The sequence below is a fragment of the Zootoca vivipara genome, chromosome 3 (assembly GCF_963506605.1).
Source record: "Zootoca vivipara chromosome 3, rZooViv1.1, whole genome shotgun sequence".
Lineage (NCBI taxonomy): Eukaryota > Metazoa > Chordata > Lepidosauria > Squamata > Lacertidae > Zootoca > Zootoca vivipara.
Genome location: NC_083278.1, coordinates 2008295 through 2070826, shown reverse-complemented (window position 1 = coordinate 2070826; position 62532 = coordinate 2008295). Strand labels below are relative to the sequence as shown.

Genomic DNA, 62532 nt, shown 5'->3' with positions numbered 1-62532 from the left:
TCTCAGGGCCTGCTTTGCAGTGGTAACCATGAAATCATTACAGCTGCTCAGAAATCCACTGCCAGTAAAGTCTTGTGGAAAGCAGAGGTTCAGTACTGCCCTGTCTCTCCACAATTCTGGGTAGGTGTCATGGAGCGAGTCCACCTTCCCAGAGAGATCACCCAATAACTTGCTCAGATGCTTGTGTTTCTAGAATTGCTTTTAATTATAAACCTTTAGACTTCATAATTACGGTTCATTAAATGCATGATGCTGATGTCCACCTTGAATTTATTGTTTTAGATTAATTTAGCAGAGCAGAACTGGCACCTATTTACATTTTCCAGCTTTTTCAAGACAAATTTACATAGGAAATACCTAATTCTACGCAATTAGCATGCCTGTGATATACCTAGGTTTTGTTTTATGACAGTACTGGTGGTCTTGTATAGTTTCAAATATTCCATGCTAGGATGCCAAAAGGGCTCTTTCAGGTCTTTTCCTCTTAAGTAGACAATGATGTGGTTAGTTCATTTATTTATTTTTACCCCCAGGGAATTTATTTATTTTATTTCACATAGTTGTTATGAGATTCTAGTCAGGAGATTAGCATTACGGGGGAAAGTTTCAGAAGATAGTGTTTTATTGGTATGGCAAATTTACAGGCTGATTTTCTATTCTCTCTTATCAATAACAGCAATCTTCAAGGGACATAGCCTTTTATTGGAAAATGCTGAATTTCTCTCCTGCTGATGAGAAAAATGCAATGCTGTGAAGGTTTGATGCTAACCTCTGGCGTGTCATAGTGTTTTGGGCTATCAGCTTGGATGAAAAAGCATAAAGAAGTATCAAACCTCTTAGAGGAGGTGAAATGCACACTAGGAGCTTGACTGGGGGATGCAAAATGGACAGAATTAAAGGGAGGGGGTAAAGAAAATTACAAGAATGAGTGAAAAGAAGGCACATAAAAGGGTTAGTCTGGTAGCTGTCACAATGAGTCAAATGCAACAGGATTGAACATGCGCCATGTATATACTGTAAAAGACTGAAATGAAGCAAAACCCTGGATTGCTTTGTTCTTCAATATTGAATCCTACCTCCCTAAGTGGAATAGAGCATGAAATATGACAGAGATTGAAAACAGAGCCATAAAATATATTTTAAAAAAGAATCCTTGAAAGGGTTATGAAGTTTTCTGGAAAAGTAAATTGAAACTGAAATTACACTGGACAAAACTTAGTAAGTCCCACAGTGCAGTCCCAGAGGGAAGTCTTTCTAGAATGGAAAACCCATTAAATTCAGCACCTTACTTCAGAGAGAACTATGTTTAGGACCAAGTTGCTAACCACGTGAATATGACCTATGTAAATCATGGGATAAATTGATTATTATTATTTTTTAGTATATGTAGCCATTGTTTGCTAAGGTTGCACATTTGCTGTACTATATGCACATTTTGCTTGTAAAAAATTAATTTTATAGTTAGTATTTTGACCTTGTTTTGTCGAATGACAAAATACCAACTAAGGAATGTAGGAGATACAAGGCACATTGTAATGAGAGGGCAGATGTTATGCTCTGAGTTCCAGAACCTAACAGGTCTCAGCTGGTCATCCTGTGCTTCAACACCTTTAGAACTGGTCCCTACAGGCCATTTTTTCTAGACAGTTCCCCCCACACCAATGAATGAATGAATGAATGAATGAATGTATACACAGTTCTGTCCAGGCCAGCATCCTGATGGAGATGCAGATGGACTCCTGTCCAGTCATCTGATTATTCAATGGGGCAGGGCAAAGATTCCCATCTCTGCATGGATCAGCTGAGGAGGGGTACTCTTTCTCTGTGTACCTGTGTTTTTGAGAGTATGGGATGGGCATAACTGCTTTTGGCCACACCCACTGGAAGCATCTCGCCCCATAAAGGTTGGCCAAGGATGAATGTGATCCTTGGACTAAAAATGGTCCACCACTCCTGCGTTAGAGGAATAGGAAGAGAATAGGTAGGTAAAGTAAGGTAAAGGATCCCTGGATGTTTAAGTTCAGTTGAATTCAACTACAGTGGACACTCGGGTTGCGAACGTGATCCGTGTGGGAGGCACATTCACAACCTGCAGCATTCGCAACCCGCAGCACCGCGTCTGCGCATGCGCGGGTCACAATTTGGCGCTTCTGCACATATGCAAAGCGCGATTTAGCGCTTCTGTGCATGCACGAGCGCCCAAACCCAGAAGTAACCATTCCGGTACTTCCAGGTTTGGCATGGGACACAACCTGAAGCAGACATAACCTGAAGCAGACGCAACATGAGGTATAACTATGGGTTATGTCACTCACTTCTGCTTTCAGGCCGAGTTAGCTGGCGTTTGTCTGCAGACAGCTTTTCTGGGTTATGTGGCCAGCATGACTAAACTGCTTCTGGTGCATGGAGCACCATGACGGAAGCCAGAGTGCATGGAAATGCCATTTACCGTCCCACCGCAGTAGTACGGTACCTATTTATCTACTTGCACTGGTATGCTTTCGAGCTGCTAGGTTGGCAGGAGCTGGGAGAAGGCACCTGTCACACAGATTTGAACTGCTGACCTTCTGATTGGCAAGCTCAAAGGGTACAGTGGTTTAGACCACATTGCCACCCACATGGGAGAGAATACAGTTTTGCTGTCGCCTAAAGCACTCAACATAGAATTAACCCCCCTCCACTTTATCATGATGAAACTCATAGCAACCACAGTCTCAAGTGAGGCCATGGGCTTAGCCAGGGGGCGGAGGCCAGCTGCCCCACTTAAATCAAGTAAGTAAATAAAAATACTTAACTATCTCACCAATTTTGTTGCAGACAACTCAGTTCTGCCCCATCCCTAAAATAAAGTCTGCCTATGCCCATGAGTGAGGCCAATGCGTAGATAAAGTTGCCAAATACCACGAACACAATCCAGACAAAGCACTTTTTCAGACCCTTGATTCCAGGTGGGTGCATGGGAGGCAGCAACCATGCTGAAGTGAAGCAGGTCCAGTATTGCCTGGTCAGTGTCTGATGGGAAATGACATGGTAACTCATGTATGCTGCCTTGAGTTCTGAGATGGGCTATGAGACCTTAAGTAATAAACAGGAGCAATGGAAGTGCATGTTTAAGTCAGACTTTGCAAACAATGGAACTTTAAGGTGTTTAGGTTAGGCTGGGATTGTGCTCCATATTTCATAGAATCATAGAATTGTAGGCTTTGTTGCTACTGGTGCCCTCAGTACTAAGATAGGCTTGCCATATTTCAAAGAGTGAAAATCCGTACACAAAAGTTATTTTTGAGCTATCCTTAAGAAAAAACTGCCAGCATGGGTTGCCATATGTCTGGATTTCCCGGGACACGTTGCTGATTTCTGCCGGGACACTGTTTCCGACTGCAGTATTCCCAGAATGTCCAGGAAATTCCACAAATATGGCAATCCTCACTAAGATTCATGCGGGAAGCTGTTATACTGATCCAACAACCCAAACAATGGGATAAATGGAAGTGGTCGTTGAAAACTGATTGGGAAAACCCAATTAATTTGGATTGTATGGGGAATTGTTCAGCTAAGGAGTTTTATATTAGTATTGCAGTTTTACTGCAGTTGGCAGCGTACAGTAGACTGACTGAGGAGATTGTGGTTGACTGTTTATGATTGTATACTTGCATTTTTAAAACAATGAACTCTGTTATCTGGTAGGCTGGGAGATTGCTTTTTAATTTTGCCATATGGCTTGTTGCCATCTTGCTGAGGCTGTTTGTTGTTTCTGATACCAGTTAATAAAAAGCGAGCGGCTTGAATTTTCAATGCTGGCTGACAGCCAGTTCATAGCATAAAATCTTTTTCTTATAAAGATTATTTGCTACTTCCCTGGCAAAAAGGAGGGACATTTAGATTCTGCCCTTCATGCCCTAGAGAAACCTAATTCACCTCTGTGTATGTAAACATTTTAAAAATTAACGTTAAACCTGAACAAAGAAATGTGGATCATGCATTAAAGATGCTGTTACTGATGCTTATCAACCTGCTTGTGTCAGAAATGGGCTACAATTCTGTTTAGCTCCTTGGAGAAATTACAGATTTCAGCATAAAATAATCAGTTGCTGCAAAACCCCAAACATTTAAAATTCTAAAATTAGTATTTTCCTCAAAGCAAACGTACAGGTTCACAACTTTGCATCATTTTGGTTTAACTTTATTTAAATTTATTTATTCTCAGCTCACAGAATGTTTTATTACCTGTTCTCTCCTTTAAATGATTGTTTCAGTGAACTGCATTCTGATACTATCATTATCATCATTATCATTTATTAGTCACTTTTTGCACAAAAAGCGACCCATTTTTTAAAATGGAGAGAAAAATGGGAAATAACAATTTTAAACAAGTTGTTCAGTCAGTTACTATAGCCATGTGCTATAGTGATTCCTTTGGTAGCATCCAGAAGCCGTTTTCATTAAAGAAAAGGCATTTTGAAGTCACTCACTCACTCACTCACTCTCTCTCACACACAAACACACACACACACAAACAAACACTATCTTCTGATTTAGGGTGACAAAATACTGTAGCCCAACTTGTTAAGGCACCTGACGCCCCAATCTACCTATATATTTACAGTACTTAGAAGGAGAAGTTACAGTTGCCAAACCTTTTCTCCAGTATTGTAAAAAGCAAGCAACACTCTATCTATCTATCTATCTATCTATCTATCTATCTATCTATCTATCTATCTATTTCTAATTCAATGAAAGTGCAGTTCACAATCCAATGGGCAGAAAGTGGAGTCCATTTTTCTATTGTTCATATACAAGTCCATCCCGAACAAGGATTTTACCTTGAAATTTATCCCTTTCTGTGATATCAAGTGCTTTGATTTACCACTTTTTGACAGTTTGCACCATTGCCAAGTTCAAGGGTTGGGATAGATAATATGTACACTGGTCTGATAAAGGAACCTGTTGGTGAAGCCCAGTTGTTTTCGGTGGGTCTAGCAGTGGAGTCTAGTCAAAAAGCAAAACAATTTGCAGTGGTACCTTGGTTTAAGAACAGTCCGGTTTAAGAACGATTTGGTTTACAAACTCTGCAAAACTGGAAATAGTGTCTTGGCTTGAGAACTTTACTTTGGTCTAAGAATAGAATCTGAATGGTGGAAGGGCACCGGGCGGTGGGAGGCCTTATTAGGGAAAGCGCGCCTCAGTTTAAGAACGGTTTTGGTTTAAGAACGGACTTCCGGAACGGATTAAGTTCGTAAACCAAGGTACCACTGTATTCACCTAAGCTGCACAGCATCTCCCCCACCCCCAAATATCCAGTGGCTCAGAGTGAAAAACAAGCTACAACAATTTTCCCTCTTCCTTTTCTGGCAAAAGCAAAGGATCCCCCCCCCCCCCGCTTTTCTGGTTTGTTAGCAATTGTAATAGAATTGCCTTCCAAACTGCATTGTTAGGCCCTGATAAGATCTATTTCCGCATCAGATGTAGTTTTGAAGCATAATTGTGCATGTTGTAAACTGTAAAAAGAGCCCTGAGCTGTTTAGGCATGTTCCAAATGTTTCTGCTTAAGGCAGTTTTCTCCAGTGATACATAAATGCTACACTGGTTGTTCAGTACCACAAATGAACTGTCACCAATGCAGAGTTGATGGGTGGGGAAGGTCCCCCCCCCCCCCGGGCAAACAAGACAAAGGATACATATAAGTAAAGAGGTTGGTAGAAACTTTGGACTTCTTTGTGGGGATTACACGAGGAAATTGTGCAGGCATGTGTGGGAATGACTGAGATCTGGTGCTGGCAAGCCACACCGATCTGCGAGAGTGTGGGCATTAGCACGGCAAGCCGGCTAATGTCAGAATGGGAAACACGTGAAGAAGGACAGGTCAGAGGCTCAGGTCAGCAGGGCAACAGGTCACAACAGAGCTAGAAGGATCAAGGAGGATCTGGATGGAACTGGATGAATCAGGACAAACCAGATGGGTCAAGCCAAGGAGGGTAACACAATGGGAACTAGGAGGGGGTGTTTACAGAGTGACATGTGCTTGGAGCATGGACAGAGGGCATGGCAAAACAACACGTGGGCTATGGAGGATGTCTTAGGGAGTGACCGGGTGTGACGTTACAGGAAACATCACCTTGTATGGGACTGCACTGCTGTAATTGGCTAGAAGTTACACTGTCGTTGAAATGATTAACTGTCATCCTGAGCTTTCAATAAAAGGAAGCCCTCGAGCTCTGCTCTTGGTCGCCTTCCCATTGAGTTCAACCTGCCTCGAGTCGTGCCGTCTTTGCCCCAGACAACACTTCTTCTAATCATAATGTGTGCTAGAGAAGGCATCATTTCCCATAGAATATGAAAATAAAGGGACCAGGAGCTCAAGAAAACATATTCTGAAAATATGGAGCCATGGGAAATTCAAAGAACAATTGCAGCATTTTCCATGAAAGTAGCATAACATGAAACAGTCAAAAGTTTAAAAGTAACCCAGGCCTTTTCCACAGTCCATGTTGATAGAAAAAGCAAACACATTTTATTATTTTGCCACCGTCACCACCACTCCCAGCTGCCTATAGCAAGTAGAAATGTGTTAGATAAGGGACAACTCTGTTTCCTGTTAACAGTGCAATCCTATTAGCCCCGATCTCCATCTGCTGTTGGGGATGGGGGTCATTACTGAATTCTAACACCAACATTGTTAATTTATGCTGGAGTTGCACCACTGTGCAGATAGTATATACAGACATCCCTGTGTTTATGTGGGCTTACGTGAAATCGCGTAAAGTAGGAAGCTCTCCAGCTCTCTCCTGCCATTTCCTGGTTTGTCTTGGATGCTTTAGTTGAGCTTCCTGCATTGCAGGGGGTTGGACTAGATGACCCCCGTGGTCCCTTCCCACTCTACAATTCTGTGATTCTATTTGTTTATGCGTGTATAACATGCATAAGTGGAGGGATGCCTGTACTGCTCATTTAACCCCAGAAGGACACTACTGATACCTGCAGAAAATTTACGGTAGGCCAGCTTTGGTTGGGAAGGGAATCCTATGCTCCTTATTTAGTCCTGCACTCAATAACAGCGAAAAAGGTAGCATAAATTTAAGAACAATAACAAAGGGAGAGCCTCACCCCACCACCACCTTTCATTCCCCCTGCCTCCACAGCCTCACCTGGGGATAGGATTCTCTCAGGAGACAAAAACAGCAACCCACCAAGACTGTGGAAGCCTCAGCATGGGAACACAAACAGCAAAAGCAGGTAAGTGGGAGAGAAGCAACTGGCTGGAGGAGGGTGAGACTGGTCCCTTTGTATTTATTTTTAATTATCATCTTTATTATTTTAATCCACTCTTCACCCTAAGGTCCGAGTGCATGTTACAATTAAAACACAATACTAAAAACAGTTTTATTTATTTATTTATTAAATTTGAATACAGCCCTTCATCCAAAGATCACAGGGTGGTTCACAACATAAAAATGCAAAATGAGGATCACAAAATACACCACCATCATCAAACCAACTGATATCCCCCCTCCAACAAACACATTTATAATGCAATAGTACCGTATGGTCAGCCAGTCAAAGGCCTGGTTATAGAGAAATGTTAGCTTAGCTTAGCACCTAAACCACCTATTCACGATATGGATCCTTTGTCATAAGTGGATGCATGCTTTCAAGATCTGAATGAGGGCAGTTGTTTAAAACATTAGTGTTCTCATAGTTCCCAAGCCAGATTCCACAATCCACGCCTAGCAAGAAACACAAATCATTCCAGAGTTTTAAAAGCAAGGCCACTCCTATCTGATAGGAAGATCTGCCCTTGAAAATACAAGAAACTGCATGCCAAGAGGAAAATATTTTCAAGAACTTACATAAGGAACTCCACCTCTGCCTGTTCCAAGCGCCAATCAAGATCAGTAGAAAGTGTTTTGAACTACCGTAAACTATACTGTCAAAAGAAAAACACTCCTTTCACCTCTCCCCTTCAATCGCATGGATGTTCACTTACCAATACTTCCAGAACAGTTCTAAAGAATGTAATGGGAGTATAAAACAGAAAGAGATACAGTGGGTTTGGGAAGGATTTTAATAGGATTTGATAAAAGTTTGGTTCTAACAAAAGCATGGACCTTAATAGATTGCTTTTTAAAAATAAAAGAATTCTCTCACAGATAAATTCCTATTCAAATACAAATTGCTTCATTGATTGGCAAGATTGATATATTCTTCTCTGTGTAGAAAAGGGTGAAATCCTTTCTTCATGTAAGTCTAATTATGATGCCAGACCTCTACTTGGGAGTTCCTTCCCATGTGGCCTTAGGCAATCAAATTAGGGTGTAGCACTGTATTATTTCTCTCACAGGAAATTCAGTGATTCAGTCGCAGAATGTAATGGAGTCTCAAAACACCATCTAGCAGAGTTCCTTATACCCATCTAATGTTTTATAAATTATCTAGCCTTGTCTTTTAAAATAGTCAAGAAATACTAAAATTAAATGATGTGATCCATTGCCTACCCCCAAGGGTGCAAGAGCGGGGAAATGGGAAGAGGGATCCAAAGAGGCCCTCAGTCACTCATGCATGGCATGCCAGCCATTATTTCAGTGGGAAGCACATATGAGTACAGTTTAGAGTCTAACCCACCCACCCTTTTGTGGGCTGCTGTACCCACCAGTCGTTAGATTTCTACATTTGCAATACTGAAGTTGTCTGCTCATGTCTTAGGGTTGATTTGCGTGTGCATGCCTATCATTTGATAATTTCCTTACTTGCATTTGTCAGAGCAATCAAAGATCAAACACCAAAGCTTTTTTTAAAAAAACAAAACAAAACCCACTGTTGTCAGTGCAAACACAATTTACACTGCAGCCATATCATACATGCAGCAAAAAAAGGGGCTGTGCATACATTTCCATTTACTCTGGCTCCAGGGCACTCCCATTGCTGTGTCTGAAGCCACGGTCACATGACTTTAGCCACAATCTATATCTCAGGGGTCCCCAAACTAAGGCCTGGGGGCCCAATCGCCTTCTAAATCCGGCCCGTGGACGGTCCAGGAATCAGCATGTTTTTACATGAGTAGAATGTGTGCTTTTATTTAAAATGCATCTCTGGGTTATTTGTGAGGCCTCCCTGGTGTTTTTACATGAGTAGAATGTGTGCTTTTATTTAAAATGCATCTCTGGGTTATTTGTGAGGTATAGGAATTCGTTCATATTTCCCCCCCAAAAAATATATTCCGGCCCCCCACAAGGTCTGACAGACAGTGGAACAGCTCCCTGCTGAAAAAGTTTGCTGACACCTGCTATATCTATTCTATAGTTTCTGGAGAAATACAGCAGTTGGATGCATTTTCCCTCAAGCAAGCTTGCATTTGATTTGAAAATGTAAGCTGTGTTCACATTGTAGTTAAGGTGAAGTGTACATATAGCTGTTGCTCATGTAGAGATGGCAGTGCAGGTCAGGTGACAGCTCCACAAATAGGAGTTTGGAAGGTTGCAGATACATCAGGTGAAGACATGCCCGCCTCTCTCTGGTGTGTACAGCAATGTAAAAATGCAACTTGAAATACAGTAGTGGGAAACAACATCACCGTGTTTTAAGACACTAACTTGTACATAGCCAAAGTCACCAACTGGAGATAAATCAAATGAGCTAGATGTTTGCGTGAATTAACCCTTAGTGTCGTGACTCACTTAATTTTCTGTATTTGGAATGAGGCATATGAGAGATTCCTCCAACAACCCTGACCTTTTTGTTTCCCTATAGCCCCTCAGCAGCAGCCTTCAGATGACTAGGGTATAGATACGGTAGATTACTTCCAAGTAAGTAAAAAATATTATTTTGCTTGCTGATTGTTTGGAAGAGATTATTATTTATCTGACGGTGCAAAAGGTTGAGTTCAGGGTATAGCTTGATTTATCTCTTTTATGTGTCAAAGCCTTAATTTATTTGTCCTTATCTTACATCCTGTGGTTTATGTAAACTTAATAAGCTCTTGCATTTTCTGTTCCATTGTAGTTAGTAATGGTTTAACATTCAGTCTAGGGTGCTAGATAAAGTTGTTGAATCACCAGTTAACATCTGCAGCTAGTGATACAGAGATAAAGCCTACTTCATTTATGAATTATATTGTGATTGATCAAGTAATCCTCCAAAACTGGTGGATAGCATGGCTACTAATGGATAGGAAGGCCCAAAAGTCAATGAAGCCTGCAGTTCCATCTTCCATTCAGTAACCTAGGGAGTAAGTAGGTAATATAGGTGAATGGAGTATTATTCTACAGTGGTACCTCAGGTTACAAACGCTTCTGGTTACAAACTCCGCTAACCCCAGAAATAGTACCTCAGGTTAAGAACTTTGCTTCAGGATGAGAACACAAATCGTGCTCCGGCGGCGCGGCAGCAGGAGGAGGCCCCATTAGCTAAAGTGGTATCTCAGGTTAAGAACAGTTTCAGGTTACGAATGGACCTCCGGAACGAATTAAGTTCTTTACCAGAGGTACCACTGTAATGCCCAATAAACTTCAAATATTGAATGGTACCCAGTATCTGGTATGAGGATATCATAGTGGTATCAAAAGCTGAAATGATATTGGGAACAGCAGAATCACACTCTTCCTATCTCACTCCCCCAATAATTTTTTATTGTTTTCTCAGATTTCTTTACATCAACAAATACAGTTTACATTTATACAGCAAATAGCTTTGTCAAGCTTTGACTTCCCCCCTCCCTTAAACAGGTAATTTATTTCACTTTACTCCGCATTTTACGATTTTACGATACTAAATACTAACTCAATACCAAATACTATAAGAATGCTGAATCAATGTTGTAGGGTCTAAATTCTTGTAATTCTCCTTTGCATAATCCATAAAGTTACTCCATTCTTTTTTTTTTTTTTTTTTAACATAATTTTTATTGGTTTTTACAAATTACAAAAGATGGTACATACATAAACACCTTTTCCACCTTCTTCCCACCCCCCTCCATGGGTCCTCCCCTGCCACAGAAGTATCCCACGCAGGTGATCAGTCAGAAGTGGTCCATTTTATGATTGGGTTTCTGTCCTCCTCCCCCTCCCCTGCCCCCCAAGCCCCCCCCTGCCACCAGGGAGCTCCAGTGAACCAGGGCAGTACGCAGGAGTTCATCCATCCAACCATCTATTGTCATACCAAAAAAAAAAAAGAAAATACAAAAAGAGAAAAAGAGAAAAAAGAGAAGAGGAAAAAAAAAAGACAAAAAGGAAAAAAGACAAAAAAAAAATTTCATCATAATTGTTAAATTCATAATTGTTAAACCATATTTTGTGGGCTTCCCCACCCTCCCACCCTTCCCCGGTTTTCCTCCCTTATTTATCATCTTCAACAGTTTCATAGTTCATATTTTATAACATACACCTTTATATCTTATACCACTTTTAAACTATTATCATTTTCGCCTATTGTCCAATCACTGAGAAATCAAACTCCCATTTTTTCTTCCCGTGCCTAATTTTTACCCCTCTATAGGCCTCCATATTTTCACCTTTTTCCAGAATCAATTCACTTTTTAAACCTATAACTATTCCCAAACTAACCTTACTCCCCCCGAGTACCTGCTCCACCCCTCCAATCCAGCAAGTTCCATAGTCAGCAGTCCAGTTATAGTCCTATTAACCCATCCTTACAATCACCACTTCACTTTCCCTTCACCCCACCCCCTGTTTGCAGTCTTTTGCCATCCAGGCCTCCATATCAGACCCCTGAGCTTCTTCTCTTCTCTGCTTAATTTTTCCTTCTTCCCTGTGGTCATTCTGGAGTTCCAGTAAATCCAGTCGTGCCCCCCTCGAAGGGGAGGCACTCCATCCAACTTTTTGTAGAGTAAAATCATCATTTTTTTCGTGATGGGCTTCATTTTGTGTTAAATCATCACAGTCGTCATCATTGTCATTCTCACATTCATCTTCTTCAGTTTCAAAAGCTTCATCTTCTAAGAAATCATATTCTGTCATCACAATCTGGAATTGTTGCTGTAACACTAGCCGTTGTGTCTCCTCTTGACATAGTTCTATTCTTGTTTCCCACATTAAGGTCAAAACAGTCCGCTGAAACTCAGGCGGGTACCTTTTTGTTGACATAGTTCAGTCCTGTCAAGGTCAAAACTTGTCACATGGGGTGGAATATGATCGCAGTCTATTTTCTCGACTCCATTTTAACAAGCTGGCTGCATTCTTAAAAATAAAGTTCGAACTCACATTTCAAAAGCATATAAACCAAAAAAAAATTCCCAAAAAGTCCAGAGATAAAGATAGAAATAAAATTTAACTATAAATCCTGGTCAGCTCACTGGGTTTTCTGGGCTGCCGGCTCCCGAAAGTTACTCCATTCTTTTCTGAATTTTGTGTCATCCTGATCTCGGATTTTGCATGTCAGTTTGGCCAACTCTAAATATTCCAACATCTTCACTCGCCATTCCGCAATTGAAGGTAATTCCTGTGATTTCCATCTCTGGGCTATTAATAACTCTTGCCACCACTGTGGCATACATGAACAGTCTTTGGTCTGCTTTTTAAATTTAATTTCCCATCAGCCCTAACAGAAAGGCCTCAGGATTTTTTGGGAACGCATACCTAAATAATTTTTTTAACTCATTATAAACTGATTCCCAAACAATTTTCACTTTGTCACATGACCACCACATGTGATAGAAATCACCATCTGGTACCTTACACTTCCAGCGTGCTTTGTCCTTCTTTCTATACATTCTCGCCAGTTTTACTGGCGTCATATACCAGCGGTATATCATTTTCATTACATTCTCTTTTAAAACTATGCATGCTGTGAATTTAAGGTTTTCCTTCCATAATTTTATCTACTCTTCAAACTCAATATTGTGCCCAAGATCTATTGCTCATTTTATCATACATTCTTTTACTGTCTCATCCATAGTGTACCAATCCAACAACAGATTATACATTTCCGACAATAATTTAACATTGTTTTCTAGCAACTCAATTTGAAATTTTGATCTTTTCTTTTCAAATCCTATTTTTTTCTAATCCGCCTTGAATAAATCATTGACCTGGTGGTATTGCAACAAACCTGAAAAATGATCTTGTATCTGGTTGCATGGTTTTAATTGAAATCCAGATTCCGTCTCTATAATTAATTCTTCATATGTTACCACTCTCTCTTCCATATTTATTTTTTAAACTGACAATATATTAATTGGAGAAATCCACCATGGGGTTTTGCTTTCTAATAGCCTCTTGGTTCTGTCCCAGACCTCACAGATTGATCTTTTAATTATGTGGTTTAGGAAACCCTTATGAGCTTTGACCTTATCCTGCCATAGGTACGAGTGCCAGCCGAATCTATTTCATACCCTTCTAAATGCTGCTTCATAATAAAGTTTTAACTCCAGCATGGCAAATCCACCTCTTTCCTTTTTATCTACTAAAATTTTCATTTTTATCCTTGGTTTTTCCCCCAACCACACAAATCTTGATAAGGTCCTCTGCCATTCTTTAAATTGGTTTACCCCTCTAACCACAGGGATATTCTGGAACAAGAACAACATTCTAGGTAGCACATTCATTTTTACCACAGCGATTCTACCTGAGAATGATAATTTTAACCTTTTCCAATCTTCTAAATCTTTTTTTATTTCTTTCCAGGCGGATTCGTAATTGTCTTTGTACAAATTGATATTCTTCTCTGTCAGCCAGAATCCCAGATGCTTTACTTTCTTTGCCACCATAATTCCAATTTCATTCTGCAGTTCTTTGGGCTCTTCCTTGGTCATATTTTTCACTAATAATTTTGTCTTTATTTTATTGAGTTTAAAGCCTGCCATTTGTCCAAATTCTTCCGTCATCTTCAATGCTTCTTGTAGGCTCATTTTTGGTTGTTCGACTGTGAGGACCAAATCGTCCACAAATGCTTTTAGTTTGTGTTCTTTGAGCCCGATCCTTATTCCTCTAACTTCCAATTGCTCTATCAAATATTTATTCAACACCTCCAGGACCGTAATAAATAGCAACGGTGACAGTGGGCAGCCCTTAGATATCTCAAATTTATCTGTTAAATTATTATTAATTATCAATTTTGCATTTTGTTCTGAATATATCACACTGATACCTTTTAAAAATGTTTCTCCTATTTCCATCTCTCTCAAATTTTCTATCATAAAATGCCATGAGATGTTTCTCCATGTCAATAAACATCAACACTGCCTGTTTATCACACCTGTTCTCCAAATACTCACACTCTTCCTATCACTCAGGCAAGAGGTTCTTTTGAATCTCAGCAGATGGAGGACTATCAGACTGTCAGGTGAAGAAGAAAGTGGTTTATTAATTGGAAAATATTAATAATAAGATAAAATAGCACTTAAAATAAGGGACCAAGCAAAAAATACAAGAACAAAAGGCTATTAGAGAGATCACTGCAAAAGTGAAGTTCATGGTTCCTCTCAATTGCTGTGGAGATCCCGGGAACATTAGTTTGGGCCAACATCCTCTGGAAAGTCTTGTGCGAGAAGTCTCCGAGAACTGCTGAAACTGAGCTCTTATACAGGGGTTTGAGAGCATGATCTAATAACAGGCGTGCTAATGAAGTCACTTTGTTCTCATAGCCTTGATGGTCAGCCAACAGGCGTATCCATGGGGCCGAACTAGGTACAGGTCACTTGTCAGGCATCTTGTTCTCTCCAGGTGGGCCAGGTGTTTGGTAGTTGGTCAAGCCAGGATGTTTCAGCAGATATATAAAGATTTAAAGCTACAGTTACATCAAAACCAGGAGCACCACCAACTGGCCATTTTTTGGGTAATACAATGACCAAGGCAAATGCAGTCCTGAATCCAGATTGGAATGGGTCTAGACCAGGCATCCCCAAACTTCGGCCCTCCAGATGTTTTGGACTACAATTCCCATAATCCCTGACCACTGTTCCTCTTAGCTAGGGATCATGGGAGTTGTAGGCCAAAACATCTGGAGGGCCGCAGTTTGGGGATGCCTGGTCTAGATAATCAGTTTCTCCAAGAATGCCTGCAAAGGGGAGTACTTGCAACTGGGTAAAAGGGTAAAGGTACCCCTGACCATTAGGTCCAGTCATGACCGACTCTGGGATTGCAGCGCTCATCTCACATTATTGGCCGAAGGAGCCGGCGTATAGCTTCCAGCTCATGTGGCCAGCATGACAAAGCTGCTTCTGGCGAACCAGAGCAGCAAACGGAAACGCCGTTTACCTTCCTGCCAGAGCAGTACCTATTTATCTACTTGCACTTTGACGTGCTTTTGAACTGCTAGGTTGGCAGGAGCTGGGACCGAGCAATGGGAGCTCACCCCATCGTGGGGATTCAAACAGCTGACCTTCCGATCGGGAAGCCCTAGGCTCTGTGGTTTAACCCACAGCGCCACCCATGTCAGTATTATCAGGCTGTAAAACTGGAGCAGATCCCACAAAACCCTGCTCGATGGAGCATTAGAAAGCTCAATCAGTGTTGCATCAGTTGTGGTATTGTCCTTAAAGTGCCCAACAAACAAGCCAGAGGGTCTCTGTGGTATCCTGGGCTCCATCCACTAAGATAAGTGTCAACAGTCTACAGACCACCCTGAAGAACCCTGCTCAATGACAAGATGGAAGCAGTAAATTAGCTTCCTATTTGCTGCTTTCACTGCCCCACAGTAGGTAGGCATGGCTATGCACTCCCATGTGTTACTTGGGCCTCCAAAGTAAGTACTAAATCCAATGGTATTTCCAAACTTGAAGATTTAAGGGGAAGTGCAACCCATCCAGACCAGATTAAACACCACCTCCCAAATTCATCATCAAAACCACCTGTATTTCCATTTCATCTGGATTGTGTTTGAGTTTTTTGGCCCTCCAAGTAATTGCTGACTCCACTTGTTTAAAATCTCCAGCTCTTCTCCTGATGAAAGAAGAGTTTCATGTCACCAGCTTATTGATGACTATTAGACTACGGTATTATTGATGAACTATTAGAACAATATTTCCCAGCAACTTTACATAGGCAATAAATAGCATGGAGGGCAGAACATACTGGTAGTTCTATAATTCCCCATGACACAATTTTCAGAGCAACTGTCCCCCCCCCCCCCCACTCCCAGTACCAGTACCTGGAATCAATGAGATAAGTATGAATGGGATTGCAGTTCCCCAGATTCTGAATTCTGAAAGCCAAAGGACACAATTTTGATAGTACTGAAGTGCTCAGAGGTTCAGGAAAATTACAATGACCACATTCCCCTGTCATTTTCCCATGAAAGTTTTTCATCAGAATGATAGTGTTCCAATGCCAAAACTATACCTGAAGCCAGATTGAAATCCAGATATTCTGTGTTTGGAGTTGAGAGGCCATCATTACGCAAACACCACTTCAAAAAGAGGGGCAAGGAAGTGGAATTTGAAGCTGGTCAAAAGTTGAAACAATCTCCATGCTTCAAAAATAATTTCTTTAAGTGTCATCCTTGAAGGCACAAGGTTTTTCCCCCACTTCCTGGAAATGGCTATTCAACTCCTCTCAATCTGATGAAATTAACAAGGAAGCAAATAAGTGGTGAGGTGCATGCAGCTTCACCAACAAATTACCAATACTGTAGAATCAGAAGAAATGTACAACTTGCACATAGTAGTCTCTCACACTTTAGCTCTAGTTACAGGTAGGTAGCCATGTTGGTCTTCTGTGGTCGAAACAAAATAAAAAAATTCCTTCCAGTAGCACCTTAGAGACCAACCAAGTTTGTCATTGCTATGAGCTTTTGTGTGCATGCACACGAACGACCTTAGCTTTGTGCTCCCTGTGCTTCCAGGTGCCTTTGCAGCACCTGGAATTTTGCCTATTGTCCTTATAGCTTGAGTAAGTTTTTAATTCCAGTCGAGCTCACATATTTCCATCCCATTGCAGAATTAGGACAGCAAATATTCTAACAGAATTCTGTGCCTTCACACAGCTCAGCCGATCAGTCAGAGCCTGAGGCTTCACCATCACAAATGTAGTACACCAGAGATAACGTTGAGGAAGCTTTATGCTTGGTGTATAAAACTCTAGTGTCTGGAACCATGAGGCTGAATAATAAATGGACCAATCACTTCGTAACTGAAATGTGCTACATAAGTTTCCTTTGAGTCCATAAGCAGCATCAGGGTGGAAAATTTGCCCACCCCCCACCCCCCAAGCAAAGAAGAGCTCAACAACTTTTGTGTCTGGATTTTCAATTTTTGAAATATAATGGGTGTGGGTGTATGCAAAACTCCTATAACAATCAGAGTTATCTGGTTCAGAGATCTGGTTCAGTTCTAGCTATTAAGCCCCCCCCCCCAAGGGGTGTTAGATCCTTGGCACAAGACCCATTTTGTGTAAGATCTGTAATTATGCAGCTGCCATAGTGACTGTGAAATTCAGAGAGAGCTCTGTAAATGTCATGTGATAACACTTACCATGAAAAGTACCAACTTGTTAAGTAATTTACACCATAATAATTAAAAGCTAATCACTTGGGATTCAGCACTATCTGAAGTATATGCTGTTTCTCCCCAGGAATGTTCTTTCTGAGCTATATTTTGCAAGGACAAAAAGTTATTCTCTCTGGAATTGGTACTCTCTGATCCTAGGTACATTCATTTACTGAGAAAATGGCTGTCAATAACAATAACAATAATAAGGGACTTGAGGCCCAGTGGAGAATGTGGTGTCTTTATGGCATATGGTTTATTTACACATATATACAACCTGAGTCTATAATGGAGGGGCTCACAGCATTGACACTCCAAGAGAGTCTTGCTTCTCCCAGAGCCACAGCATTGGCTTCAGAAAGACACCAACCTTTCTTCAGTTTTACAGGCTGAATCTATTTTCTTCCAGCCTTTATCATCCCCAGCTGCAATCCTAAACTCTCCACTCTGCTTTGTCTCTCTTAGAGTCTGGGGAGGGGTTCCTCCCATCTGGCTGGCAGAGGCTCTGCGTTGCTCATAGCCCATCTCCCTGTCTTTGTTCTCTGTTAATGGACCATTGTGATGGACAGCAGAGCCAGACCAGAGTCTGGTGATGCAGTACATCAGAATTCCACCAGAGGGGTAGAGCCTTTCTCTGATTGGCTACCAGAGGGGGTGGAGCTAGCACTTTGGGAGGGAGTGCTGGCTCCACCCTACTAGAATCATAGAATCGTAGAGTTGGAAGAGACCACAAGGGCCATCCAGTCCAACCCCCTGCCAAGCAGGAAACACCATCAAAGCATTCCTGACATATGCCTGTCAAGCCTCTGCTTAAAGACCTCCAAAGAAGGAGACTCCACCACACTTCTTGGCAGCAAATTCCACTGTCGAACAGCTCTTACTGTCAGGAAGTTCTTCCTAATGTTTAGGTGGAATCTTCTTTCTTGTAGTTTGAATCCATTGCTCCGTGTCCGCTTCTCTGGAGCAGCAGAAAACAACCTTTCTCCCTCCTCTATATGGCGTCCTTTAATATATTTGAACATGGCTATCATATCACCCCTTAACCTTCTCTTCTGCAGGCTAAACATACCCAGCTCCCTAAGCCGTTCCTCATAAGGCATCGTTTCCAGGCCTTTGGCCATTTTGGTTGCCTCTTCTGGACCTGTTCCAGCTTGTCAGTATCCTTCTTGAACTGTGGTGCCCAGAACTGGACACAGTACTCCAGGTGAGGTCTGACCAGAGCAGAATACAGTGGTACTGTTACTTCCCTTGATCTAGATGCTATACTCCTATTGATGCAGCCCAGAATTGCATTGACTTTTTTAGCTGCTGCATCACACTGTTGATATACTGCTCTCAAGCCAGGTGTCACCCATCCTGTATTCGTGCCTTTCATGTTTTTTCGCCCAAGTGTAGTACTTTACATTTCTCTCTGTTAAAATTCATCTTGTTTGCTTTGGCCCAGTTGTCTAATCTGTTAAGGTCATTTTGAAGTGTGATCCTGTCCTCTGGGGTATTAGCCACCCCTCCCAATTTGGTGTCATCTGCAAACTTGCTCAGGATGCCCTCAAGCTCATCATCCAAGTCATTGATAAAGATGTTGAATAAGACTGGGCCCAAGACAGAACCCTGTGGCACCCCACTAGTCACTACTCTCCAGGATGAAGAGGAGCCATTGATGAGCACCCTTTGGGTTTGGTCAGTCAGCCAGTTACAAATCCACTGAATGGTAGCATTGTCTAGCCCACATTTTACCAGCTTCTTTACAAGAATATCAATACTATTAAGAGCCTGACTTCTAGTTTAACTCTCCAAGCATTGATTAAACTTCAACACTTACTAAATCCAGGAATTATGTGTGTCTGGCACCCACAAACTCATAACAATATGCTTAACCTTTTAATGAGGGTGAAAGAGGAGAGCGTAAAATATGGTCTGAAGCTCAACATCAAAAAAACTAAGATCATGGCCACTGGTCCCATCACCTCCTGGCAAATAGAAGGGGAAGAAATGGAGGCAGTGAGAGATTTTACTTTCTTGGGTTCCATGATCACTGCAGATGGTGACAGCAGTCACAAAATTAAAAGACGCCTGCTTCTTGGGAGAAAAGCAATGATAAACCTGTACAGCATCTTAAATAGCAGAGACATCACCTTGCCAACAAAGGTCTGTATAGTTAAAGCTATGGTTTTTCCAGTAGTGATGTATGGAAGTGAGAGCTGGACCATAAAGAAGGCTGATCGCCAAAGGATTGATGCTTTTGAATTATGGTGCTGGAGGAGACTCTAGAGAGTCCCATGGACTGCAAGAAGATCAAACCTATCCATTCTGAAGGAAATCAGCCCTGAGTGCTCACTGGAAGGACAGATCGTGAAGCTGAGGCTCCAATACTTTGGTCACCTCATGAGAAGAGAAGACTCCCTGGAGAAGACCCTGATGTTGGGAAAGACAGAAGGAGAAGGGGACAGAGGACGAGATGGTTGGACAGTGTTCTCAAAGCTATGAACATGAGTTTGACCAAACTGCGGGAGGCAGTGGAAGACAGGAGTGCCTGGCGTGCTATGGTCCATGGGATCATGAAGAGTCGGACACGACTAAACAACAACAAAGCAGGGAAGAGTTGAAAGCTGGAGCTGCAGCCAAAGGCCATTAACTTTGGCACAGCTTTGTCTTTTAGAAATGCCTTCTTTATTTGCATCCAGTATTCATCCTGCTGTACTCATAAACAATGGGAAATACTGGTAACTATAAAACCTATTTTGGGAGAACATTTCTCCCTCTAGTGGTCAGTCTTTAACTGCAGGCTTGCTGGTATTTCTCTCCTTTCGACATAGTTTTAACCCTTTAGCTCAATCAGTTGTCCAAGCTGTTCATTGAAATGCTGGATAAACAGTCATCAGACTTAAGAGCATCTGTCACCAACCCATAAGCACATAAATGCCACACATGTTCTATTTATTTGGTTTTGGAGCAGCTGGTGCTCCTTCACAAGGACAAAACTTTACAAGAGTGGATAACAGTGACCTACATGGACCACTCATCTGACAGAACTTAGAACTTAAATACTTTTTGTAAACTGATTATTGTTCTTTTTGTAAACTGCTTTAAGGTTGGTTTGTTTTCTTTTAAAGTCACATGATATATAAATTTGTGAAATAAATTTTACATAGGTAAAGGTAAAGGGACCCCTGACTGTTAGGTCCAGTTGCGGACGACTCTGGGGTTACTGCGCTTATCTCTGTGGTTTAACCCACAGCGCCATCCCCGTTTTACATACACAGCATCAAATTGTTCCTATGTGTAAAATGGTCTCTCTTTTATCACATCACTTCTAATAAAACATGGTTTTTGCTTAACAAGCCTCTTTTACATACAGTATCTTACTTTTGTGCTTAAATAACAGTGCTCCCTCCCCCTCCCTGGCATGCAGGTATCCCTGTCTTGCCTCCACCCCACGGCTAGGATGGAACATGAATCTGGGGTCAGGGAGCATCTGCCAGGCAAGGACCTTGTAAAGTCTTCCAATGGGGAGGTGTGGGTGGAGAGCACTCTTTTCAGTCCTTGCTTATGGAACAATTTGGAAGTTGGCAAATGAGCTTGGAAGTTAAATCTTCTTGGGTTATAGCTCAGCCTCTTAACTAGTAGACTGCACCACACATTCCAGGTTACATAGTTCCTGGCTAGTTCTCCCATGGCTACATAAATATTCACGGTCCCATTTAACATGAGATTGGCTGTGCTAATACGTATTTGTTTCAGTTGGAAGCCAAAATCTCTTACAGATTTTTTTAAAAGCAGATGCTCAAGAGGGAAAATATTACGAGTCAGACCTTTGCTATGCTTAAACTGCGCAATACTTGGGCTTGGGCAGTTTTAACTTATGACTATATATTGATAGCACTTCCTTTGGCTGCTGCTTCTCTTTGACCACACAAAAATTTTGACGGAGTTTTTCCAAAAGGGCAATTTCCCAGGCTTTATTACATGGATATGAGGGTGAATGTGAGTTGCCACAGGCATCCAGCTACATCAGTAGAATACTTGTAGACGGTGAGACCCACCTAATTCAGAACTTCTTAATGTGCAATATTGATACAGCAAAGGCCTTGAAAGAACAGTTTTGTCTACAATAGGCAAAACAAAAATCCAAGAGAAACAAAATACAAAGATACATGAATACATGCAACTACAAACAGATGTTCTGTTATATAGCTGCTCAACAGTGACTTAGCGAGCCTATAGTATTAAACTTAAATCTGGTCATGTGACAAGGCCAGGGATTAAAACCTTGGGGTTTTTTTTGCCAGCATCCCTCTCTGTTAAAGCTTCATTCTGGTTCTTTAGCAACGACAATCCATCTGTTAAATACTACTGTGATTTCGTAACAGAACTTTGAGCCCAAAGGTAAACTCAGCATACAGTGGTACCTCGAGTTAAGAACTTAATTCATTCCGGAGGTCCGTTCTTAACCTGAAACTGTTCTTAACCTGAGATACCACTTGAGCTAATGGGGCCTCCCGCTGCCACCCTGTTGCCGCTGCGCGATTTTTGTTCTCATCCTGAGATAAAGTTCTTAACCCGAGGTACTATTTCTGGGTTAGCAGAGTCTGTAACCTGAAGCGCCTGTAACCTGAATCGTCTGTAACCTGAGGTACCACTGTATTGCCTTTTAGATGCAGGCAAAAGCGCTATTCGCAGATAAGCCCTGTGGTGGAATTTCTATAGCAGGGGTGAGGATCTGTTTAGGTGTAAGGGTATATTTTTCCAAATATTTGTAGTTCTTTGCTGTTTTATTGTTTTCTGTCCTGGGGGTCTTTTGGGGGAAGTGTGGGATAGAAACCTAATAAATTAAAGGAAACAAACGCTTTCCCTCCACACTGGGGCCATTCATGGTCAGATGCAGGAATCTGTCCTTTCCCGTGGTCTCCTGCTGCCATTAACAACTTGCTGTGTTGAGTTATTTGGAAAGGCATCCATACAGCAGCTGATACGGGAGCTGCAGCTTTGGTTTGCTTCTCCCTTGCACTCCTCTAGCATTCCGCAACATGGTAATTAACTGCACATCTGCCTGTGACGTGGGCTGGTGCGCTTTGTCCCAGACTATCAACAGCAATCCCTTGGAAAGCAGCTGGAGACACAGCTGACAGCAGGCTGAAGCACATTTATTCCGTGCCATAGCAAGCGACTGCCTGAGAAAATTGCAGCGTCACACTATGCTTCCCTTCCTCATTCAGGCACACTCATGAGGAAGGAAATGGCAATTATTTTATTTTAGGCAAGTGCCCTTGGCAGCCCCTTTTTTCTGGCAGCAGAAATATTGTCCTTTCATTTCTCATGGTTAACACATAGAGGTGATGGCAAAAGCTTAAAATGCTACATTTATTCCAGAAGAGAAATAGTAAATGGCTCCATGAAATTGCCTTTGATGCACTGAATCCCTGAGAAAGCCCAACTGAACACAGAGAAAAATTAGGAAATAGCACATTTATTTTGATTGCTCACATTTCAATCATATTGTTCGGGCCTAGCCTATTTCAAAATACAAAACTGGAAAAGGTATCAGGAACTGAAGGCAAATGTGTGTGATGTATTATGGAGCAGAGAAGATTTTTCATATTTTTAAACATTTATAATGAACATGATTATGTGGGTTACAATCTTAAATTCATTTCTTATCACTTTTGGGCATCTTGAGAGAAATTTTGGGCCTAGAGATAGCCAGGTAACGGAGTAAACACAGAGGCCTCAGCCCTCCAACATTTCTCTGATGAAAATATGGACGTTCTATTCCATAATAATAATTTTATTATTTATACCCCACCCATCTACCTGGGTTGCCCCAGGCCCTCTGAGCAGCTTCCAACCTCCTGCAATGCAGGAATCACAGCTAAGGTCAACATATTCAATAACTTTTCAGAGGTTTAATGGAGTCATATTGGAATTATCCCTGCCTATGGGTATATTTGTTCAGTTTTTTCTGTGCAATGATGTTCTGGGCTGAATCAAACAGGAGTTATAGTAAGACAAAACAAAATGACTAGAAACCATAATAGGAAAGTGTACACATTACAATGAGAGTTTTATCATACCACATTCAAGACGAGGCTGAAAAATGGTACAGCGCTGAAGTATCTTGCTGCATCTTGTGAAGAGGTGGGCCAGAAAAATCCCCACCTCTGCTCTCTGGGTAGTGTTCACCTAATGCACCTGGTCAGTGGAAGACCTGCTTGCCTGCACACACCCTTTTAAAAGAAAAATGAAACTTTGGGTTGAAATTGCATACCTGTTTTGAGTAGTAAAGAATCAGGAAATGTAACTCCAATTAGACTGCAGAATGACAATAATTACTAACAGAATAGAAATTTATTTGCTAGAGGGCTCACTTCCTTTGCTGTACACTTGCTGCATTTTTTGTCCTATTGTTGCCTCCAGTCAAACTGTTATGTAGGTTTTTTGCAACAATATACTAACAGACATAGGCAAGGTAAGCCTGCACTTTACGAGCAGTGACCCCTCTTCCAAACCTTCAAGTCTCTGAAAAATCTATTGTCTATCTCCAGCCTTGAAAAACTTGAGAAGAGACTTCTACTGTACTGAAACTAAAATTACTCCATTATGCGTACACAGTTATCAAACTACTGCTGCTAGAACAGGACTATGTTCATGGCAGAAGCCAGGGGGAAGCAAATCACATGCTTCCAAAAGACAGCCATCTATAGATAGGCTTCCAAATATGATTGCTATTTACATTATGTGTGGAATTGTATTCATCACAAAACCCATGAATTGATAGCAGACAGGAAAGAATCAAATTTCAAAGAAGGAAGCATTACTTTTTTTAACGTTTCAGTTTATTATCTCAGTGGTGCTCTGCTTTATTGCTGAGCTCATAGTTTGCTAGAATAAATAACAGGGATGTAGGCACAAACCATTAACCAAAGATAATTCCGCATAACGGAGGGCAGCAAGAGATTCCAGCTGTGTCTCTGCATTAAACAAAGGTATCTCTCTTTTTATGGAGAGTGGGTTGTTTTGCCAAAATAAAGCAAGAAAAGGGGGTGCAAAATAGACCAGAAGTGTGCAGTATATTGGGAGGTTTTTGTTTTTATTTTAGCATTCAAGAAAATTCTGAACATTGTGTATCTTGCATATACCATCTGACTTTGCCACAAATGTAAAAGATACAGCCAGTTTTGTATCACGTTACAGTATTATGGACAAAACAGATGTACTCTGTGGTACATGATTTATCTTTTGTTGTCATCTAAATTTGAATGCAGGACACACACACACACACACGTCAGTTCTCAAATAAGTTTATGCCAAATATTTTTGTGATAATTTCTGAGTGAAATACCAATTTTCGATACTCTGAAAAATGTAACTGTCAAGTCAACTTTGAGTCACTTGTGTAGCTCAAGTTGAGTGCAGAGAGGCTAGAGCTTCACAATGATTGATGGCTATTGGGGTCTGCATCCTCCAGGAATGATGGGGGGGGGGGAAGGCTGCTGTTGAAATCAAGACTGACTGATGTAATATAAAGTATGTTATAATTGTTTTACTTTGATCAGTTATCAGTTCTTGTACTGGGGTCCCTGCATGCAAAGAAAACAAGACTGGGACCTCAGCCAATGACTCCAATAAAAAGACTACACACTGAAACCCAGAGGCATAGCGTGGTGTGTTGGGGGTGCGGCATCACCCCAGCAAATTTTTTTTTGGGGGGGTGTACCCTGGGGTGCCTAGAATGTTCAGGGGTGCTGCGGGCAACACTGACCTCTGTCCTTCTTTCCTCCTCTCCCTCCTCTGATACCCTCTCGCATCTGTCTCCTGAAGGCTTGCACAGCTGTTTGTTGCCCCAGCCCTGGCTACAAGCTCCACAGGCGAATGGTGCCTCTGGGGCTTAGCCAGGGGGTGCTGGTTGCCAGGAGCTGAGGTGGCCTCGGAATAAGCAAGCAAGTGGGTGAGGGAGCCCAGCCACCCAGTCTGCCAGTCCTTGCTGTTGGGAATGGACAGACAAGTCCCAGGCCCCTGTGGGGTAGTGTGAGGAGGCGCCTCTCTTTGGGGTGGGGTGGGGGCAAGCTCAGAGACAGCATGGCAGCAGCTGCCCGGAGGACTCCCAAGGAGAGGGGAGAGGATGGTGAGGGAACACCCCACAAGGGAGGGTCTTCGAAAAGGGACAAGAAGCTGCCAGCTCTGCTGGCAAGGGGTGACATAACTGGGCTCCTAAGACCCACAGGGGTAGTTGGTCAAGGGAGGGAGCCGTGGACTCAAAAAGGTTGAAAAACCTCTGCAGTAAAGCATTGAGGGCCATTATCACTCCTCACAAGCTGTGGGACTCCATGCCTGGAATTGTTGGACGGCCATATTAGAAGTCAGATCAGCCAATGTGGCTTTTTCTGGAAATGAAAAATGTCCATGAGCTGAAGATACCAGTTTCCCTGGCAATGAGAGAGGTTGTGCAACAGCATTAGTGGTACATGGTGGGTGCTACCCTTCTGAATGCAAGCTAGAAATCTCTTCATCTCTTCGGTTTCTGTTAAGAGTCCCAGCCACCAAACTGATTTTTTCCCCAGGCCCAACACTCTGGTGTCCACTATGGATTTAGCAGTGTTCACAGTGGATTCTAAAACACAGTAATTTTGCTTCACATAAAATGGAGTTTCTCCATCAATAGATACCATCCATGTGACCAACATTAGCCAATCACATGCAAACTACTAGATAACACTAGAATTTAGTTACCAACCAATCAAATTTAACACAGTATTGCATACAAGCATTTACAATTTCAGAGAATTAAATTACTACGGTATACTTAACAAAAATTATCCCAAGAAGGTCACAATTTCCTAAAATTGGCTGACCTCTGTGGTAGATTTAAGAGCTGGGGATTTATCAAATGATGTGATCTTCTCTGGATCCGAGTTCATCCCATTTGCCTTAATAATATGCCCCAGGAAGCAGACTGGTTGGACTCCAAACTTGCATTTTTCAGAGAGAAGCGTGACATTCGCTTCTTTCAGTTGCTGTAGGGTCTGTCATAGCTGCATTTAAGCATGATTTTATACAAGTATCGAGGGGGAGAAATGTATGAAAAAGTGATCATGCGTGTATGAATATGAAAGACTGTGGATTAAAATATGTGCCCTGTTTGGTTTGTGGTATTCACAGAAGGGCTCACATAGCTGAATGAATCCTGGCACAGTTGCTAGCAGGGGCGAGATATGCAAAGTGCTGAGCAATGATACTTGTAGTTCCCAGAGTCCCCTGGACACAGGCCGGCCTTTCTGAGCTCAACAATGGCCTCTTCATGAGCCGCCTAGCCAGTGGTCAATCTGGCATGCAGTCCTTGTCACATGAAAATATGAGAGGAAGACTTGGGATACAGAAATTTTGAACCTTTTCAAGTTGCTTAGCAAACCCAGAAATGAAACAAAGACTTTTATTAAATCACAGAATGAATAAAAGAAATTGAAAAAACCATTAGAAACAGAAAATAAAGACTTCACATACACACAGACTTACCTATGTGATGTTGCTCCTCGATGCAGGCAGTTACTTGGTTCTAAGATTTGTCATACACAAAATCCTTAAGTAGTTTGCCTTGCTACATTTGAAGTGTGATGTGTGGGTGAAGCAAAATATTTGGGAGGCAAAATACTGTGGTGACAAGAGTTTCTGGTCTAGGCATAAGCGCGAGGGCTTCAACTTTTTACTACAGCTAGAGCTATGATTAATTTCCATAGTATTTAGAATGGTACATCTAAAAGAGCTTCAAATATTTAAAAGAGCTGAGACTCAAGAATACTCACAACAAACCTGGCTGAGTGATTTTACTAAATCTTTGATTTACTTTTAGCAATGGCTTATGGAAAAATAGGGTGCAGAGACTTGCTGTAGTCTGTTTCCCTTGCTGGTTTGGCACATATTCAGGGGTTACTGTAGGAAATATTGGGGTAAGGAGCTGTATACAAAAGTCTTAAGGGCTGCTTTGGATGCAAATAGTTGCATGAAATAAAATCTATCAGAGAATGTTAGTGCCATTTGTACAGTAATATGAAAGCAGCTCAACTCTTTTTTTCTGTGGGAAACATTGCCACCTTGTGGACACAGCTCTGCTTTCACAATTAAAAAAACCCAGAAATTATTTAAGGCTACGTCATATCAAGGGAGAGTGGGAATTCTCAGGTAAAAGCAAGTGCTATTGCTTGTTTATTATTATTTCTTTCCTACACCTAGCATCATTTTGCCTTTGAGCCTCTTGAATGAGGCTTCCAGGAAGAGCCTCAGCAATGCAGTAGTAGCAAAGCTTGTACTTCTTCAGGTGTGTTTCTTATGGGTTCGAGCCACGTTGAGAATTCCCCTTTGTCCTCACAAAGGGAGATTTGGGGTGAAAGGGAGATTTGGGTCCAGGACTGGGCGATTGTGGGCAGTGGGGCAGCCTCTTCAGGAATCTGCAATCGACCGAACAGCACTCAGTACCAGCATTGTTGCCCAGCCGCTGCTTTGAGTTGTCATCTGAGGAACTGTGTCTCACACAGATGGTGTCGAGATCTGTGGCTACTGCAAGCTAGACACGATGCAAAACGAAACATTTTAAATCTCTGCAACCCTTCAAGAGAAAACAGGATCTTGCTCTTTTAAAGGGGGGGGCACAAACTGCAGTACCAGAAGTTTGCAATAGCTTGAAGCTTACAGATCATACCCTGTGATATTCATTTATTTAATAAACTGATAAGCTGACTTTTAAAAAAATCCCAGACGTTTCAATGATTGCCTGGTCACCTGGAAGAGCAGCTGCCCCACATCTCCTTGCTAATGTCTTATGAAGACACCACATGGAATGTTGCTGTATTCAGAGTTCCCCCGACTCTTGCAAGTGACGGCCAGTGAACTGGAGCAGAAGCTGTGGAGCTCTGATCATGACATCATACCATCTGCCTTTTACTCAGGGCCAGCCCACCTATGAGGCAAGGTGAGACAACAGCCTCAGGTGGCAAGATCCACAGGGGCAGCAGATCCCCCACTCCCCGTTCTTCATATAGATCTTCACTTGCTCCTTCTTCCCCGGTGAGGAAGGGGACACCATTTTGTGGTTTTGCTCAGCTGCCAAAATGTCTTGGGCTGACCCTGCTTTTACTACTAGTCATTGAAGGTAAAGGTAAAGGGGCCCCTGACCATCAGGTCCAGTCGTGTGCAACTCTGGGGTTGTGGCGCTCATCTCACTCTATAGGCCGAGGGAGCCGGCGTTTGTCCACAGACAGCTTCCGGGTCATGTGGGTCATGACAAAGCCGTTTCTGGCGAACCAGAGCAGCGCACGGGAACGGTGTTTACCATCCCGCCGGAGCGGTCCCTATTTATCTACTTGCACTTTGATGTGCTTTCGAACTGCTAGGTGGACAGGAGCTGGGACCGAGCAACGGGAGCTCACCCCGTCGCAGGGATTCGAACCGCCGACCTTCTGATCAACAAGCCCTAGACTCTGTGGTTTAACCCACAGCGCCTCATTACTTACTGGCAAGAGACAGAGGAAGGCTCAGATCTACTGCTCTAGGAGGCAGCCAGAAGTTCCTTGTGCTAGTTAGCTTGACTGCATCTAAGGGTGGGATTCAATCACATCCTGGCAAGTTTACACAATTAAAGTTGGTTTGGAGTTCTTGTGGAACAAACCTGTTTCTACCAAAAAACAAATAAACCAGCCCAAAAACCCAAACCCAGACTTTTTTTTTTGATAAGTAAAGCAATTGGGGGGGGGGGGAGTGTTTACTTGATTGTTACACTTCTGTATGGTCTCTGCACAATCAGACCACAACATGTTGACTTCCAGATGGAGTTATGGCAAGCTAAGATACTGCCTGCTAGCACTCCCACTAGCAGAGATAGTTCTAAAGTGATGAGAGGTGGTCAGGAGTGTGTGTGTCCCTTGGGCTGTGTGTGTCCAAGGGAAGAGCCTGCCTCAAATGTTATGAAGAAGACATTCACCATCATACTAGGGGGAAAATAAATCTCTGGGAAGCTGAGATGCATCTAGACCGAGGCAAGTATATTGGCTGAAGCCAGGGGTATAGCAAGGCGCCGCGACACCCGGGGTGGCAAATTGCCATGCACCCGGGGGCGCTACGTAACGACACATGCGACGTAATGTGGCGGGGTATCACTGCCCCCCTGCTCCTCCAAAGCCGCGCGCCTCCACAGGTTTAGGGGGGCCAGTGGAGGACCCCCATCTCTAGCCACATCCTTCTCCCTCCGCCACTCTGAGACCCGCTCTCTGCCCCTCCTGTGGAACCATCAGCAGCAGGAGCTGGGATTGGACGAGGGGATATTATTCCGCCAATTGGAAATCTGCATGCAGATGGCGGCAGCAGTCGCTGGGCAGACCTTGAGGCGCAAGTTTGGGAGAGAGGCTGGAGAGGGAAAGAGAAAGCGATTGAAGCTCCTCGATGGGAATCACTGCCTGCTTCCCTCCTTCCCTCCCCCTGACAGGTCTTCCTGTCCTACACTGCAGGGAGGGTGGAGGAGGGTTGCCAGGGGAGGACCCCAGGTTCAACCCCCACATCTCCAGGGGGGTCTGGGAATGCCCCCCTGAAACTGGGCAGAGGGGCTGTGAGATCCTGTGCGAGATGGAATCATGGGCTGAGTCAGTGCAAGGCAGCCTCCTGGGTCCTATTCAGGCCCGTCTTAACCACATCGAGCGCCGTGGTGCAAAGGTCCCTCCGTCCCTGCCCCCCCAACTCACCGCGGATGCAGAGGAGGGACATGGCATGGGCGGGCTGGGCGCTGAGGGTGGCCAGGCTCAGGGGCGCCACAGCGGGTGGGCCGGGCTGCATGGTTATCCTCCGGGGCGCTGGTGCCGCCTCCTGCACGGAGACCTCTGCTGGGGGGGGCGGTGCCACGCAGCGCCCGGCCTCTTGTCCTCCTCATGCCCCCGACCCGCCAGGCTGAGGCCGGGACTCGAACCTGCGGCGGGCAGGAGGGAGGGAGGCAAGGAGCAGGGCGAGCGGGAGGGCGGCCGGGCTGTCTGGCGGGCGCAGCATGGCGCCCCCTGACGGCCCGGCGCCCTAGCGCATTGCGCCACCCAGCCTTGCCTTAGGGCCGGCCCTGGTCCTATTTCTAAAAAGCCCTTGCTGGCTTAAAAGATGGCTCCCTTCTTCCTCCACTGCCAGAGGCAGTAAATGCATTAGAATAGCACTCGCTGGGTGTCCCTCTTCTGTGCTCCTTGCAGGCTTTGCAAAGTTCTCCAGGGCTGGAGGCGAGGGGCAGGCCAGTTAGGAGGGAGGGGCGTCACGCCAGCCAGCCAGTAACGTGGCGCCTCGCTAGCCTAGCCCGCCCCTCACCTCTTCCCAGGGCCCACTCTCCCAGCCCGGCAGCCTCAGGGGTAAAAAATACAAAAGAAAGTCGCAGGTGCACCGGCGCGCCGAGCGAGATTTTGGGTTTGGCTTTTGAGGCGCCGATTACGGGGCAGGGGCATGTCCCCAAGTGCTACCCCCCCTCCAAGAGGCACCCACACGGCGCCCAAAACATTGCTCGGCCGGCGCACCTGCAACTTTCTTTTGTATTTTTTATTTCTCCGAGGCTACTGTGCAGAGGTGAGGGGGGGCACGGCCCCGAGTGACACCACCTCCAGGGCAGTGCCCGGGGCATACCACCCCCCGCTTGCTCCGCCCCTGGCTCAAGCACTGCATAATCACTCTTAACTTAGAGCTTGAAGTTCAAACCCTTCCTCTCTTAAGACTGGAAAGAAAGAAATATAAATTAGATTCTCTATTTGCCAATTAAATAACACACAAGAAAAAAAGGACTGTGGGTTTTCTGGCCATGCCCACATTTCATGGTGGGTGTTATCTGCAGCCCCTCCGGGGTCTATGAAGAAGTTCAGGTAGTAGAGAGGAAGGAAACGAGGCATAAATCCGCCCGAAACTTTCTGGGGGTACTGGAAAAACTATGGCACCCGCTGATCCAGGTGACCCTGTGTCTGTTACTTTGGGAGCGACCTGGGAGTGAGCCCCTACCAAGGAATGAGCCTCCATTTTCCAGCATGATTTGTGGAAATGTTCCTCCTTAATTCGACTAATTGGATAAATCATGAGGCGCTCTCAAAGCAAGAGATGCAAATGAGCTGCGATTAATCAGCTGCCAAAAGAACTAAGACTTTTGAAGGCATTTGAATGATATTTGAAAGCTTTGAAAAATCCTTGCAACAGCCATGAACGGAAAATGGGAAGGCAGGATGATTTATGTTTTATTATGATTATTGGATATTGTTTTCTTTTCCTCTGCCCTCCCCTGCACAATGAAAAGAAGCATGTGTAGTTGTCCGTATGTTTCTTCTTAGATGAGAAGGGGAGGAAGACATTTTATTTATGTTTTACAAGGAATTTAATACAGCTTTACTATGTCCACCCCCTCCCCCTTGACTGAGGAGTGAATGGATGATATTTATGACCAGATGGGGCATTGTGGAAGAAGGAATGCAGTGAAAAAAATGACTCATTGACATATCCTGTAATGAGAGCAGGAAACCTTTGTTTGTTTGTTTTTAATTGTATTTAATTGAATTAATTTGGATTGATTTGTAACAATTTGGAAAATTAATAAAAATAAAATTAATTGGCTAAAAAGAAAAAGACTGTGGGCAGTGAAAAGCAGTATCAGATAACAGGCTGAGAGCCCTTTCAAGAAAATTTAAATAACTTATTGCCTGGAAAGATTAAAAGGGACTGGAGCTCAGAATTGCTTATACAGTAATTTACTTTTTACATCTTTTGTAAATCCTTGTTTCCTTGTGCTGAGTTGATGAAAAATGAAAGTGGGAATTTTAAACTGTGTCATACGACACAGGGAAGCAAAGACAGCCTAATACAGTGATGGCGAACCTATGACACGTGTGTCAGATGTGACACGCAGAGCCCTCACGGCCCACTAGCACTGTTGTTGTTGTCCCCCCCCCCATTAGTTCTCCTCCTCCTCCTCCTCCAATCCCTTTTTGTTGTTGTGTTGCTGGTAGCCAGAGATTGGTTTTTTAACATTTTCTGTGCTGTTTTTTCTGGCGCTTTGGCAGACGATGACTGGGTGTAACAGCGTTCATTTTTTAACCCGTTCTGTGCTGGTTTTTTTGGCGCTTTGGCAGACTATGTCGGTGCTGCATGTTAGTTCCAGCGAAGGTATTATTCGTCTTTTATTTCTGTTCTCTTCTCCCCCCAAAAGCGCAGCAGCTTTGGGGCATCCCCCCCAAAAGCAAAACAACTTTTGCACCTGTGACAGCACCCCACAAAAAACCTCCAAAACTTAGGTCAGCAGCTCCCCCCAAAAAGCTCAACTATTCTGGGAACTTTGTGATAAATAAGGGGTTTTTGGTTTGGTTTGGTTTGGTTTGGTTTGGTTAAATCAGCGTTTCTCCACTGCTGTTCCGCGGCACACTAGTGTGCCGCGAGCCGCTGGCTGGTGTGCCACGACGTGCGGCGACGAGAAGGGCGATTTGCATTGTCACGTGCCTGGCGGCCGCCAATATTCTACACTGACCCGCCGGAAAGCAATATTTGGCAAGTGTTTCTTACAGTCATAATTATAATATAGGGCGGCACAGAGTTAAATTTTTTAACTTTTTTAATGGTGGTGTGCCTCATGATTATTTTCACGGAACAAGTGTGCCGTGGCCCAAAAAAGGTTGAGAAACACTGGGTTAAATAACTAGTTTTTGGTTTATTAAATACAGTTATATATTACAATTATACATTTTTGTTATTTAAACTATAAATATCACGAAATTATGTTTTTTTTCTCTCGAAGTGACACACCACCTGAGTTATGCTCGGTTTTTTGGTGAATTTTGACACACCAAGCTCAAAAGGTTGCCCATCACTGGCCTAATAAATCATGGCTACACGAAAGACATCACTGATCCTTGAATTCGTGCAAAGGATGTTTAAAACGCAGCAAATTGTTAATTTTTGATAGCACTCTGTTGATTTTATTCTTGCACATGTTTTGATTTCTGAAGATTTATATTTGGGATAAATGAAGATACATGCAGAGGTGATGGAGAGAAGAGAGGGACCAGTGTGAGGCGAGAAAGGGGGACGTGAGAGCTGGGAAGACTCACTTCTTTGTATGTGGATTGAAGATTAAGGTATAATTATGATAGAGGGATATATACATATATATTTGTGTTTTATTATGATTATTACTATTTTTTCTTTTCTTCTCTTTTTCTATTTTCTTGTTCTCTCTCCTCTGTTTCTTGTCTTTTTTATTCTATTTGTTCTAGATGCTATTTTATTGTTTTGTGAAAACTTTAATAATAATCTTGGGGTGGGGGGAATGGCAGGGGATGGGAACCCCCCCCCCTGGTTTACAGACCACAGCATATGCTAAATAAATAGCTGGTGTTGTCTAAGCTACCCACAAACTTTGTTAAAATAAATCAGGATCAACACCTGAATAAACAGGTTGTCTAGAAACAACCCTACAGGCTTTCCATTGCCCCATGCATTTATTTTGACCATTAACCAAGATACAGTACACAATTACACAAAGAGTTTATTAACAGTCATGAACAGAAGTCACATTCATTGCTGCTTATATATAAAGCCAGGCAGAAAATACAGTTGCCCATAAATTGAAGGAAAAAATACTATAAGAGTTACATTTTAATAAAGGTATCAGGGGAAATAGGCAAGGAGTGATAAAAAAATTCTGTAAGAACTGCTACGTAACAAAAAGTTGCATCTACTCACTAACAAGAAATGAAAGGAGATTAATTATGAATTGGGGAAAGGGGGTGTAACTTATATTGCATTTTCTTTATAAACATTCAGACTGCTCAATAGATACTCTGTACGTTTCACTGGGGCTAGTTCTCTGTTGTAAAGGCTGTTCTGGCGACTTGGCTCTGAGTTTTAACAGGCCAGGGTCTAGACTAAGGAGAGGATGGATGTTACTCTGATCAAATGATGTTGCTGTCCCAGGCAAAGCAGCCTCTTGAAAGTGCAAGTCCTTCTTAGTAAATTTATTTTTTACTATGGTGCACAGCACACTGATCACCACTACAAGAGCACAGATGAAAAAAACCGTGGTACCTACAAGAATCTCAGTATAGCGGAACAAGGAGCTAATGCCTGCAAGACAAATAAAACTGCTTTGTTGAACTCATTCTTTCCGAATGCTTTTCGGGCACAAAATTTCCTTCCACATTCAAAAGAGATCAGCCAACACGTTATAGAACAATTCTAGGATTCTAGGAGACCAACATTCACATTTCACGCTCCTCCACACTCAAGAGAGGAGTTAACTATCTTAGAGTGAAGACACAACATTTTTAGAACATAGTAAGGCCGAATTTGGAAGTTCTCTTGCCACACACAGTGCAAACATAACTTGCCCTCTTCTGGAAAATAGAGCCCTGCTTTCTGCAGCATGATGCACAGTTTGAATTTCTTTGTTTAAAAGCAAATCTGGGATAAAGCCCCCTGTCCATTAACACCCATAGGTTACTAACCATCACTTCCTCACACTGCTTAGAGTAGTTTTGCAACTATCAAAATGTTTTGCTGTTTCTTTCTTTATAAGGTCAAGGAAGAACATATAACAGAACATAATGCACATCACACCTGAAACAAAAGGAAGGCAGCTCACACCAAGTGTGAAGCAAAATGCAGGTCTGAAGGCTGAATCAGCGTAAGGCTTGCTGGCACACATGCCTGAATATCTGTCTGTCATGCAAATTGTTAAGGCTAAGCTCACACTATTGAAGAGCTAACCGTGACTGCTTTTTAAACACTGTGTCCACCTTCCTCCATATATTCCCAGGTGATATGAACAGAAGCATAACTACATCAAAGACTTTCAGGAGCCACAGTACAACTAAAAAGGCATAATCTTACTCTGACAGCTTAAGAGGTTGCTACGATAAACTGGCAGGTTGAATTTCCAATGCAAATAGCGTAGTTCTTCTAAGATGGACAATTATTTCAAACTCACCTTCTGTCTGATTCTACAAGATTTACTGTTCATAAGGGGGGGGGGGGGACCCTGCCATAGGATGAGCCCACTCTTGTGCAAGCTGGCTGGGGTTTAAGAAGAGGAACATGCACATCCCACTACAAGCAAGAGAACAGCTTCCAGATTAAGATGTGCACCCAACTGATATCCCATAGAACGAGAAGGGACACCTTCTAATGGTCCAGTGTGTTCTCTGTTTTATTTTGTGATAAGCATTTATATTTTAGTTATGTTAAGCAGCATAACATATTTACTATTATTATTAATTATTTATATTATTATCCTTAAGTATTCTCATTCTAATTCCCAATACTGAATAAATGAATAAATAAATCCCAAAGCAGATTTATAAATACATACCTGTCCGTGGATTATGAAAGCACAGAGTTCCTGGATTTTTTGGAGAACGATCCTCATAACCTTCTTTACATTGACATATATATGTTCCATATCCATTGAGACAGATGGCCTTGTCACCACATAGCCCAATCCCAGAGCTGCATTCATTCACATCTGGCAGGTAGAGAGAGGATAGAATTGTTCTGCAGTAACATGGTTATAAACTTTGAATAGCATGTTTTCAGACTACCAGTCATATAAGCCAAAGCTAACCAATTAAGTAGGAATTTAGTATGCACTGGAAGCTGTCTTACTGCCACTGTAGAAGTGTGCATGCACACGAAAGCTCATACCAAAATAAAAACTTAGTTGGTCTTTAAGGTGCTACTGAAGGAATTTTTTTATTTTACTGCCACTCATTACTTCTGTCTCCCATGGATTGGCAGAATAAACACCAAGACAACACCCTTAAGTCACATAGGTGCAAGGAGAAGCAAGGAGAAAAAGATGTTACACAATCACAGCTAAACAGATATAAACTAGAAACAACTGATACAAGCAATTCTGAAAACAGAGGACAAGTCAAAATAATAAAAATATAAATGAAAATGTTGGGGTATGCAATGCTATGGCATTCCATATGTATGGAACAAAATAGATTTTCCTTAAGCTTTGGCTTCTCCTGATGTTAAGGATTAGTCTTTGCATGCACAAAGCTTTTATTAGCCAGCTACCTTTGTAGATATGAGCACTACATGCAGCATTTGAAATATTAAAGGTAAAGTAAAGGGACCCCTGACCATTAGGTCAGTCGTGACCGACTCTGGGGTTGCACGCTCATCTCGCATTATTGGCCGAAGGAGCCGGCGTACAGCTTCCAGGTCATGTGGCCAGCATGACAAAGCCGCTTCTGGCAAACCAGAGGAGCACATGGAAACGCCGTTTACCTTCCCGCTATAGCGGTTCCTATTTATCTACTTGCATTTTGATGTGCTTTCGAACTGCTAGGTTGGCAGGACCTGAGACCAAGCAACAGGAGCTCACCCCGTCACAGGGATTCGAACCGCCGACCTTCTGATCAGCAAGCCCTAGGCTCAGTGGTTTAACCCACAGCGCCACCTGGGTGGGTATTATAGCTGATTAATTTCCCACCTGGGTGGGTATTATAGCTGATTATAATACCCACCTGGGTGGGTATTATAGCTGATTAATTTCCCATCTTCTCCTCTTCTTCACCTCTTTCATTATGCATTTAAAAAAATCCCCTCCCACTTTTCCTGTAGCATTCATTCTATGGTACCCCACCCCACGCCCAGCTCTTTCACTCACAATGATCACCTCATGGTTAAGCATGTGGAATTTGCTGCCAAGGAGTGTGGTGGAGTCTCCTTCTTTGGAGGTCTTTAAACTTGACGGCCATCTGTCAGGAATGCTTTAATGGTGTTTCCTGCTTGGCAGTGGGTTGGACTGGATGGCCCTTGTGGTCTCTTCCAACTCTATGTGCTCGGAAACGTACTGGGAGCCAATGTAGATCTTTCAAGACCGGTGTTATGTGGTCTCGGCAGCCGCTCCCAGTCACCAGTCTAGCTGCCGCATTCTGGATTAGTTGTAGTTTCCGAGTCACCTTCAAAGGTAGCCCCACGTACAGCGCATTGCAGTAGTCCAAGTGGGAGATAACTAGAGCATGCACCACTCTGGCTAGACAGTCTGCAGGCAGGTAGGGTCTCAGCCTGCGTACCAGATGGAGCTGATAGACAGCTGCCCTGGACACAGAATTGACCTGCGCCTCCATGGACAGCTGTGAGTCCAAAATGACTCCCAGGCTGCGCACCTGGTCTTTCAGGGACACAGTTACCCCATTCAGAACCAGGGAATCCTCCACACCTGCCCGCCTCCTGTCCCCCACGAACAGTACTTCTGTCTTGTCAGGATTCAATCTCAATCTGTTAGCCGCAATCCATCCTCCAACCGCCTCCAGGCACTCACACAGGACCTTCACTGCCTTCACTGGTTCTGATTTGAAAGAGAGGCAGAGCTGGGTATCATCCGCATACTGATGAACACCCACCCCAAACCCCCTGATGATCTCTCCCAGTGGCTGCATGTAGAAGTTAAAAAGCATGGGGGAGAGGACAGAACCCTGAGGCACCCCACAAGTGAGAGCCCAGGGGTCTGAACACTCACCCCCCACCACCACTTTCTGAACACGGCCCAGGAGGAAGGAGCGGAACCACTGTATAACAGTGCCCCCAGCTCCCAACCCCTCTAGACGGTCCAGAAGGATGTTATGGTCAATGGTGTCAAAAGCTGCTGAGAGATCCAGCAGGACTAGGAAGCAGCTCTCACCTTTGTCCCTAGCCCACCGGAGATCATCAACCAGTGCAACCAGGGCAGTTTCAGTCCCATGATGAGGCCTGAATCCTGACTGGATGGGATCCAAATGGTCCGCTTCTTCCAGGCGTGCCTGGAGTTGTTCAGCAACCACTCGCTCAATCACCTTGCCCAAGAATGGAAGATTTGAGACTGGGCGATAGTTGACCATATTGGCTGGGTCCAAAGATGCTTTTTTAAGAAGCAGTTTAATAACCACCTCTTTCAGCAGGTCTGGGAAGGCTCCCTCACAGAGGGAAGCATTCACCACCCTGCAGAACCCATCGCCCAGCCCTTCCCGGCTCTCCTTTATTAGCCAGGATGGGCAAGGATCAAGGAGACAGGTGTTTAGTTTCACTAGTCCAAGCAGCCTGTCCACATCCTTGGAGGTAACAGATTGAAATTGATCCCATGAATCGCGACTAGACAGGGCTCCAGCACTCTCCCGCCCCGGCCCTGCTCCCACGGTGGAGTCTACCTCCCTCTGAATCTGAGCGACTTTATCTGCAAAAAACTTTGCAAAAGCATTGCAGGAGATATTGGGGTCCCTACCAGGCCCAGATGACAAAGGTGGTTCAGATAGATTGCGAACCACCTGGAAGAGTCTCCTGCTGCTGTTTTCTGCAGATGCGATAGAAACGGTGAAGAAGGTCCTCTTCGCCGTCGCCATTGCCACTTGGTAGGCTCGAAGTTGAGCTCTAGCCCGTGTTTGGTCGGATTCATAATGAGTTTTCCGCCACCGGCGCTCTAGCCGTCTCAACGACTGTTTCATCACCCTCAGCTCCGGGGAAAACCACGGGGCTGTCCGGGCTCCATGCAATCGGAGAGGGCGCTTCGGAGCCAAACAGTCAATAGCCCTGGTTAACTCCACATTCCAGCGGGCCACCAGGGAATCGGCTGAAAGGCCATCAACATGGGATAAGACATCCCCTACCACTCTCTGGAAACGATTTGGATCCATTAAGTGGCGGGGGCGGACCATCCAAATAGGTCCCACCTCCCTGCAGAGGGGAAGGGTCGCACAGAAGTCCAGTTGCACTCAGATTTCTTTAATAGACCGCCCCTTTTCTGTGATGTATGATATACTGGGGAAGGGTTGTGGTCCTGGGCTACACCCTTTCTCTAATGTATTATGATACTTCTGGGGGTGGCTCTGATTGGAGGGGGGGATTTTAAATTGTCTATATAGGGGCAGGCGGGCTTTTGTTCTGGGTCTTTCCTCCTATGTGAGAGAGAAAATCACCCTGTTGCAACAGTCAGTAAAGATCAAGCTTACTAGCTGCTTTGCTTCTCAATATTCTCCGGTCGGCCTCTGTTATTTATTCCTACCGATGGAGAACCTACAAAAGACTATGCAAGAGCTCTTATGTACCCCATAAGGGAATAAGGCCAGATTTGCTTATAACAAAATGCATAGTGCAACTGGGTCATGGACATTGAGGGGATAACCCATAGTCTTCATGAACGTGGTTTCAACAATGACTTGCTTTCGAGCAGGACCTGTCATTGTAAAATAAAGTGCTAGAAGCCCAAGGCGAATGTGCTTCAAACTCCATGAGGGGAAGGCAAATGGAGAAACAAGATGATGTGGAGAGAAGCAACTGTTGGGAAGAAGAGTTTGGATTTGATATCTTGCTTTATCACTACCCTAAGGAGTCTCAAAGCGGCTAACAATCTCCTTTCCTAGTTACAGGTAGGTAGCTGTTTTGGTCTGAGTCGAAGCAAAATAAAAAAATTCCTTCAGTAGCACCTTAAAGACCAACTAAGTTTTTATTTTGGTATGAGCTTTCATGTGCATGCTTTCGTGTGTATCTGAAGAAGTGTGCATGCACACAAAAGCTCATACCAAAATAAAAACTTAGTTGGTCTTTAAGGTGCTACTGAAGGAATTTTTTATTTTGCTTCAATCTCCTTTCCCTTCCTCTCCCACAACAAACACTCTGTGAGGTGGGTGGGGCTGAGAGACTTCAAAGAAGTCTGACTAGCCCAAGGTCACCCAGCAGCTGCATGTGAAGGAGCAGATACACAAACCAGGTTCACCAGATTACAAGTCTACCACTCTTAACCACTACACCACACTGACTCTCAGTGGGAAAGAGTTACACATGCCACCTAATGGCTTCCCTGCTCCAAATTTTCCCCTCTTGAAGAGAAAAGCAGGTATTAGGTTTTTGTTGTATGCTGTAGACTAGAGTTATGTGGATCAAACTGTATGCAATACTTGGATTGCATCCTTCAACTGATATAAACTAGAATGAAGTTTCAGTCCCATTTGATGCCATGTAATCAACTTATAAATTGATTTGGGAGACACTGACACAATGTTAAGGTGTAATTCAACATCACACTATTACAATCGGTCTGTCCGCAAAAGCACTTTTGCTTGCATGATGGAACAATCGCCCCCTGTTTGCTGTTCTGGGGGATCTCCTGACCCCCCAAGCCTATTTGAGAGAAGCCCTCTTGTGCTGGCTCTCATTACTGCAATTGTTCAGTTGAATCCAGCCGTATGTGATCAGCTTAATTTTCTGTGGCTTAAAGGGTTTTTCTTTCCTCCTGCCTTCACTGATGCAAAAATAGCAAGCCCAGAATTTTATTCACTGAATGATTAAAGTTTCTTTTTTAGCTAGTGATAGGAAGACCTGTGGAATGTTTTCCTCATCACTCCCCCATCCCAGACCTCCCCATCTCTATCTAACTTGTTATTTTATACCACCCATAAATAGTGTAACTCTTTTTACACACCTCTCACCACAACTGTCTGAACCTTGCCATCTTCCACAGATGCTCCACCAAGGTCTTCCAGTTGCAAATGCAATAAGTGAGATATATTCTTTTCTTCTGGTGTTAGATGGAGCCAGAACATGAATATCAGGTTCGGGCCATTTTGTCTACATATAAAAATGGAAATATTAATTTCAAATGAGTGAGTACATTAACACTTCCCTTCTCTAGTAGCTGAGCGCATATAATAAAGGTAATTATCTCAGCTTGGGAATAAGAAGACAGAAGGCAAGTTGAAGGTTTACTACAGAGAAAGAAGGAAGAAGGGTTGGAAATAATATCGTTGGCTTTTCCTCATTAAGTGCAACTGATAAAGAATAGCACACAAATTCATGGTGCTTTAAACCAAGTTTGTTACCATTTTAGGGCAATCTATAGCTTAGCTGACATACCTATCAGTTTCTTCTTTCCTTATAATTTCCTTTAACTTGACTTCCTTGACTTTGATTGAGAAGAGTTTCATTTTCTCTTGTACCTGGAAAAAAATACCCAACTGTGGGTTTATATTACAGATAACCAATGGTTAAATCAATGGCAACTGAAAGAAAGGCGCCCATCGCATAATTAATAGCCTGTTAAAAATAACAACAAAACCTCACCCAGGTATGGTGGATCTCAATTTTTCCTACTATGGGCCAATTATGCTAGTATATGTAATATAAAAATAGTATTTTGTTTTTATATATTTACTTCAAGTATTTCAAAATAACATTGCACCTGTAATAAATATGTATTATATATCTATTATATCTCTTCAATATGTTTCCACTCTTCTTTCCCTTCTTCTAACTCACAAAATTCTTATTCCATTTCTCAATATCAACATCTCTTAGTCACTCTGAATCTCTTTCACAAAAACTCCCCATACATTGCTTGCCTCTTATTATTCCAAAATAATGAATGCTCACCATTTCCCCAAAGATGTCTGTTTCCTTGTGTGCCTTCTGGTGAATCTGTGTGCTTCCATTTTATTCATCACCAAAAGGTGAAAACCCAAGCTTTCTGCTGTCTTTAATTTGTTTGAATACCCATGTGCTAGCTGTGCAGTTTGAAAAATTATTAAACTCATTTTGTGGAACTGACATGATACCAGCATCAATATGATGTGCCACAGGCGAGGTGTGCCCCCACCTCAAAAATAAAGAACTAAAACTGAGGACTTGAAGCTACTCTATTAAAAGGACTGACATATAGCATTACAAACACAATCGGCTTTACCATACAACCAGTGCCATTTGTTTTCTTACCTGACTCTTAATAGAGTCTATGAGAGCTTTTTCCAACTCACTTCCAATGGGAGAGCTCCATGCTTTGTTTTCTATACCAAAACTTATTTCAAACAGAAGATCTGCAGAAGACCCAAAGATTGCCAAAGTACAGTGAAGATACAGAAAATAGCAGAGCAATACCTACAGCTTGCCACATCGTGTTTAAAGCTAACAGCCCCCTAAGCCAGTGTGGTATAGTGGTTAAGATGTCAGACTAGGAGGTGGGATACCAGGGTTCAAATCCACACCCAGCCATGAAGCTCATTGGGTGACCTTAGGCCAGTCACTGTCTCTCAGGTGGACCTACCTCACAGGGTTGTTGTGGGAATTAAATGAGAAGGAAAAGCATGTATATCACCTTGAGCTCCTTGGAGGGAAAGGTGGGATATAAATGCCGTAAATTAATAAGCACAAAGGAAAGTGTTCCCTGCCCCCAAAGGGCCTACTTGCAGCATGAGTATCATTTATTTAACAGTCAGTGTGTTGTTTCAGGTCACCCAACCATTTAAAGGATCTACATTGGCTCCCAGCGCTGACCATTAAACAGCCTTGGCCCAGTATACACGAAGGAGCGTCTCCACCCCCATCGTTCAGCCTGGACATGGAGGTCCACCTCCAAAGGCCTTCTGGCAGAAGTGAAGCTACAGCGAACCAGGCAGAGGGCCTTCTTGGTAGTGGTACCCTCCTTGTGGAATGCCCTCCCATGAAAGGTCAAGGAGATAAACAACTACACAACTTTGCAAAGACATCTGAAGGCAGCCCTGTATAGGGAGGTTTTAATGCTTGATGTTTTGTTATGTTATTATATCTGTTGGAAGCCACCCAGAGTGGCTGGGGCAACCCAGTCAAATGGGTGGGGTACAAATAAAATAATAGTAGTAGTAGTAATAGTAATAATTCTACACTGGGAAAGCAAGTTTTTTAAAAGTTCTTCCACCCTTGAGGAAGGGGATATGGAAACATTACCTCCAGGATTGTGCTCTGATTCCAGTACAAAATTATTGTCATGGGGCTTCAAAACAGAATCCCTCTCTATGGAAGAAAGACAACGGAAAAATATCAATCTAGTATCTGGAACATGAGAGTTCTAGTGCAATGCCCATAAACACCACCAAGTCAAAAGTGTATCTGACTCACATGTACATACCGTACAGTTTATTGTAAAATAATCCCCCCCCATAGCCCCATATGCAATATGTGGAATGAAAATACACTTTATGCTTGCACACATGTTTATATGCACAAGTAAAACATTTTTCACTGAACACAAGACACCTGACAGCCTTCAGAGAATTGGGGGCATTTGTCTTGTGGTACCCAGGTGGCACTGTGGGTTAAACCACTGAGCCTAGGGCTTGCTGAACAGAAGGTCGGCGGTTCGAATCCCTGTGAAGGGGTGAGCTCCCATTGCTCAGCCCCAGCTCCTGCCAACCTAGCAGTTCGAAAGCACCTCAAAAGTGCAAGTAGATAAATAGGAACCGCTACAGCGGGAAGGTAAACGGCGTTTCCATGTGCTCCTCTGGTTTGCCAGAAGCGGCTTTGTCATGCTGGCCACATGACCTGGAAGCTATACGCCGGCTCCCTCGGCCAATAATGCGAGATGAGCGCGCAACCCCAGAGTTGGTCACGACTGGACCTAATGGTCAGGGGTCCCTTTACCTTTACCTTAAAGATTTAACAAATGGATTGTGGCATAGTCTTTTGTGGACTAGAATATCAGTTGGTAGGCGAATATAGACACAAACACAAAGAAAATGAGAGAGAGGGAAAACATGGTGTTTTGTCAAACAGTAGGGTTCCATTTTAAAAAAAAAACACACTTAAATGAAAACAGTACAGTGAAAATTCTGCAAAGGAAGAGCAGCGACCATTCATAATAAAAATGACTGACCAGTAATGAATGAGTGAGGGAAATCCAATGTGTGAAGCAGCTCGGATTTAGAGTGACAATTTTGTTTCATCTGCTAACAGTTACTGACTCCCCCTCCTATATCAAACACTAGAAAAAGCTGAAAATCATACACTGCTCAGTGGAGTTAAGCCAGATTTCCCGAAACACACAGGCTAGCAAGGATTTCTTCTGTACTTCCCCCAATTAGCTCCGTGCATTTACCAGCCTTAGTTGATAGATAAGCAGTTGAGAGGTAACAAGACTTACCATAGGAATTATTCTCTGCTTTCAATGAAGTTTTATGACTTGACACCTGATCAGAAGGTGAGTAGAGAGGATTTGGGTTTGTGGGCTTCTTTTGCAGTCGCTCTATGTATCTGGTTACTGGATCGTTGAGAGACGAAGTAGAAACTGCCTCTACTTGGGTACCTTTTGAGTTCTTTGAGGGAACAGCCTGGAAATTTGTAGCTGTAGTGGTTGTAGAGCCCAAGAGTTTCCTATTAAGCATCCTTAGTGAAGGAGCAGGCAGCACATTAGAGTACCCTACAGTGGTCAGATAAGTTTTTGGCTTGGCTGTAGGAATGTTTGGCATTTCTGTAGTGAGCTGCTCTGCTCCACGAGGTTCATTTTTCCCTGCAGCAGTAGTCACTGCTATGTACTTATTACTGTTGCCATTCTCTTCTCCATAGGCTTGATGGTCCCTCTGCTCTCCTGTAAATACTTCCTTCAGTTCCAAGTGTTGAAATTCCATTTCATCCATGATTTTCCTGGAGAACTCAGAATTAGCCTGCAGTGGGTGAGGAACCTCTTCTTGCTTCTTCTCTGGGATACTTTTAGGAGGTGAAACTGGAGTTCTCTGATCTTCCATGAACATTTGTGGAAAAGTAGTGCCACTCAAGGCAGATGTTCCAAATATTGTTCTCCCAGTATTGTTCATGTATCCTGGCTCCCTGCGTGTGGTTATATGCCCACTATTTTGAAGAGTGACAGATTCAGTGGCAGTTCCATGACCTTTCACTGCCACCGATTTTGTCACCATTCTGACCTTTTGGGACACACGTCGTGTGGCTGAAGAGGCAATTGGCTTGTACATAACTGCTTTTTCTTCATTCTCAATACTGCTTGATTCTAAGACTAGAGTTTTATTGAAGTTGATGGAAGAGGTTTCACTCCCATTCCTCATGTCAACAATAGATGACTTAGCAACATGAATCCTCTTTATATCAAGAGGTTTCAAGGTAACTTTTTTTTTGGTTTTCAAGAGAGAAACTGTAGGCTCTAGGAATGATTCTAAGCTTGTAGCCTTGCCATTTCCCCACCATCTCTCTTTACTAGTCGCAGGAAGCCCATTTTCGCTGCTAAGCTTTCTGCTAGTGTTTGCAAAATCCATTATTACAGAGTTGGGAGAAAGTCCAGCACCGCTGTTAGATTTCACAACTGGCCTTTCACCACCAGTAAAAGTTTCATAATCTTCAAATACATAATACCGTCCTTTAAAATGTTTATGACTATGGTTGTGAGAAGACATTGTTGACAAAAACACTATATGGACAGCCACAGCCTGTGCAGCAAACACCAAAGTACCATGGTTTCTGCATGCATAAGTTATTTTGCTTTCAACACTCGACAAGGCTCCTTGGAATATGACCTTATCCTGATTTTCTTCACATTGTGAATTCCCTTCAAATCCTTCAATGTAAATCAAGATGTGCTTGTGAGGACCAGCCCAGATAGTCCAATTGCACCAGCTGTTGCCCGAAATCCTGCTCAGATCTGGAGGAGAAAAAGTTCCAGCATCACCCTCCAAGACAGCGTGGCAACTTGTTACAGGAAGATACACCAGCAGCCAAGGGAATCCCAGTTCTGTAGGTGGAAGATGAAAGAAGGTCTACAATCACCATCACTTTGGGCTCATCCATACTTCTGCTTGTCCCAGGCCTAGAAAGCATGGATCCAATGGGTTTTCTGCTTTTCCTATGCTTTCTTGGCACAGGTCTGAGTGGTTTTGCCTTTGTCCCACCATTTTCCTCCTGAAAACCTGCTCTTTCATGCTAATCAGAACAGATGGCAATTTGTGGAAAAAAACCAACAATTGCCATTTGTTCCAATTCAGCACTAAACTGCGGGTTTCCCCAGGGGGTAATGGCAGAACAAATGGAAGTTTGGATGTTTTGAGACTATAATTCCCATCATCCCTGACCACTGGTCCTGTTAGCTAGGGTTGATGGGAATTGTAGTTCCAAAACATCTGGCGGGCCGGAGTTTGCCTTTGCCTGGTTTATTGCATTAGAAGAGTGGCAATAAAATTGCTAGCACATTTGCAAAGCTAAGTAGGGACTGGTCTGGTTTCAAACTGGATGGGGAACCATGTTTTGAGATTCCTGCATTGCAGGGGATTGGACTAGATGACCCTTGGTGTCCCTTCCAATTCTACAATTCCATGAGTCTATGAGATACATTTTTTCCTTGTTAATGATCCACTACATAAATTGTATAGCTTCATCTTTATGCATTTTACACTTGAGAAGAGTTACAGTACTTTGAAATACAAGACAAACTAGGGGACACCCAAATACCCTGGCTAATATACAACCAACTGCATCCCTTCTTAAACAATCCAGCAGTAAAATCAGCAGCTACTAGGCCAGTGATGGGCAACCTTTTGAGCTTGGTGTGTCAAAATTCGCCAAAAAACCGAGCATAACTTGGGTGGTGTGTCACTTTGAGAAAAAAAACATAATTTCATGATATTTATAGTTTAAATAACAAAAATGTATAATTGTAATGTATAACTGCATTTAATAAACCAAAAACTAGTTATTTAACCCAGTGTTTCTCAACCTTTTTTGGGCCACGGCACACTTGTTCCGTGAAAATAATCATGAGGCACACCACCATTAAAAAAGTTAAAAAAATTAACTCTGTGCCGCCCTATATTATAATTATGACTGTAATTATTTAACTAATTATTTAACCAAACCAAACCAAAAAACCCTTATTTATCACAAAGTGCCCAGAGTTGTTGAGCTTTTTGGGGGGAGCTGCTGACCAAAGTTTTGGAAGGTTTTTTGGGGGTGCAAAAGTTGCTTTGCTTTTAGGGGGGATGCCCCAAAGCTGCTGCACTTTTTGGGGGGAAAGGGAACAGAAATAAATGACGAATAATACCTTCACTGGAACTAACACGCAGCACCGACATAGTTTGCCAAAGCGCCAAAAAAACCAGCACAGAAAGGGTTAAAAAACCAATCTCTGACGCAACTTCCGGTGCTGTGCCGCTGCTGATCCTGCATTTTTCAGTGGGAGACTTGGCAGGTATGCACCAGACCCTGCTCAGCCTTGCAAATGTGCTAGCAGTTTTACTGCTACACCACTAGGAGGCTTAAATAATGATAAAAAAGGAGCAATGCAAAAATTCTTGGCGTTTATTCAATGCTTTGAGCATCTGGAAGCACTTCATACATTGTATTAGTTATGCTTCCAGCAATCAGGCCAGGCAGTTTGGCGTTCTACCTGAATTGCAGTATACCCGTACTGCTCACAGGCGAACTATAGGTCTACAATAGACAGAGAGAGACAGCACAAAAGATCTGCTCAGACAAGCTCCCCCTGCCCCTCAACACACACCCCAGAAGCAAACTGCTGATGTTGACAGATCACTGGTTGGGGAACAAGTGGAAGCCTGCCTGAGTTTAGGTAACTTCAAAATAATGGACACACCTTGAGAGGTAACACAACTGCTGAACAGGACAAAGGTGGCTTGCGATTTGCCCGTTTTCAAGGCAAGAGAAAACATTTCTGAAGATTTATCACAGGGCCACTTCACACATCCTTTCCAGAGATCAAACAACTCCACATCATCCAGGATTAAGAATGAAGCTGAAAAATCATTTTATTTTACTTCTCGGCATATACATGCAGTTGGCATGTATGTCAAAAGCCAACAGCGCTTGCTCCTTGGTGCTGACTGGAGGCCACTGTTGTGGTTCTGACACTAATCTTCTGACACCAACCAGTCAATCATTGTGCCAAAATGGACAAAATCTCCTGAGGAAAATGTTGGAAGTTTGTATTTCCTATCCCATTTGCTGTAAGCTATCAAAAGCACAAATACAACTTTCTGAGAACTATAGGTAGTCGATCAGGGTTATATGTTTCAGAAGTAACAGCCTCCATCTTCTTGCATCTGAGCCATCACATCAAGTAATGGGATTTGCTTGGCTTGACTTCTCCTTCTTAGGCTCTGTTTGCAGCTTCAAGGCACTGAACCCAACACCTCCCTCCCAAGTGCTCCCATCACAGAGTCCAGGGATGTGGTGCTACAGCCCCTCCAGTTCCTCAGTTAATCTGAATCTTCTCATTGCTCAGCTGCAAAGTTCATAACCTATGTAGCTGAGCCTGAAATATTGGCTTGAGGAAAACTGGCAAAGCATAAATCAAATCACAGAATCCCACTGGTGGTCATCTGAGGGGCATGAAAATACCAGATCTGCAAAATTCAAAGAACACCCTAAAGCTGGAAAAAAGAGAGGCAGCTGTTTCTGCCATGAGAGTGATGTGATACTTTAGAAATAAACATAATGCAAATACTGCCCTGTGGGCACTTGTGCATTTAAAGTGTGGGGGATACAAAACACAAAACAAACACACCACCTATCCTTCCCAGATTTAAAACAGGGACTGGAAATTTCTCTAGCAGTTCTCCCTCTTTGTTTTAGCAGAGCCCAACCCTGGGGCTTAGTCAGGAAGAACAACAGCAGCAGAAATCCATTGCTCACAGGCTCCTTGACCTGCCCCATTCGCCATCCTGGAAGGAAGACAACTACCGGTAGCCTCTACGGATTACATTACCATTGGAATCATCCCTTTGGTATTGAGCGTACCTTGCAGCCATACTGCCCTCCCCCCCCCCAAGTTCCAAAGTACACAAATCCCAACAATACTTGTGCACAGTACAAAATTGCTGTCAAACCCATGAATGAGTCACCTTGCTCCTTCAGACTGTCCATTTTAAAGCTCACCTGGTTTTGATTCCTGAGATCCATTAAGACTTGTGTCTGCCTAAAAAGAAAACCAAGGGATTTGCTCTTATTATCATGCAAGTATAGCACAGATACAAGCGCTCTTACTCACAGTCATTCCAGGGCTCGCTGCTTATTAAGTGCCAAAATCCCATTAACTCTGGGAAGTGCACAGTTTACTTTACAGAGGAAATGGTGTGTTTATTTAACATATATGGCTATTTCTATCAGAGGTACATGGGATATAAATGGAAGAATGAGGCACTTACATGAAGCCCTCTTGGGGCAAGATGTGTTTTGACTTGGCACTTAGGACAACACCAATACTCACCCATTCATCATGTTTTCCTACATCAAAGTTTGGCGTAGGGGAACCCCTGGAAGCTTGATTAGTAGTATCCTTCCCTAATGAGCAAGAGCAAAGCAAAAGAAGAAATAATGCCAGTGGAAAAAGCAACTTCATCATAAAGTTTTACCAAGCCCCTCCATTAAATATCTCCCCAGTTGCTCCTTTCCTAAGCCATTCAGTGTCTGCTACAGCTGCTTCACTCGCTCTCTCTCACTTTTCAAGGCCAGCCATTTACGAATTCTCCCTCCACCCAAAGGCACTCTATTATCCAATCAGATTACAAGGTGCCAAGTAGCACTAATTAAATACTTGAGGGCTCACTTGTTTGCATGTTTACTTAGAAGTAAGTTTCACTTTGCTTAATACTCCCAAGAAATAAGTTTGCAGACAGATGTGGGTAGATGGTGTTTGCTAGCTGTGGACTGTACTAAGTTGTTGTAAAACATGCCTTTAAATTTGATAATAAAGATTGTTCCTACCCTGTTTCTCATATTTTAAGACATACCCATAAAATAAGCCATAGCAGGATTTTTAAGCATTCAAGGAATATAAGCCATACCCCGAAAATAAGACATAGTGATAGGCGCAGCAGCAATGCCGGCCGTGGCAGGAGGAGGAGGAAAAAAATAAGACATCCCTTGAAAATAAGCCTTAGTGTGTTTTTTTGAGGAAAAAATAAATATAAGACATGTCTTATAATATGAGAAACACGGTATTTATACCATTCCCAGAGAAGGTTCATGAGGCATCTGCTCTGTATTCTTTTTGGTACCAAGCAAATCATTGGGGGTGGTGGGATACCCTGGGCTTTTTAAGGGCTTTTAATAGATTGTGTGTGTCTTCCTAAAGTTTTAAAGTCCTACCTGGTGCTCTTATTGATGCATCTCTCATGTGATGTGTTTTATATTGCTTTATATTAACCATTTTATGTACATGATGCCACGAAGTGAACTTCAGTCATGGGGTGGCATAGAAATATTGTTAATAAATAAAATACATGTTTATTCAGGAAATAAATACTTCCCTAAAGAAAATCCCATGGAGTTAAATGGCATTCTCAACGACTACATAGTATTAGACTTAGTATGAATTTGAAGTCAAATAATAGAATAATGTCTGACACACATAAGGCCAATAAACCTAAGATTTCCCAAACCCATGTTGGTAAGTTTCAGCACAGCACTTACCACAACAGCCCCACCTTTTAAATGGTGCATTATTAGTACCAAAAAAGCTTTGAAAGGATATAAAGCTTGTCCTCTAGCTCCCTCTGGTGGCTATGTGTTGTTTTAGCACCAGAGAAAGCAGGCAGCTGAATGGGCAAAGCACCACCAGATGTCATTTCCCAAGAAATCAGTATGCTCCCTACTTAAACATTAAATGAGAATATTGTTTTCATGCTCCTGGATTACTTCCCACCAAATTATGTATATGTCAAGTGTATTAACATTTTTTTAAAAAAAACAAAAACAAAACTGGCTAATTATGTTTCAGTGCATTTATTATTTCCTAACAAGAAATGCAACTTGCAATATAGTACAACTTAGTAGCTGACTGATCAAAATTGTATTCTTACAACATTTAGTGGGGCTGATTTCAAACACACTTCAAGAGGATTCTTGTGCCTTGAACAGCTGAGCAAGTAGCAGCAATTCAGCCAGGCAGCCTTTTCTTGGCAGATGAAGGCCCGGGGAGTTTTCTTTGCCTATTACCTCTCTTCATGCAAGCAGTAACAGTAGGAAAGCCTATTGAATTCAATGGGGCCTGCTCCTAGGTAAGTGGGGTTCAGAATGCAGCCTAGGCTAGCTGAACCTGCATTCCACTGAAAACAATGGGGAAAAGTTGGTCATGACTTAAATGCCAGTTCAGCTAATAGTATGGAGTGTTAGAAAATTGTTGGCAACTTTAATTAAATATCCTTAGGCTCCAATTTAATGTGCTTACCTGGGAGCAAGCCCCAGTTGACCACAAGCCTAAATACCAAAGCAGCTCTCCGGATTGCCTGGCCCCTTGTTGCTGTTCAGGGACAGCACGTGGAAGAAGACACTCATGCACAAAGGTTGGAAATAAAAGTATCAGCTCAGCCACCTAGAGGGCTATGGGCTCCTCACTACCTCTCAGCCTGAGCTCAGGCAGCTGGTGCAAATAGAGAGTCTTGGATCCATGGGCAGATGCTGCTTCTGTTCATGGAGCAAATGCCAGGTGATAGAAGAAAAGGGATGTCTTGTCAATTGAAAAGTGCCACTGAGGTGATAAGAATACTTTTACTGATCCTAATCCTGTGGCTTCAGTAGTTGCCTCCTGGGTTTCATCTGCATTCATAAAGACAAAGTGCTTTATATGTGTTACAACACTGTGACACCAGGTGGCGCTGTGGAGCCCTGTTTTTCGCCAACCAGTTAAATGCATTTAACTGAATTGCTTTTTTGATGTGTCTAGATCCAGCCCTGCACTGAAATTAAGCAAGCAAGCAAAGCTTTTTTTCCCCCTGGCATGGACATGAAACGATGAAGAAAATCTCCAGCTGCTAAATTTTCTATGTGTCATGCTACTGTTGAAGGCACAGACCGAAGACAGCAGGAACACAAGCAGCCATATCAAGAGTTGCAGGTTGGAATTTGGCAGCATTGTCTTTTAAGTGTTGACGCTGTGCTCTAGAATATACGAAGTAATAAAAATGAGTCTGATACCTAGCCCTGTTAGCTGGGATTAGGAAGGGTGGCTTCCAAGAATAAGTGAGCCTAGGGCCAGGGGCGTAGCCAGGATGAAAATCAGGGGGGGCAAGGGGCGGGGAGCAAGGGGCGGGGGCGGGGGCGGGGTCACATCGGAGCAGCCCGAAATCGGGCTGCTCCGACTCCCTCCTCCCCCTCCGCGATAGGAAGGGACGAGGGGGAGCCAGGATCAGCCCGAAATCGGGCTGCTCCGACTCCCTCCTGCCCCTCCGCGATAGGAAGGGACGAGGGGGAGCCAGGATCAGCCCGAAATCGGGCTGCTCCGACTCCCTCCCCCCCCTCCGCGATAAGAAGGGACGAGGGGGAGCCAGGATCAGCCCGAAATCGGGCTGCTCCGATCCCCTCCTCCCCCTCTGCAATCGCTGGGGCAGGTGGAGGGAAAGCCCCAGAGCCGCGCAAAGCGGTTGCCTGGCTTTCCCTCCGCCCGCCGCACAGCCAGCCGGCTAGAAGGGACGTCTCCCTTCTCCCTTGCTGGCTGTGGGGTGGAGGGAGGGAAAGCCAGGCAACCGCTTTGCGCGGCTCTGGTGCTTTCCCGCCGCCCGCCCCACAGCCAGCCAGGGAGAAGGGAGACGGCACCGGGCGGGCAGTGGGGCAGGCTGGCCAGTGGCCCTGCTTCTAGGGGGGGCAATTGCCCCCTCCTGCCCCCCCTGCCTACGCCCATGCCTAGCCCCCCCCTCTTTTAGAAACCAGGCTCCATGCTCACATGGCCCCAGAGATTGTGGTGGATTAGGTAAAGTGAAACTGTTTTGAAGTTTTATAAAGCCATACACATTTTCCACCTGAAGTAGGAGGGCAAAGTATCTGATCCACAACATTGGCTCTAAGCCTGCAAATATTTGTAGGGTACCTACTGAGGTCAAAGTGGTATATAGACACAAACAGCTAAAAAATTGGTTCATCAAGATTTGAACAGTGGCCTTACTCTGTGAAGACATAGCTTTGAACCGAGACCAGAGAAGGTAATCTAAGGCCAATGTTTTTCAGACAAGAGAACATCTGTTTCCTTTCACTGCTAACCTGCTGTAAGGCTGTCCTGAAATGAATACTGACGTCTTGTAAGTAGAGGATGTTGTTGACATAGCACCTAATGTGATTTTTCTGCACGGGAAGGTGTTCCAGGAGCTGGGAGAGGCATGAGATGTTTGTGTGCGACTGCTACATGGACTGGGATGGGCAATGGATACCTCCCAAGCAAAACATTTATGCAAGGAGTGTAGGATTTCTCTAAACAGTATTTTGGGAACAGGAATATATTTTGGGTCTTCAACAACTAAGAAAACTAGCCAACGCCCACACTGTGCATGTACGCATGTACACACACACACACACACACACACACACACACGTTGGAAATACTACAAAGAAGAATGGTATGCTAACAGTAGTGATGGCCGGGAATAGCTGGGCAGCCTAACCAGAAGCTCCTGCAGTTTGAATAGTAGAAGAAGGAGTTTCATTTGCTTCAGCTTTCCATTCAAGGCTGAAAAAGCTGCCCTTGCAACAGTTTCCCTTTCTACACAGCACAGGTAAAGAATACCACAAGTGCTGTGGACGGGATCAGGCTGCAGCCATAGGGATTTATTACCACCATTTAAGTGACATCACCCTGCCCCCCCCCCCCGCCCCAAAAGTGGCTTTGGGCTTTGAATAGTTAAAGAAAGACAGAAATCTAAGAGATGCAGTGGCTTCTACCATGAACACAGGGACTGCCCATTATTTGCTCTGGCAGGGTTGATGAAGAAGCAGGCCAGATGCATCCGGGTGGCCGGGTGGAGTTTGCTTCCTCAAGAGAAGCTGCTTGGCTCTTTCACTTCTCTTGGTAGGTGGAAACTTCTTGTTTTGAAAAACTGTTTTCTTCTACCTGATGGATGCATGTTGAAATATTATTTGCCTGCCGCTGTATTACTCTAACCAGCTTCATAATTTTTAAGATCGCGTTTACGGTATCAACATTTTACAAATTTTTGCTGTTTTTAATGTTGCCTTTATTTATTGTTCTTGTATGTTGCTTTAGGTGGCCTATAAATACATGGAATATAAATAAATAAATCCAAGGGTAAATATGTTATCTACAATATCCCTTCTTACAATGAGCAGCTAATGGGGATGACTTCCTTGCTCCTTTGATATTTCACTTTATCTTCAGCACTCAGCTCTCACCTAGGACATAGGACAGTGGCCACATTCTGGGAACGGCTTCAATTGGCCAGCTAAACCAGGTGAGGGCCAATAAGTCTCAAACCCTTGGTAAGTGGGACTCCCCCTGCATGCGAAGGCAGGCTCTGGAGGATTGAGTGGATGAGACCAAGAGCGGGCCCAATGGTCAAGGAGGCCGTTTCTGCACAAGCTGCAGAGGGAAGTGAGGGGCAGATGGGGCTCGTCAGCCCGAGAAGGGAGCTCATCTACCGGTAGGAGGAGGAAATCTCTGACCCTAAACCTCCAGTGCCTTGCAGGATATTTTTGGGGGAGGAAAAGACTAAGGAGTAAACCCTACACAAATCCAGTGCCTTGTATGCCTCCTCCTGGCAACTCCTGCAGCCAAGCTGGTGCCAAATATATTGTTTTGTTTTCCTTTGGACCACCTCAGCGCGGCCACAGGGTGGTGGTGGGGTCTTGTTATCTGGGCACAAATTTGTGTTTCTGATTGCATTATGCTGCTTTCTTTTCTTTAAAGAAATGCAACAGAAGCATCAAGCCTTTGGTAAATCATGCCACATTAATAAAAAATCCCTTCCGTTCAACAATGGCTTGTATTTCCCCTCTGGCACACTTGAGCCTGGTGCTTGAAACTGCTAAATACTTTTACAGCACAGCACACTCCCATGCAGGAGTGCCAACTTGAATAAAATGGGGGGGAGGGGCAGGTATGCCTTGCCCCACATAATTGATCACATGACATGGTGCATGCACATCCTTTGAATAACAATGGCCACCAACTTTAGGGGGCCCGCCCCCTCAAATATTTTATTGGGGGAGCTGAAGGGACTTTGCCCCCCCCCAGGAGTTTACAGCTAGGTTCCCATGTCTGACTGCTCTGAAATCTGTGTTCAGGTAAGCAGGGAAGGGTTGCAACCTCAAGTCATTTTTCTTTTCCCACAGCAGGTGTCACCATTGCATGCTGCTTTGTGCTAAAAAACAAACAAGCCAGCTCTTGGAAATCTCCTACGGCCAAATGTTTATTAGACTTCTAAACTGCTCAGAGAGATCTGGGAGTATTTTGTGTCCTGGTGTTCATTTCAATGCAAATATCCTCGTTACCAATGCAAATCTGCCTATGCAAATCTGCCTGTGGGGAACCATGAAGGTTTAATGGCAGTATCCTTTGTGACCTTGGAAAGGAAATGCCGCTCTAGCAATTTGGTGACTGATAAACCTGTTAGGGACCCGTGCCCATGACCTTTCAGCATGTGGCAATCCTGGTTTAAAGTTAGCTCATAGATGACACACATGAGCTGGCTTCACAAATACCACATGCAATTCCAACGGCTGCTTTTTCAAACCCAGTGTTTCTTTTCTGTGACACTCAGGGCTCAACTCTGTAATTCCCATGCCCTGCAAAAACTAAGCCTGCTACCAAGCCTAATCATGTGGAACTGAAAGAATAGCATATTTATTTCCTCTTGGCCTCCCCTACTCTCCCTTCCTCCACTGTTGTTTCTCCTTTGGCAAATTTTAGATTGTAAGCTCCTCGGGACAGGGATTTGTTCTCTGAGAAGTAGAATCACATGGATGGCCACATATAAATAATAATTCTATCTGTCTTACTGAATACAGTTTTGTCTTTAAAAAAAACAACCCTCCGCATGCTTTGCTTTTACACCCACCTCCAACTATCACAGGATTCATGCATATAGTTAGGCAGTGTTTGGAGATGAACACGTCATATATTCCATGAAGAAACATGGCCTTCATACAATAATGGTAAAATGTGAAGCTGCTGATATAAGGTGGGGATGATACATTAATTGCAATTGCTAGCTCAAAAGTCACAGGGCTTGATCTAGCCATGATAAGCAATTTCAGGTCCCAGAATGCTCAGCTGTGTCCCACTGAACTGAAAGGGACCACAAGGAGCTTAACTTTACTTGGCTCAGATCCTGCCTTTCCACATCCATAGTGCTGACATCCCTAAAGTCCTAGGTAGGTTGTGTGTTATTACCTTAATTTTGATATCAGTTGATTTTTATGATTTGTTTGTCTTTGTTGCTGACGAATTTCATGTCAATGTCTTATGCTGAATTCGAAGGGAGCCCAAGGGCACACCCTCTAACATTTCCCCAATGAAAATAGGGACGTCCCATTCCGTGATAATTTTACTACTTATACCCCACACATCTTACAGGGTTGCCCCAGCCACTATGGGCAGCTTCCAACCTATATAAAAATGTAATAAAACATTAAACATTTTTTTAAAAAAACCTATGCTATACAGGTATACAGATAACCCCATACTCTCCAATATTTCTCCAGTGAAAATAGGGACGTCTTAAGGAAAAGCAGGATGTTCCAGCTTCTCTAAATCAGGGATGTTCCCTGGAAAATAGGGACACTTGGAGGGTCTGAGAGGTCATCTAGTCCAACCCCCTACAATGGAGTAATCTCAACTAAAGCACCCCTGAGAGATGACCATCCACCCTCTGCTTAAAAGCCTCCAAGGAAGGAGAGTCCACCACTTCCTGAAGGATTCCGTTCCATTGTCAGCTCTTACTTTCAGAAGGTTCTTCCTGATGTTGAGTAGGAATCTCCTTTCTTGTAACTTGAATCCGTTGGTTCTGGTCCTACCCTCCAGAGCAGGAGAAAACATGCTGGAAAACAGCCTGAGTCAGGCCATGGCTCCATCTTCTCCAGTACTGACTGCATGGACAGCTGGCCCAGCCCCCAGCTCTGCAGCCTTTCCCAGCCCTTCTCCCTGGATTCATTTTTATCTAGAGATATTGAGGACAAAAACCTGATACCTAAGACATGCCCAGCATGTGCTCGGCTACCAATAGCCCCACCCAATGTAAAGCTTCCAGGTGACTGAGGTTTGGGCTTGTCCTCAGTGCATGGTGCCTTGAACCTCAAGCCTTGGAAGGAACAATGTTCACAACCCTCTTTGAGCCATATGGTAAGAGCAAAGCCCATGGGCAACACAAGAAGATGCCTTGTACTGAGTCAGACCATTGATCCACCAAGCTCGGCATCGATCCTGCTTCAGGGGGCAGGATCCAGAGTGGGAGCAGGTCCCAAAGTACAGTAGATTCCTTCCCTTGTTCCTGACATACATCTGCACTCACCCCTTCTTCCCTGGCTGGGATGGGGAGATGCCATCTTGTGGTTTGCCTCAGGTGCCCAAATGCCCCGCTCAGCATTGTTGTCACTGACTGGAAGAAGCTCTCCAAGACAGGAGTCTTCCCAGCCCCGCCTGGAGATGCTGGGGATTGGACCTGGAACCTTCTGCAAGCAAAGCACATGCTCTACAACGGAGCTGCAGCTTCTCCCGCTGAGCATCATACGGCTGGACATTTTTTAGCAGGGATGCAGGAAGCGGGGAAGATCTGCTGCTACCTGTGCTGCTTATGGGATGGAATTTGAGGGCGGGGGAGACTGGGCACCCGCAGGGGATCTCAGCCTGGTTACACCTCTGATGCTTAGCCAGGTTGTTTTCAGGGAAGAAATGGAATGGGCTTGGAAGGATACACAGAAAGAGACTGGCAGAAAATCTGCTTGTGTGGCTGTGAGATACAATAAGGCTGGCTGGCAGGCAAGCAGCAATGGCAGCTGTTCCTCCCTCCCTGTGTTCTGTGTGTGTATCTGTACCCTCTCTTCCGCCCACTTTGCTTTGAGCAATTAAAAGCATTTTGTACCTTACACAGACCTCTCACTTCCTTTGTGCTTTGTCTCCTTGCTTGCCTTCCTCCACCCCCATTTCAGCTTTTTTTCTGCTTCTCCCTCCTCCTCAGCTGATGCTGCACCATCCTGCATTTGATTTCTGCATGCACACACTACTTGGGTGGGTTTTAAAAACAAACAAACTTTAAAATAAAATATTTGTTTTATTTGGGTGCATCTCAGGGTTCACCTGAGCTCAGAGAGGACCTTTCCCTTGCTCACAGCTTGTTGCTGTGTTGGCTTCAGAAAGATCAGTGCTAAAAGGCTGAAGATGAGAAATAAAGATTAATGTTATTTACAGTACACAGGATTTCCTGGTCATTTATGTTTTAAAGAGAAATTAGCACTAATAGGCGAACACGTTTCAGGCTATTAGAAACAACCGTAAGCATCTTTTTGAAAATTATCCTTGAACATTGTCCAGTGGGAGAATTTGCAAATTGGCTAGGAGGAAAACCAGCGGAAGACCCTTCCAGCTCTACAATACTATGACTCTAGGTCTGCAAATGGCCAGTTTATATATCTTGCTAGATGCTGCTACTTTCACTGTTTTGGCATGAGCTGAGCATATGGGTAGGACCACAAAATGAAGATAACATAGACTCCTTCTGGTACAATAAAAGAACTCATGAGCTGTATTGCTGAGTTGGGTAATAAATGTATGCCTGTTTTAACCAGCCATCAAGGCCAGTGAAATAAACAAAAAAGTGTGTGTGGGGGGGGAGACCTGATACTGAATCTTATTTAAACAGACATTTTAACAACTTGGAAAACTGATTTTTAAAAATTATTTTACTGAAAGCTTGTTGCTTCTTTTTTATTGCCCCTCTAATTTTTCTCTTCTCCTTCCATTAAAAGTACTTTGAGATCTCTGGAGCAAGTAGTTTCTTTATGACTATACCACTTAAAATGTATTTTGCATGAATTGCATGCAAAGTACATTTTAAGTGGTTTAGTCATGAAGAAACTACTTGCCCCAAAGATCTCAAAGTAATGATGTTGTAAACATCCACTTTGATTGTCCAAAGTAGCTCTCTCCTCAGGTCTTGGTATGGCTAAGCCTCTTAAAAAAATTAAGAAGCCAGCTTGAGGATGTGGCACTTGCCAGCCCTCGTGGGAGCAAAAGGCAGGTTTGGTCTTTAAGCTAATGGAAAAGAAAGAGGCACTTTGGTTTAGGCCTGAAGTGAAACAGCTTGCATTTATTACGGTATACTGCTGGTTTCCAAGAATCAGCATTAAGGTGTATGGGGACCAGGATTTGCGGGGTGGGATGATGCCACTATCTGTTTGTGCACCTACACGCTTCTTCCCCCTGCTCAAGCTGTGCATTTGTAAATAAACAAATAGCACAAAAACACTCAGTCTCGAATATTCTCTCTTCCCAAGGAAGCGGAGTCTCTAGGTACAAAAGGAACTCTTTGAGAAAGGTCACGCAAAATAATGGTAGCAGCAATAACAACCACAACATCAATGTCAGGCTGTATGCAGAAATCTGCATTCTCTTCAGAATATTTGTGCTGAATTTGTTTAGCATCTTCCCTAAGTCCCCACCCATTTCATTTGTCAAATTGCACTTGGCATCTGTTCTCCTCCTGCAAGTCCCACCTGGGTTCATGGCCTGCCAAGCTTGAAGTTGGCAGAACCTGGAGTCATAACATACAGTGTACCAGTTAGTCATGAAAGTTGAGTTTCTGAGTTCAGTCTGATCGAGCCACAGTGATAAACTCAAGGAAGTTTTATGATGCTGTAATTTAGAGTTTATAAAGCATCACTTAGGCAGATGCCAATTAATGCTGGTGGTTTGCTTTGTTTATGATGTGGCAAACTAATTAACCCAACACACAGAGGTGTGATCTGCATTCATAGAAAAATGAGAACAGGCTGTGCCCAAATGTAACAAGAGAGTGTACTAAAGGGACCCTCCATTATTCCTTCTCACATCAAGCTTCTTCCAGAGCTAGAACGAATATCCACATCATAAATGGATATGTTGACTGCCAGTCAAGCACACACTTGGATTCCCATCCATTGAAAGGTTGTTTTCTCCAGAAAAGCGGACACAGAGCAAATGGATTCAAGCTACAAGAAAGAATATTCCACCTAAACATTAGGAAGAACTTCCTGACAGTAAGAGCTGTTCGACAGTGGAATTTGCTGCCAAGAAGTGTGGTGGAGTCTCCTTCTTTGGAGGTCTTTAAGCAGAGGCTTGACAGCCATCTGTCAGGAATGCTTTGATGGTGTTTCCTGCTTGGCAGGGGGTTGGACTGGATGGCCCTTGTGGTCTCTTCCAACTCTATGATTCTATGAAGTTTAGACGCCAGGCTACAAAATCCTGCAGTTTCCAGGACAAGGGAAGGCCCATCTAGAGTGCACTGCAGTATTCCAGTCTTGACGTCCCCAATGCCTGCACTCCTGTGGGTCAAGCTCTTCTGGTCCAGGAACGGACATAGCTGCCATACCAGTCGCAGCTCATAAAAGAGCGAAGCCAATTCAGCGGTTCCTTTCTTGACAGGAAGAGAAACATATCTATGGAACTAGCAGGGGACACACACAAAGGATTGAGTTAACTTCTAGTAGGGAGAAACACATTGTAATGTTTCTACTGAGGTGAGTGAATAATTAAAGCAGTTAATTCAAGGCTGCCTTTCCTATGAAATGGATATCAGCCCATGTTGTTGTTGTTGTTTAGTCGTTTAGTCGTGTCCGACTCTTCGTGACCCCATGGACCATAGCACGCCAGGCACTCCTGTCTTGCACTGCCTCCCACAGTTTGGTCAAACTCATGTTCGTAGCTTCGAGAACACTGTCCAACCATCTTGTCCTCTGTCGTCCCCTTCTCCTAGTGCCCTCAATCTTTCCCAACATCAGGGTCTTTTCCAAGGATTCTTCTCTTCTCATGAGGTGACCAAAGTATTGGAGCCTCAGCTTCACAATCTGTCCTTCCAGGGAGCACTCAGGGCTGATTTCCTTAAGAATGGATAGGTTTGATCTTCTTGCAGTCCATGGGACTCTCAAGAGTCTCCTCCAGCACCACAATTCAAAAGCATCAATTCTTCGGCGATCAGCCTTCTTTATGGTCCAGCTCTCACTTCCATACATCACTACTGGGAAAACCATAGCTTTAACTATACGGACCTTTGTCGGCAAGGTGATGTCTCTGCTTTTTAAGATGCTGTCTAGGTTTGTCATTGCTTTTCTCCCATATCAGCCCATATAAACAGGAAAGTGGGAAGAGGCCAAAGACTAGAGATGTGTCATGGAATATTAGCAGGACAATATTAGTGTACAAAAGATGTGTTTGGAAAGGAGAACTGCTGGAAAGGCAAGAAAGTGTGCAGTGCCAGGTGGGCCTTGCATGCCAGACAAGTTTTTGCGCATGGGAGACCAAACAGCTTTCATTCAAAAGTCCTGCACTTCACAGCTTCCCACTGAATGCATCTAGTTCCTGTGCGGAGGACGGTGCCGGCTGAGGCCCTGCACAGTGGCAAAATTCCTGGCTCCCCTGCCAGGCCCCCACTTGGTTAATTGCTGCCACCAGCCATGTTCCCACCTCCACCATATGCAGTTCAGGAAACTCAAGATGTGGTTTCGCTACCATGGGCAAGGTATTCTCTGAAACATCCTACCATTGTGTTCTTAGAATTAACTTGGGATTCAAACTATTGTGATGAATTTTGGTGTTCAGGGTTTGGCTAAACAGAGTGGGGGTCCTATTTACTGAACACAGCATGTTTCCCACTCATGCAACAGTGAAGCTTGGAAGAGGAAAATCCAATGCTTCTGTAACTGCCCCCCCCCCCGCAACACGCACAATAGATGAGATGACTGAACAGTCCACTGAATCTCACCACAAATCATGCTTGAAGCCATCCATTGCTGTACTGCTTGTCAGGTGAAGTTAGTATCCTGGTCACCTTTCCACATGAAAAAGCGAAATGGGGATACAGTGTGTGCGTTTCAATTTATCAAGTTCAAACTAATACCAACTTAGATGTCCATAGCCGTCAGGGTCTCCACTACCCCAGAATCAACAACTTAGCCATTGCCAGCAGCCCTGGACCCAGCCATGACAGTGAACTTAGGTCATAGGAAAAACCAAAGAAACTGCTTCTCTTTGCTTCCCTCATCCTAAAGACAGATAACCATTGCATGTCACCCCTCTCACTTCTCTTTTTCATGTTTCATTGATCTTACTTACTTACCTAAAGCTCTTGTGAGACCTGGAGTTCCGTTAACTTGCAGGCAAACTTTTCCTCCTCCTGGTTTGTTTCTCCCTTCTGCAATCTCACTGGGTCTCTAAATGCCTGCCTGAGAAATACCTAACTCTCTCTCTGTAGTTGGAACTGTGTAAGCTTGGGGTCCAGCAGGCAAATGAGAATTGGGTTGCCTGCACAATTTCTAACCATTTTACTCTCTTGCATTTCTGTATTGGTGCTTCAAGCCACAAAGCCATTCCTGTTTGCTCTTTGTCATTTTGTACAAATAAAATAAAGCAT

At 43.5% G+C, this 62532-nt stretch overlaps 1 protein-coding gene across 1 annotated transcript; it reads right to left on the bottom strand.

Moving 5' to 3' along the window:
- Window positions 1–34079: 34079 nt before the first annotated feature.
- LOC118082808 (uncharacterized) lies at window positions 34080–49108 on the bottom strand. The gene is made up of 8 exons (XM_060272258.1): window positions 49085–49108; window positions 44334–45954; window positions 43142–43207; window positions 42155–42255; window positions 41300–41382; window positions 40869–41014; window positions 35775–35927; window positions 34080–34531 (listed from the first exon to the last, which is right to left on the bottom strand). Exons 1-8 carry the CDS (start codon window positions 49106–49108, stop codon window positions 34218–34220), a joined length of 2508 nt encoding a protein of 835 aa, XP_060128241.1. The 3' UTR covers window positions 34080–34217.
- Window positions 49109–62532: the final 13424 nt, after the last annotated feature.

Bases quoted from the DNA above. Each gene is read 5' to 3' on its own strand.
- LOC118082808 (XM_060272258.1), bottom strand. From the start codon at position 49,108: ATGGATCTCAGGAATCAAAACCAG. The intron at 45,955-49,084 runs GTGAGCTTTAAA...TGGTGATTGTAG, and splicing joins ATCTCAGGAATCAAAACCAG to ACCTTCTTTCATCTTCCACC. The intron at 34,532-35,774 runs GTATGTATTTAT...TTTGTCTTGCAG, and splicing joins CTTTCATAATCCACGGACAG to GCATTAGCTCCTTGTTCCGC.